At 40.6% G+C, this 71,548-nt stretch overlaps 6 protein-coding genes across 8 annotated transcripts in view; 3 read left to right on the forward strand and 3 right to left on the reverse strand.

Annotated features, from left to right (window-relative positions):
• Positions 1-2,110, reverse strand: part of trim59 (tripartite motif containing 59) — a 6,420-nt gene extending 4,310 nt beyond the window's left edge. The window contains exons 1-3 of one of the 2 annotated variants that reach the window (XM_079392218.1): positions 1,914-1,957; positions 1,762-1,825; positions 828-1,187 (exon numbers count right to left, since the gene is read on the reverse strand). In XM_079392218.1, coding sequence (XP_079248344.1) covers positions 828-1,160 — 333 coding nt within the window. In that variant the 5' untranslated portion in view covers positions 1,161-1,187; positions 1,762-1,825; positions 1,914-1,957. Of the gene's footprint in view, positions 1-827; positions 1,188-1,761; positions 1,826-1,913 lie in introns of both variants that reach the window. The other variant, XM_079392217.1, reaches the window with a different exon arrangement.
• Positions 2,111-2,894: 784 nt separating this feature from the next.
• On the forward strand, positions 2,895-21,264 carry mfrp (membrane frizzled-related protein; the record flags this gene model as incomplete). Its single annotated transcript, XM_079391974.1, has 13 exons — positions 2,895-2,939; positions 3,010-3,115; positions 3,289-3,420; positions 7,938-8,087; positions 11,060-11,279; positions 12,647-12,777; positions 14,265-14,390; positions 14,498-14,574; positions 14,786-14,934; positions 18,250-18,380; positions 18,478-18,612; positions 20,843-20,970; positions 21,040-21,264. 13 exons carry the CDS (start codon positions 2,895-2,897, stop codon positions 21,262-21,264), a joined length of 1,755 nt encoding a protein of 584 aa, XP_079248100.1.
• A 6,230-nt stretch (positions 21,265-27,494) lies between these two features.
• Positions 27,495-30,091, forward strand: LOC306854627 (transmembrane 4 L6 family member 1). Of its 2 annotated transcripts, none has more exons than XM_079392792.1 (6): positions 27,495-27,624; positions 28,215-28,413; positions 28,482-28,550; positions 28,946-29,091; positions 29,326-29,512; positions 29,621-30,091. In XM_079392792.1, exons 2-6 carry the CDS (start codon positions 28,243-28,245, stop codon positions 29,636-29,638), a joined length of 591 nt encoding a protein of 196 aa, XP_079248918.1. In that variant the 5' UTR covers positions 27,495-27,624; positions 28,215-28,242; the 3' UTR covers positions 29,639-30,091. The 2 variants fall into 2 exon arrangements, with proteins under 2 accessions (XP_079248918.1, XP_079248919.1); XM_079392793.1 differs by having other exon boundaries at positions 27,500-27,624; positions 29,624-29,774.
• A 7,797-nt stretch (positions 30,092-37,888) lies between these two features.
• Positions 37,889-42,730, forward strand: LOC306854169 (V-set and transmembrane domain-containing protein 5-like). The gene is made up of 4 exons (XM_079391985.1): positions 37,889-38,224; positions 40,618-40,944; positions 41,035-41,178; positions 41,811-42,730. The coding sequence occupies exons 1-4, from the start codon at positions 38,152-38,154 to the stop codon at positions 41,840-41,842; spliced, it is 576 nt and encodes a 191-aa protein (XP_079248111.1). The 5' UTR covers positions 37,889-38,151; the 3' UTR covers positions 41,843-42,730.
• Positions 42,731-43,152: 422 nt separating this feature from the next.
• Positions 43,153-59,197, reverse strand: LOC306854249 (mediator of RNA polymerase II transcription subunit 17-like). Its single transcript, XM_079392105.1, has 13 exons — positions 58,418-59,197; positions 53,828-54,082; positions 53,579-53,742; positions 50,516-50,735; positions 50,301-50,437; positions 50,127-50,208; positions 49,120-49,272; positions 48,447-48,577; positions 48,183-48,367; positions 47,325-47,462; positions 44,633-44,750; positions 43,723-43,882; positions 43,153-43,597 (listed from the first exon to the last, which is right to left on the reverse strand). Exons 1-13 carry the CDS (start codon positions 58,641-58,643, stop codon positions 43,389-43,391), a joined length of 2,178 nt encoding a protein of 725 aa, XP_079248231.1. The 5' UTR covers positions 58,644-59,197; the 3' UTR covers positions 43,153-43,388.
• Positions 59,198-67,157: 7,960 nt separating this feature from the next.
• Positions 67,158-71,548, reverse strand: part of LOC306854557 (protein NipSnap homolog 2) — a 13,338-nt gene continuing 8,947 nt past the window's right edge. The window contains exon 10 of the mRNA XM_079392684.1: positions 67,158-68,921. Coding sequence (XP_079248810.1) covers positions 68,857-68,921 — 65 coding nt within the window. The 3' untranslated portion in view covers positions 67,158-68,856. The remainder of the gene's footprint in view (positions 68,922-71,548) is intronic.

Consider the following 71,548-nt stretch of genomic DNA (forward strand, 5'->3'; position numbering starts at 1 on the left):
TGGGACAATTACTAAGTTTGTGTTGGACATGTTACCAACACTAATACATAACCTGAAGCTGTTATATGTGACCATGGACCACAAAACCAGTCATAAAGGTCAATTTTTTTTATTATTTAATTGATGTATGGTTTGTTATGATAGGACAATATTTGAAAATCTGGAATCTGAGGGTGCAGAAAAATCTAAATATTGAGAAAATCTCCTTTAAAGTTGTTCAATTGAAGTTCTTAGCAATGCATATTACTCATCAGAAATGAAGTTTTGATATATTTATGGTAGGAAATTTACTAAATATCTTCATGGAACATGATCTTAATATCCTAATGATTTTTGTCATAAAAGAGAAATGTATAATTTTGACCCATACAATGTATTGTTGTCTATTGCTACAGATATACCTGTGTTACTCATGACTGCTTTTGTGCTGCAGGGACACAAATATGAACAAATTGCTCTGTAAAAACCTTTAGGAACAGGAATAAAAATGTAAAGTGCTACTGAAGTGGAGATTTATGGCTCGATGTAGGAGACAAAACTCATTTTGAGAAAACGGTCTTTAAAAATATGAATTGTAATTGAAATCTATTGACACAAACAGATAAAGTGCTATAAAAGAAACACTTAATGTCTTTTGGATGTTTTTTTTTTTCCCACTAGTCTGGAAAAACACTTTTATGAAAAACCAAAATCTCAAACTTGACAGGTGCATGAAAAAACAGTGTGTTTGCCTGCAGTGTCTCCCCTTAATTTGACAATTAAAAGGAAATGATGAAACCGCGGGCCGTGTTCTCAGTGTGCGGCGAGCGTGCCGGTGGTCACTGCACCTGGACGCAGTAGACGTTGAGCGGCTGGCGCGGGTGCTCGGGGCAGGCCGGGGAGCGGGGATGGCCGTCGCTCTGGTACTTCTCCACGATGGCCCGCAGGCAGACGTTGACCGGCAGCGCATCCAGGCCGTTGGTGGGCAGCTCCGTCACGCTCCGGCAGCTGGGGCACTTGAGCGGGAGACGCAGCGGGCGCCAGATGGAGAAGCTGACGGAGGCCTGCAGCACGCTCTCCAGACAGCTCCTGCAGAAGGTGTGCGAGCAGGGCAGCACTCTGGGGTCCGAGAACAGCCCGAAGCACACCGAACACGTCAGATCCTCCTCCAGATCATCCATCACCGGACAAACAGCTGGAGGCCTGCCCTGCAAACAGATGTGCAGATGGCCATCCTTTATAAAGATGTGAGTGGTTTATATTCAGAAACAGCGGATGGGCTGCCCATCAATCATTCATAAAGGTTTACACATTAGTTTTTTTTCAAATGTATGTTTGGTTGTTGAACAGTTGGCTTGTTTGTTCCAGGCCTTGATTTGGGCTAGCTCACCCAAAATGGGTAGGATTGCTCTTGTTCGTCTTCAAAACAGTTATATGTAATGAAACCTAAGGCTTGCCTCCATTGAAGCAGATGTTTGACTGTGTTTCAGCTACATAGAGCACATCAGACACGCTCGGCCTGCTTCACAATCGCTCTCATTCAGAAATACTGTCATTAGTGTTTGAAGATGCAAGTCTTTTGGGTTTGGAACAACACAAGCATGAGTAAACCATGGCACACGTTTATTTCTGTTGTTGTATTAATATTGTAGACCTTAGTCGGAACATAAAGAAATTTAAAGGTGGGCTTAAATGGATGGTTCACCCAAAAATGAAAAAAGTTGTAAAAGTTGTGAGCTGTAAATATCAAAGTAAAACAAGGTGTGTGCGTAACATACTGACGTATAATAAAGTGACATCACAGAAACAGCCAAACTAAAGTTCTTCAAACACCATCGTATGCTCACTACCGAGACAACGAGGAAACATTAAACACAGATTAGGACTCGCAATATTCACAAATATATTAAAGTGCAGAAATAAGCGCTACTGACCGTCAGAAGAGTCCAGCTGCGCATGCGCCGACTCACTACTGTCCACCAATCACATCTCTGCATTCAACCCGTCTCCAGTGCTACACTTGTTGCGTCTTAAGACGAGGAATGTGATTGGTGGAAAGTTGTTGTTGAAACTCGCATGTCCGTTATAACTGTGTGTGTGTGTGTGTGTGTGTGTGTGTGTGTGTGTGTGTGTGTGTGTGTGTGTGCGCGCGCGCGCGTGCGTGTGTGCATGTGTATGTGGTTTATGAGGACACAAATTTGTATAATGACATGGGTATGACAGAGGTATTACAATATGAAGGTGGTTTATGAGGACACTGCCTATGTCCCCGTAATTCAAAAGGCTTAAAAAACATACTAAATGGTGTTTTTTTGAAAATCTAAAAATGCAAAGTCTCCTGTGAGGGCTAAGTTTAGGTGTAGGGTTGGTGTAGGGCAATAGCACACACAGTTTGTTCAGTATAAAAACCATTACACCTATGGAGAGTCCCCATAAACCACAAAAACCAACGTGTGTGTGTGTGTGTGTGTGTGTGTGTGAGAGAGAGAGAGAGATTGGGAATGTGTGTGTAAACCAGGATCATTACTGAGCTCAATCCTCTCAGCTGACTTGGCTTTGGGAACATTGGGAAGAAAGTTCTGTTCCATTCAGCAAATACCAGACTCTTTCTTTCTTTCTTTCAGCAGCACAAGATGCTGGACCATAATATTATAGCACTAATAAGAGACAACAATAAATAGATTTAATAAATAAATATTCTACTGAATCTATTCAATGCACACACTTTAATGGATTTTTTTTAACTTTTTATTTATTTATATTTTTATTTGTTTTGTTATTTACTATTATTATATCTAGGCATTTCCTTTTAAGAATAACAATAATTCATTATCACAACCAAAGGACTGAATCAACAGCCTAGCTCACAATTTCAGATAACTAAACATATGTAAATGGTTTCGCAAAACACAAAGATGATGGACTCTGACCTTTCAACTGAGAGCCCAGATGCATATGAGGTAAATTATTATTATTATTATTCAACATTCTATGCTGGCTCTAAACTAATCATCTGTCTAATATTCATAGAATGTTTTCTGCAACCCAGTTTTCCAGCTTGATGAAGAAAATGAAGAAACCAAAAGACATTTCAAAATTGACATCTACCTTGAACCAACTAAAACGCCAGCTGCAGGTAAGTGCGCGTAGCAATCATTTAGGGCTATTTAATATTGAATATTCCTAGCATAAATACAGCATTATGTAATGCATTTGTATTTTGTAGAAGAAATTGGTGACTCTGCAGTGAAACTGATTTCTATATTCCACATTCTGTATGTTTGGCTTAACGTCTGGTCCTTTGTAAAGGTCCCAGTGTGCTCAGTAACTGTCTGCTGACGGTAAGAGCTCATCTGGCTGGCCGTGGAGCAGTAATCGTGTCGGCCGGTGTGGTGTTGATTGCAGCTGTGCTTTGCCTCATTCTGCTCCTCGTTCTCAGACGTGAGTCAGCAAAACACTTTTACTTCATCCATGTGTTGCTGTTTTGTTTTGGTGTAATTGTTGAAATTCTGTAAAAGAATGCTAACTGTAAAATAAGAATGAGACAGTAGTTTCAAAGAGTCACTACTAGTGCTGCTACAGGTCTGTATATTTGACTTTTTATGGCTCTGACAAGTTCTGATATTTCTGTTTGCACACAAATCCTTTAGTAGCATATATCTTGCATTTTTAAATGTTATTCTCATTCTCTAATATGATGTTTTAATTTTCATTGCTTTTGAATTATGTTAAAATAACATTCAGCATACAATGCATCTTCATTGTTTACTGTGATCAATTATTAAAGGCTTACCTAATAGCTTTGGTAGTATAACAAAGCTTTTATAAGAACAATCTTCCTGAAAATTTTCAGGTAAGGCTTAAGAAGAAATCGTAGAGGGACATCTTGCCTCAACCTCTGAGAAAGAGAAGGTTTTATCAAAAGAAAATGCTCTTGACTCTTCAATTAGGGAACCTCAAAGAGAGGCTCAAACAATAGATACCATAAGATAACTGCCTACTTAAAAACCCCTAAAGACAGGGGGAGGCAGCCCAAGCCTTACTTTTATTTTCCTAAGGAGGGCGAGGAACCCTACTTTTCATATCCATCTTAGAAGAGGGACATCCCACTCAACCCAAAGGATAAAGTAAACTGCTAAAAGGGTTAGCAAAAAAAGGTGGAACACAGACTTGGGCTGCCTCTCCTGTATTTAAGGGCTTTTAAGTCAGATTCCTGTGGGTGAAGAGGCAACAAGGGGAGCAAGTAACCCTGCTTTAATCAAACTTTCTGGAGAAAGCCATCTCGCTCAAATCATAAATCCAAAAGATCCAATAAATTTTGATTTGCTTTTGATACAGTTGATCACTGTATATTAGTTGAGAGGCTTAGACAGGAGGTTGGTATCTCTGGAACAGCCTTAAGCTGGTTTTCATCAGACAGGTCTTTCTCAGTAAGAGTTCAAAATTATACTTCATCAACAGCACCTGTGTCCTGTGGTGTTCCCCAGGGTTCTGTTTTGGCCCCATTGCTTTTTGCTTTGTATTTGCTGCCTCTGGGGCAACTGGTAAGTAACTTTGAAGGCATTCGCTATCATTGTTGAGCAGATGATATTCAACTATATATTTATTTTAAGTTTCATGAAATTACAAAAGTGTCTACTCTTTAAATTGCATAAATAGTCTGGATGGCAAATTATTACTTACAGTTAAACCCTGAAAAAACAGAAGTACTTATCTCGGCTCCTGTTGGTATTCTCCCAAAAGTGATGGAAAGTCTTGGTGCTTTATCACATTCTGCCCTTCGTAATGTAGGTGTTCATATGGAACAAGCCTTCAGTCTTGATCAACATGTGAATTATTTGGTTCGTAACTGTTTTTATCAGTTGAGAAAAAATTCATCGCAAAATTGAGGCCAGCTGTGTCCACAGCGGAAATGGAAATTATTAAACATGCATTTATTTCCTCCCACCTTGATTACTGCAACTCTCTTTTTACCTGTCTTGGTCATTCATCCCTCAAACGTTTACAAGTGGTTCAAAATGCTTCTTCTAAATATTTAACCAAGTCATCAAATAGATCTCACGTAACCCCAAATTTAATTTCTTTACATGGGCTCCCTGTCAAATTTAGAATTTTAAAATTCTCATGATGGAGTTTAGAGCGTTGCATGGTCAAGCCCCTGTGTATATAAAAGAGATGTTGAAACCCTATAACTCATCAGAGATCCTCAAATCAGATCCTGCTAGTTGTTCCACGCTCTAGATTGAAGACAAAAGGAGACAGTGCCTTTGAAGTAGTTGCTCATAAGTTGTGTTCCTCCTCTGGAACTGAGATCTGTGGACTCGGTGGACATTTTTAAAAAGCAGATGAAAACTCACTTGTTCAAATTTGCTTTTGTCTAATTTGTTTTGTTTTATTAATTGTCATGTCTATTTTATTCTTCATTTTACATTTTTGTTGTAAAGCACTTTGTGACACTTGCTCTTGAAAGGTGCTATAGAAATAAATATTACTACTAACTAGCCTATCAAAAAAGGGAACTGTCCTCAGACAGCTACTTTCTCCCAGAAATGTTAGGCTCTGATAAAATTACCTCCTCAAAAGGAAACCCCAGAAAGGGGATCACCCTTAGAAGAGAAACCCTTGGGTACTCTAAAAGCCCTAAGTACAGGGGAGGCTGCTCAACTCTGCTTCCAACTAGAAAAAAGGGGAGCAAGGAACCCCACTTTCATACCCTATCCAAATGGGGAGGGATATCTCACTCAGCCTTACATTACATGATAACCACCAAAGAGAACTGCCTTCAAACAGCTACCAACTCTGATGAAGCGGGAGCACCAGAAAGAGCTCAACATCAGAGGAAGCCCCAGGGTGACCGCCTAACTTGAAATATCTTAAATACAGGGGAGACGGCCCTGCTTCCAACTAGAGAAACGGGAGGGACACCTCAGTCGACCCTAGAGCTAAGTGATAACTCACTAAAGGGAGCTGACCTTAAACAGCTACCAACTCTGATAAAGCTACAAAAATGCAGGGCTGAAGGACGGGTGGCAACATGGAGCTGAACTTCAATGCCATCCTGAAAAACCTGCCTTGACCCAGATTCAAACCGGGGTTGCTGCGGCCACAACGCAGAGTACTAGCCACTATACGATCACGGCACACTACCACTCTGCCACTGGAGGGGCTCTTTGAAGTGCTACTGAATACCAAGCAGCCTTGTCCTCTTTAGTTTGCAGACAACACTTTTCTTTTACCTACATGACTCTTTCCAAAGAGTGTACTGTAATAGTGCCTGTTTTCTAAAGTTGGCAGGGCCCCTAGAAGGTCTCATCCAAAGGCAGGCTCAAACTTAGAAATAGTATCGACTGCATGCTACCTCTAAAACACCAGAGGTACAGATTAAACACAAACAGGGTGTTTTGTTTTCTCTTTCTGTATCCCATTGAGGCAACTCTTGTGTGGCAAGATGTGTGGAAGGGAAATAACCTCTTGTACAAAGAGACAACCAAAGGCATGGGAAGGAACAGTTCACGTGTCTCAGTGATGCCCACCCTGAAAGACCTGCCATAACCCAGGTTTGAACAAAGGTTGCTGCTGCAGGCACAATGCAGAGTACTCACCACTTACAAGCCACAGTGAGCTCCGGCTCGTACTAACCACTAAGCCACTTTCTGGTTAAATTAAGCTAGTTTTGTGGAGTGGTGCCAGGTAGTGCTGTCACAAGTTTATTATGTGTTTTAGTAGTCTTGGCCAAGTGGTAAAGCAACGGACTAAGGCTGCGTTCCACTCCACTTTTAGACACGCACTCGCTAACTTCCCTAAGCACTTCCCCATTTTGAAGTGCGTTCCACTTTGGGAAGTGGATGAGGGGAGTTTATATGGACAGACCCTCGACCCCTCGATTTTGACAGAAGGAGCGAGTCTGCTTCATATGCACAATTCAGGCCGCTCCATAGACCACAATGCAACACGATTTTAACGTCCTCGCTGATCAAGTTTAATTTATCCCTACCCCAAACAACTTTATAATATATAAATTATTTAGTTTTACATTTATAACAGCCCAAGCATATCTATATACACACAGAATGCTGCACCAAACAAATTTGTAAGGGGGAAAATGTAAGCAATAAACTGACTCCACAGTGGATTCTAAGTGATCAAGGGCTTAGGACGTTCCTAACTCCAGCCCATTCCAAGGGTTCCACCATTAATACTGTAAAGCTGCTTGCTTTAAAGCAATTTATAGTATAAAGTGCTATACACACAAATGTGACATGATTTGATTTGAGTGCCAAATTGCAGAGCTTGTGCAAACATTCATGTTGCTGTGATCAGGCAAAAGACGATGAGGCTCGTTTGTGTTCAGGGAAATCTCGGGACTGCCTCCAGACTGCTAGTTTGTTGTAATTGTGTAGTGGTTAGTAGTCTGCTTTGTGGCTGCAGCAACCCTGGTACAAATCTGGTTTATTGGTTGTCTGGCAAAGGCCTTTCGATTCTCTTGGTTGTCTCTTTGCATGAGGTTTTTTCTCCTTCAAACCAACTTGCCACACAAGAGTTGTTAAGTGTGCCACAAGTCAGCACAATTAAAAGCATGTAAAGATGCTTTCCAGTTGCTGTACATTTATTTAATGCCACAAAGGCAACACAGGTGATTTTTCATACAGGTCATTCCTAAAATTCTGTTTTATTTAAATAGGTTGCTTTGGCCATTGACACTTCAGTGTATTTGTTCTCATGAGAATGAAAGTTTGAATCAGGCCCGTTGCCCATTTACCTCCTCTCACAAAAAAAAAAAAGAAACCTTTAAAACTTTGCAGCTATTAGCTTCATTGAGAAACTTGACAGGTATTATTATTATTTTAATTCATTTTTACACTTACCTCGTAGCTGTTATGTACCAAATTTGGAAATGATTTAGAAGTAGAGAAAAGAGAAAATTAGCTTTGTCACTGTTCTACTCTTTCTTTTCACAGATGGTAAGACGAATAAAGGAGAGATTTTCCCTTTAGACTCTCGGTTTGGTGACAGATCTTCACAGAATCTTTCTCTGAGTCCAACTGCCCCTCATCCCATGAACACTTCCACACTCCCACCGCCTGGAAAAAAGCCCACCTTCTTTACAAGTCAGTTCATGGTCTTCTAACGGCATGTACCATTTCATATAAAGTGACCCCAAACGACTTCGCCTTTGCATTTCATTACAAAATATCAACCCAAGTGGCATTTAAGGTTGAGTTTATTGGGACATTTTAAGTGTGACTCAAGTGTCCAAATATAGTCAAATCAAAAATTATTGACACCAGATATAATTTTTGATATTTTTTTTACTAGTGTACTAGTGGGTGCAGGACACTATAGTTCTAGGCGAGATTTTAGATTTCCACCCCCCACTAAAAATATTCTGAAAATGCAGATTTTTCTAAACTTTACTATAATATAATATAACATAAATACTGTTAAGTATTAGCATAAATTAGTAGTAAATAAATTGTGATAATAAATAAATGCGCCTTGTAGGTATTTTATGAGTGACTCTGTTAAAACATTTAAGAGACCAGACATGAGTTATAGCCTACTCCCAAACAGAGAAATGCAACCCACAACTATCCTACAGTGACAACAAAGAAACATATGAGCAATATGAAATGCCTAATATTTCCGACCAAAAAGCAGCGTCCCCCAGTCATGTTGCGCCACGGGCCGGCCTGCTAGAGTTCATTTATGTAAGTGAGGATAGCAAAATAAAGTAAACTGTGACATATTATACCCAACATTTCCTCATACAGACCTGACTATGTTTTGCTTAAGTGTTTTTTCTTTAAATGCTAATGTGACCTTTTTCCACCACAGAAATATCTAATTGTGTCTTAAATTTAACAGCGGACATATATTCAACCAAATTAGATTAGATTAGATTAGATTCAACTTTATTGTCATTTATGCAGAGTACAAGTACAGAGCTAATGAAATGCAGTTAGCATCTAACCAGAAGTGCAAGAATATAGTGTTTTATATACATATAAGTGCAGAGTAAATGAAGATATGATTTACAGAATATACAGTGGAATTGCTATATACAGTATTGAGCAGAGTATATACAGAATATAAATAGGAATGCAATGTAGGGACTGTATGTACATTATGAACAGAGCAATGTAGGATTATATACATTATGAACAGCAGAAACGTGAGAACAGTGGTAATAAATAAATACAGCTGGATGAGTGTGTGCAAGTATTGATAGAACAATGTATTCTATGCAAAATAGCAGTAGTGCAATATTATAGAAATAGTTTACTGTGCTTTGTATAGTAACAACTTTATACAGTTTATAGTGTAATAACTTTAACGATGTGCAGTCTGTGCAAAATATGAGTAGTGCAAATGCATGTGTGTAAAGTACTGTGACCAGTGCAGTAATAAGCAGGTGCAGGTTAGATTGGTGGTGTGGCGTTCAGAAGTGTCACAGCCTCGGGGAAGAAGCTCTTCCTGAGCCTACTAGTGCGAGAGCGTAGGCACCTGTAACGCCTGCCGGATGGAAGGAGGGTGAAGAGTCCATGGTTAGGGTGAGAGGCATCCTTGATGATGTTTCTTGCCCTGCCCAGACAGCGCTTATAATAAATGTTCTCAATGGAAGTTAACTGGGTGCCGGTAATCCGTTGAGCAGTTTTCACCACCCGCTGGAGTGCTTTGCGGTCAGATGCGGAGCAATTGCTGTACCATACTGAGATGCAGTTCGTGAGTATGCTCTCAATGGTACAGCGGTAGAATTCCACAAGGATCCTGGGATTCAGGTGAACTTTCTTAAGGCTCCTTAAGAAGTAAAGGCGCTGCTGTGCCTTTTTGACCAGAGTGGAGGTGTTATGGGACCAGGTGAGGTCATCAGAGATGTGGATGCCAAGGAACTTGAAACTCGACACACGCTCCACTTCAGCTCCGTTGATGTAGATGGGTGTGTGTACATGACTCCTAGTCCGCCTGAAGTCCACAATGATCTCCTTTGTCTTCTGGGTGTTTAGCTGTAGATTATTGGTGGCACACCATACAGCCAGGTGCTGCACCTCATCCCTGTAGGCTGATTCATCGTCATCCTTGATCAGACCTACCACAGTGGTGTCATCTGCTAATTTGATTATGGTGTTGGAGCTATAAACAGGAACACAGTCATGGGTGAAGAGGGAGTACAGGAGAGGGCTCAGTACGCAGCCCTGTGGCACGCCGGTGTTCAGGGTGATGATGGAGGAGGAGAGGTTATCTTACTTAACGGACTGAGGTCTGTTAGTCAGAAAATCTAGAATCCAATTGCAGATGGGTGTGCTGATTCCAAGCTGGCTGAGCTTGGAGATCAGCTTGGAGGGGACTACTGTATTAAATGCAGAACTGAAGTCTATGAACAGCATTCTCACATGTGTGTTTTGACTGTCCAGGTGGGTGAGGGCAGAGTGAAGCGCTGTTGAGATGGCGTCCTCTGTTGACCTATTGTGGCGATAGGCAAATTGGAATGGGTCTAGTGTAGCAGGGAGACAGGATTTTAGGTGGGATGCAACCAGTTTCTCAAAACACTTGGCAATGATGGGGGTGAGTGCAACAGGACGGAAGTCGTTAGGGACCGAGGCAGTGGAGTGTTTCGGTACTGGTACGATGGTGGAGGTTTTGAAGATAGTGGGGACAGTTGTTTGGGCCAGGGACAGATTGAAAATGTCCGTGAAGTCCCCAGCTAGCTGCTCCACACAGGCTTTAAGCACACGACCAGGTATTCCGTCAAATTCATTACATAGCCTACCTTTCTATCAAAGTTATCTGACATTATCAAGATTTGTTCTGACACAGTTTAACTCTGAGTTCTTGTCATATTTTATTACCATTTTCTAAACTATAGCGAATAAACTGTGATAATGTTAGAAATGTTGAAAGTGTCTGAATACATTTTGGTTTGACTGTATATTCCAGGGACTCTGCTTAATTGTACATCAGCAAACACAGCATCCACAATCAAATGCATGCTATTGTAAATCACAGTTGCACTAACTATTTTGTATGCATGTTTTTTTTCACCTGTCTGTTCGATATAAATGGCTTTCCATCTGTTTTCCAGCCTGTGGCGGTGTGCTGACAGACTCCTGGGGGACGCTCAGTTCTCCCAATCACCCCGGGCCGTATCCTCCAGACTCTCACTGTGTGTGGGTGATCAGGGTGTCTCCTCCGCTCCTCGTGCAGATCCACGTGTCTTCTCTGGCTGTCGAGGGACCCTCTCCTTGCTTGTTTGACTGGCTAGAAGTCAGAGAGGAGACAGAGAAGACATCTGCTGTCACAAGGTGTGCTCATTTAATCATAAACAACAATCAGAACTGACATGGGGCTGCATTTAAGTTTAAAAAGCCTTTGATTAAAGTGCAAAAACTAACATCTGCCAGTCTGGATTGACATTTTATTTAGTTTTTTATTCATTTAAACAACCTCTGTGTCACATGTTCCCTATTTGGTGTGTTGTTTTGCACTCTTATGTTGAAGTTTCGTTTGTTTGGTTTCCTGTTCTCATTTTGTAGTCCTTTTGTAGTTTTTTGGTTTCCCTCATTATTGTTCATGCCTATGTCCTATTTCATGTATTTCTGTTTTCGGCTTTCCTGGACTCTGTCTATGTTTTGTTTTCTATCATTAAAAAGCTGCTCTTAGATCTGTATTTGACCTGTAGTTTCTGCAAATGCCCTGGAGCTGTCAGAAATCTACCAGATGGTGCATTTTGCATCATATTTCAAATTTTTTGCTGAGAAATAAATGAAAATATATCTTGGTGCAGATAACATGAAAAAAGACTCCACATTGTTAAAAATACAAATCCTTTAACTAAAAACATCAAGACAATAACCAACAAAACCACAGGAGTAAACAAGAAACTAAACAAGACACAGGTGAAGATAATCAGAAACAAATATAAAACAAAATAAGTGTCCTTGGGCTGGAGTAGAGGAAAGGAGTGTGGAGCAAAACTTGTGCAAGTGAATAATGAATATTGATTATTCTGTCATAATTTACTTGTCCTTATGTCATACTTCGGTTAATCTTCGAAACACAAATGAAGATATTTTTAATGAAACCTGAGAGGTTTCTGTCCCTCCACTGAAAGTCCAGGTAACCGAAACTTAAAAGATCCAAAAAGATTATGAAGGCGCCATAAAGTGATCATATCTCTCACAATAAATACACTGCTCGTTTCATATTTATTCATTCATAACATGATAACAGACATTTCATTTTTGGGTGAACTATCCCTTTAAGTATATCGGCTTTAAAGATTTTTTGTTATGCTTTTGTGATCTTGAGAAAGTCTTGCATAACTTTTCTTTTTTTCAAGAAAATTAAACAGATAAAAATAACTATACTCCATACATATACTCCATATCAGTGGTTCTGAAGTATCAATACATATTGTTCCAAAACAATAATAATAGCTCCATGAGCAAAACATCAGTGGTTAACATCTTATGTTAACTTACTTCAGTGCAGAACATGTGTGCCTTGGCTTGTAAAAAGACACAACATAACCTCTTAAAAATGTACCTTATGGAGTTTTTGTGAAACTGCATATATAGAAACACCTGAGTTATTGAATAATTTAGCTGTACAGGGCTGTTCTTGGCAATCACACCCAAACTGTGAATAAATAAGATTGACTTGTTCCTAGATTCTGTGGCAGCGTCGCTCCACCTACACTGAACACAAACAGCAGCACCGTGCTGGTGTCCTTCCATTCTGACGGGAGCATTGGTGGCGATGGCTTCACTGCACAGTATCATACCATATTACCAGGACAGAGTAAGGAAAACTGAAACAAACAGAGCATCATGTTTCTTTTAATAGTTTAAAACACAGGCAATAATATTATGGAAGATACTTCGGTAACACTTTAGAATACCGTGCCATTAATGAATAACTACACAGGAACAAATGACTAATGCACTATTAACATTCTAGTAACTACTAATAACTAACAAGAGACTCTGATTAATGATTTAGCAAGTAATCGCGCTCAGTTGAAACTGGTAGTTCACTGTTAGCTAATCAGTAACTACTAATATTTTAATATATCCTGGAGAACTACTGTATACAGCTTCATAATTAATGTGAATTATGCATAATGTATAATTAATTCTAATGTGAAGATTAGGGTAACCCACTAGTAATGACTGAAGTATTACCAAATCCTTCTAAGGAACTACAACCCGAAATGATGGGACGTTTTTTTACATTTAAAAAAATGAAAGCAGCTGTACAAATTTAAAACCCACCCCAACCCATTCCACCCCTTGGTAGACTTAAAAAAACATTAATTAATATTACTAGATAAACAAATAACAATCAAATAATTTTTACAAAGATTTTAGAAAAGAAGACACAACATTAAAAGCTGAATGCCATGAATCTACAGTTTTCACGTTAGATCCATGTATACGAGAAGTAGAGAGGTCCATTGAGATAATGTCCAACAAATACACAGTCCAGGTTCATCTGTCCATTGTGTGAGGAGGATTCCAACCGTTGACAAGCTATTTTTTTTGCTGCTGTGAGAGCAGCTAACAGTAAAGATCTTTGTTGGACGGACAAGGTGAAGTCCCAAAAGTCATTCTCAAGAGTCAAACATATCTCAGTAGCCAACAAATATGATAGGTCCTGTGAGAGCTGAGTCCAAAAAGGTGAGAGAGAGGGGCACTCCCAAAAAAATGCAAAAACGTGCCTAAAACTCCTTGAGAACAGAGATTACACTTAGGAGAAAATGACAGATCCATATAAAAATGTTTCATTGGAGTCAAGTAAACCCTATGCAGCAATTTCCAATGAATCATTTGGTGATTAGGATTTTTAGAAGACAATTTAAACATACCCCATACCTGATCGGAAAATAAAACATGCACATCCTCATTAAGATCCTTAGCCCAAACAGTTGGGATAGATAAAGGTTTGTATGCATGCTCAAGATGAAAGAGATAGATGACTGAAGCAGAGGAGGGATGATGGAGTATTCTAAAGTGTTTATATTTGTGGATCTAGTAGTCTATATTGTAGGGTGACAATAATGAAATTTAAATGAGATTTAAAAACTTCATATGCAATAAAAATGTGGTTTAGCCAAATGAAAAAAAAAAATTCTTTAGAATTTATAAATGTGATGCAAATGCAAGTTAAAGAGCAGCAAGCAGTGAGTATAACTATGATATTCTGATCACAGATTATAATAATACGTCACATGGTGTGTTATTTTTCTGTTTGTATCTACAAAGTTTTTCTTTTATATCTGTGATCAGAGAGCTGTTCCAGAGAAGAGTTCATGTGTGACGGCGGTCGTTGTTTGCTACCCGTTTCCGTTTGTGACGGCCAGCCAAACTGTCAGGACAGGTCAGATGAAGCCAACTGCAGCCAGAAACACAAGGGTAATTACATCACTACACAAAGTGTGACACTTCAGTCATTTATCTCACTTGAAAGTAAAAACTATAATCCATATCATGATTCTGTCTTTCAATATTCTGATTCTTAGAGTGTGGAGGAAAAATAACAGGAGAGTATGGATCGTTGTCCAGTCCAAACCATCCAAAGCCTTACCCACATCAACAGGTGAATGATTTCATCAGCTGCTATTTCTGTCAATCACTTCCTGAATCTAAATGCTAAATCGCATACATTTCCATGCAGTTTTATATAAATTGGCTATGCGCTGATCAATTAATGTATTAGGCCAGCTGTTAAATAACTAGCATTTGTTTCAGCGTCATGACTGTTTCTATCACATCTGTATTAATTGTAGTTATCTCTACCGCTCTCATAGTTGTGTACGTGGCAAATCTCTGTGGAAGATGGACAAGTGATTAGACTGAGTTTTCAGAACTTGAGTCTGGAAACACAAACTGTGTGTGAGTTTGACTATGTGGAGGTTTATGACGGTGCAGACGCAGATGCAAACACTGTTTTGGGCAGGTGAGAATACTGCACCGCTGCCTCTACAACACTGATTGGATTTTAAAGAGTTCTACTGCTTTAAAATGTTTACCGTATTGACCCGAATATTAGACGACCCTGATTATAAGACAACCCCCCTTTTCAAGGTGTACCTTTTGGAAAAAGGCTTTTTGAAAACCAAATATTGCATATTTTTCCTTTTTAATTTTTGTTTTAAAAGTATTGTAAATATAAGTAAAATGTACCACCAATCACAGTTTAAAATATACACTTTTTGATAAACCATAAAAATAGCAGGTAGCCCATCTGAATTATATAACAATTAGGCTATCCATCTCTTAGTAGCCTAGCAAAATGTCATTAACAGTAGAAATGAAATCTTATTGTAGTCTCCAAATCTGCGTACTGTCTTACATTTTAAAATCACTTTCAGAGGAAGTTTGGTCCCATTAGGCTAACATGACAGTCACGACTCATGCCGCTGTAAGCTTTTCTTATTCTTTTGTTTTCACTCGCGAAGTTCTAACATACATAACAAACATCTCATCTAATCTACAACAACGACAAACCATGGTTCACTGCCAAACTCAGACAGCTCCGTCAGGCCAAAGAAGATGCTCACAGAAAGGGGGATACAGTCTTGTATAAACAGACCAAATACACACTGGAAAAGGTGATCAGAGGAGAAAACTGGAATTATTCAGATAAGCTCAGGAACATTCTCTTCCAGTGATTCTGCTTCAGTCTGGAAAGGTATGAAAGTTATCACCAGTTACAAGACACCATCCCCCAGCACTGTGGAGAATCAACAACTGGTAGACGATCTGAATGAGTTTATTTATTTTTATTTGATCAGGGACAATGCACAAAAAACATTAGTCTAAAAAAGAAGAGATGTCATGTGCCAGGTTATAGCAAAAAATGCTAATTTCCACCGGCAGTCCCTGGACAGGTTGATATTATACTTACACAAATTCATAAAATATATACAAAATAATACATGGAAGCATTACTTCACTCACATCATAAAAATACTCTCCACTTCAGGAATCTATCACTCACTTACTCACAATTTACACCATTCATATCACAGTCATTCAGTGTGTTCTACTGCAGGTTTGAAACAAACAACCCACACCCGCCCAGAACACCTCTCCACACAACCATTAACACCTCCAGCAACCCCTCTCTCCCCCACACCTACAATTCAAATCATTGAAGATGATGTGCGCCAGGTCTTCAGAAAGAACAAAAGAAGGAAGGCACCAGGCCCAGACGGTGTCACCAGCCTGCCTAAAAATCTGTGCTGATCAGCTGACCCCCATCTTCACACAGATCTTCAACAGATCACTGGAGCTGTGTGAAGTCCCCTCATGCCTCAAACGCTCCACCATCATCCCTGTCCCAAAGAAACACAAAATTACTGGACTTAATGGCTACAGGCCTGTGGCTCTAACATCTGTGGTCATGAAATCATTTGAAAAACTGGTTTTGGCTTATCTGAAGGACCTCACTGGACCCTTACTGGACCCCCTGCAGTTTGCCTACAGAGCAAACAGGTCTGTGGATGATGCAGTCAACATGGGACTGCACTTCATCCTGCAGCATCTGGACAGACCAGGGACTTATGTGAGGATCCTGTTTGTAGACTTCAGCTCCGCTTCATCATCCCGGACACCCTTCAGAATAAACTAACCCAGCTCTCCGTCCCCACCTCCGTCTGTCAGTGGATCAACAGCTTCCTGACAGACAGGCAGCAGCTAGTGAGGCTGGGAAAATACACATCCAGCTCCTGTACTATCAGAACTGGAGCTCCTCAGGGCTGCGTTCTCTCCCCACTGTTCTTCTCCCTCTACACCAACGACTGCACATCTAAAGACCCCTCTGTCAAGCTCCTGAAGTTTGCAGACGACACCACACTGATCGGCCTCATTCAGGACGGTGACGAGTCTGCTTACAGACAGGAGGTTAAGGAGCTGGCTGCTGGTGCAGTCTTAACAACCTGGAGCTTAACACGCTCAAAACTGTGGAGATGATTGTGGACTTCAGGAGAAACCCCCCTGCTCTCCCCCCACTCACCATCATGAACAGCACCGTGACTGCAGTGGAGTCATTCAGATTCCTGGGCACCACCATCTCTCAGGACCTGAAGTGGGACAATCACATTGACTCTATTGTCAGGAAGGCCCAGCAGAGGTTGTACTTTCTTCATCATTGAATCCATCCTCTGCACTTCAACAACTGTCTGGTTCAGCTCAGCTACCAAATCTGACCTCAGAAGACTACGGAGAGTAGTCTGGACTGCTGAGCGAATCATTGGTACAACCCTCCCCACTCTCCAAGAACTGTACTTATCCAGAGTGAGCAAAAGGGCTGGTAAAATCACTCTGGACCCCTCACATCCAGCACACTCCCTCTTTGAACTGTTACCATCTGGTCGACGCTACAGAGCTCTGAGCACCAGAACGACCAGACACAGGAACAGTTTCTTCCCTCAGTCAATACATCTCATGAACACTTGTCATTAAACGTGGAACACACAACTCTAATATACATTATTTATTCATCACACATACTTATTTTTTCATTTCAAATTTGCACATATCAGACCTGTACACACATAGTTGTCTATATTATATATTGTGTTTTTGCTATGTTGTACATTGCCTATTTGTATATTTGTATATTATTCTTTTATTATCTGTGTCCTGTCCTGTTGCTGTCTTTCTGTTGCACTGTGGAGCATCGTCGTATGTGTGTAAACATACCTGGCCAATAAAGCTCATTCTGATTCTGACGTACAGTGTATACGTATTTCATGGCACACTCGTTTTACGCGTATTTGGCGCCACCTATTGTTGTGGGTGTATTATTGACATGTCAAAGTCTAGACCCTTAAATGTAAGACGACCGCATTTATTCTGATGCATTTCCAAGAATAAAAACATTGTCTTGTGTTCGGGTAAATACGGTACTTTCAGCAACAGTTGCTGAGTTTTAATCCAAATTAAAATGCATAGAACGCAAACATTTCCCTCATGAGCATTATCTTGAGGAAGCAGATTTAATTGTGTGTCATATTTGTTGTACTGGAGCGATTGAGTCATCAGTTTCACAGAATGTGATGATGCATTTCTTTAACAGTGTCAGCTACGGTCTCCCATGTGCCTCTATAAACGTTTACCCTACTACCACACGTCAGACCCACAACTGTGAAAAGTGTTCTTAACTTAAATATTGAGGGTTGAAACGGTGTCCCACAATATCTGTTTACAGAAAGCTTTCTGCTGTTTTTATAGTGAGTGCTTGACGTCCCGCTGTCTCTCTGAGCAGGTTTTGTGGGCCGGCTCTGCCTCCTGATCTCACTTCCTCTGGTCCTGTGATGACCGTGCTGTTTGTGGCAGATGAAGGTGTTGCAGACAGTGGCTTTTATGCATCGTTTAGGGCCGTGTCTCTTTCAGAAAGTGAGTGCTGCACGATTTCACCACGATTCATGAAGTAGATTTTGTGAATCTCTGTGAGTTTGTGACTCTTCCCTGCATCTCTGCTTTCTGCTTTGAGGAACATGCGCTCCAGCAGAGTTTGCGTGCGGCTCCGGGGAGTGTCTGCACCAGGACTGGCTGTGTGACGGATGGAGCGACTGCACAGATGCTGCAGACGAGCACCACTGCATTAACTCCACCTACCCTCCTTTCAGTGAGAACACGCCTCAGTTTGGACAGGACTTTTCCTGCTGTTTTGACTCCTTTCAATCCCTTCCAGAATAAATTGCTCAGCCAGTTAAATCTATAAATCTATTGCCCTAATAATCTCTTGCATAATCATTTATCAAATTATATATTATAAAGTGGTCATGAACTGAGAAACCAAAATTCCCTTGATCTTTTGACATAAGATGTCACTGTACTATAAAAAAAGTTTCAGAACTCAAAACTTTCTCGTTAGACTAAAAACAGCTTATACTGTGTTTCAATCTGCCAAAACGACAGCTTGTGGAATGTTCTACTCTATGATGTAATTGTGTGGATAAGCACCGCCTCCTCAGAAGAAGATCAACACCTGCTTCTACATCACTGTTTAGCGCCGCCCACTGACTCTATCATTGCCTGTTTAGCCCCGCCCACCGATTCTACAGCACTGCCTGATTAGCCCCGAAGACTGATTCCACATCACTGTCTGTCAAGGCACAATTCGACATGGTGTTTGAAACTAAAAGACGATGCTGTGTGACTCTATTGGATCTGTTTTCATTAAGTGATCTTTTTATTTTTATTTATTTAGTCATTTAGCAGACGCTTTTGTCCAAAGCGACTTACAAATGAGGACATAAGAAGCAATCAAAACCAACAAAAGAGCAACAACGTGCAAGTGCTATTACAAGTCTTGGTTAGCCTAACGCAGTACAGATAATTATTATTATTATTAATTAATTTATTTTATTAAATTAATTTTATTTCCTTGAATAAAAAGACATATAGATAAAATAAAATTAGAATAGAGAGTGCTAGAGTTAGAGGGTCAAGTAAAGATAGAACAGATGAGTTTTTAGCCGTTTCTTGAAGATGGTAAGGATTCGGCTGCTGGGATTGAGTTGGGCAGGTCATTCCACCAGATGGGAACAGTTCATGAAAAAGTCTGTGAAAGTGTTTTTGTGTGTCTTTTGGATGGCACAATAATGCGTCGTTCACTTGAAGAACGCAAGCTTCTAGAGGCATATAAGTCTGAATTAATGAATTTAGGTAAAGGGGAGCAGAGCCAGTGGTGGTTCTGTAGGCAAACATTAATGCCTTGAATTTAATGCGAGCAGCTATTGGTAGCCAGTGCAAATTGATGAACAGAGGCGTGATGTGCGTTCTTTTCGGTTCATTAAAGATTAATCTTGCAGCGGCATTTTGGATTAATTGTAGAGGTTTAATAGAATTGGCTGGAAGACCTGCCAAGAGAGCATTGCAATAGTCAAGTCTGGACAGAACAAGAGCCTGAACAAGGATCTCTATTGCTTTGAAGTGAAGTGAAGTGACATTCAGCCAAGTATGGTGACCCATACTCGGAATTCGTGCTCTGCATTTAACCCATCCAACGTGCACACACACACACACAGCAGTGAACACACACACACACACACACACAGCAGTGAACACACACACACACACACACAGCAGTGAACACACACACACACACACACAGCAGTGAACACACACACACACACACACAGCAGTGAACACACACACACCGTGAACACACACCCGGAGCAGTGGGCATTTATGCTGCAGCGCCCGGGGAGCAGTTGGGGGTTCGGTGTCTTGCTCAAGGGCAGCTCAGTCGTGGTATTGAGGGTGGAGAGAGCGCTGGACATTCACTCCCCCCACCTACAATCCCTGCTGGCCCGAGACTCAAACCCACAACCTTTGGATTACGAGTCCAACTCTCTAACCACTAGGCCACGACTTCCCATTTGTCTCCTCTTACAGATTGTTTGATATGTATTGAGTTAATTATGCATTTTAAAGCTAAATCACAGCAGCGTCCATTTGTGAGGAATGTACTCTGTCAAACATGCACAACTGTTGGGTGTTTACTTCCGAGTCTACAATCCATCTATTCAGAGTGTTCTGATGAGGGGGGTCAAAAACAGGACAGAAAATAGCATTATAAGTGGACCTCGGAGAACAATACAAAATAAAAAAGTGAGGCAGTTCATGACCCTTTAAATGGCATCTTTGTTTTTTTTTTTGTTTTTTTACACATTTCATACAGTGAGGAACAATATAAAGCCCATATGGGTCAGCAGTATGTGCAGTATTTATTGGCTTTTGGTAAATCTAAAGTATATGCAAACTCAAAAGTAGCTTTTTAGTTGTTGTTTTGTTTTTTTTTGTAGTCACAAGTGCATCTCACATTATTATTTTTTGCCTTTTTTCCTCAGCTTCATCTTGTGAGCCCATCCAGGTTGAAATGTGCAGAGGTCTGAGCTACAATCTCACGTCCTTTCCAAACATCTGGCTGTCTATTTCTGACCAGAGAGAAGCTGCTTCTATTCTGCTCAAGTACAGGGTGAGAATGAAAAGCAGTGATTCTGAGCAACTCCTCCGAACCCTTTTGTCATGTGTGATGTGACTGCAGGTGCTGATGGAGTTTGGCTGTTTCGAGTCTTTCCGGCGGCTTGTGTGCGGTGTGTTTGTTCCTCACTGCAGCGCTCAGAGTGGAGTCCTGCAGCCGTGTCAGTCCGTCTGCTCCAGCGCTGAGCAGCAATGCAGTCAAACCCTGACCCTGCTCAGTCTGAGCTGGCCCTTCAGCTGCCACCTGCTGCCTGCTTCACACGACCCCACGGACTGCTCCCTGCCATAGGACACGGCACTGAACAAAACCACTGCAGCCTGACATACTCCCCCGAGAAAAACAGGTGCAATGACTGTACAATGTCAAAATTATTGTTCAAAGTTGGAAATAAAACAAAATTACTTGAATACATTTTAAACAAAATTTTAGTCTTCTGCTTAAAAATGTCATGTTCATTTCCATGTGTTTTCTGCTGTTTCTGGTTACACTTTATTTTGATAGTCCACTTTAGACATTCTACTAACTATAAGTAACTTTGCAACTACATGTCTAACTCTCAGTAGGGTAGGTTTAGGGTTAGTAGAATAAGTTGACGTACTTGCAAAGTTTCTTATACTAGTCAGTATGTTGTATGTTGTGGACCCATCAAAATAAAGTGTTAGAAGATATTAATCAGACGGTCTACTAGTACTCTAATGACTGCTAGTAGACATGTAGCTGCAGAGTTACTTACTGTTAGTAGAATATCTAAAGTGGACTATCGAAATTAAGTGATACCAAATATCTGAGTTACTTTTTCAAATAAGTAACTTTGTTCCTGTGTTTCTGATGTATTGAGTGACAGCTCTGCTGTTGAGAGAAATCAGGAGTAAGTGTGAAGTGACATTCAGCCAAGTTTGGTGACCCATACTCGGAATTCGTGCTCTGCATTTAACCCATCCAACGTGCACACACACAGCAGTGAACACACACACACACACAGCAGTGAACACACACACACACACAGCAGTGAACACACACACACAGCAGTGAACACACACACACCAAGAACACACACACACACACACACACACACACACACAGCAGTGAACACACACACAGCAGTGAACACACACACACACACACACAGCAGTGAACACACACACACACACAGCAGTGAACACACACACACACACACAGCAGTGAACACACACACACACACACACACACCGTGAACACACACCCGGAGCAGTGGGCAGCCATTTATGCTGCGGCGCCCGGGGAGCAGTTGGAGGTTCGGTGTCTTGCTCAAGGGCACCTCAGTCGTGGTATTGAGGGTGGAGAGAGCACTGGACATTCACTCCCCCACCTACAATCCCTGCCGGCCGGGGACTCGAACCTGCAACCTTTCGATCACGAGTCCAATTCTCAAACCATTAGGCCACGACTTAAAGTGCAGAGTGTTGTGTGTGAACATGATCTTACTGTAGTTCTAGACTAAATATCTACATGATCTTACTGTAGTTCTAGACTAAATATCAACATGATCTTACTGTAGTTCTAGACTAAATATCATCATGATCTTACTGTAGTTCTAGACTAAATATCAACATGATCTTACTGTAGTTCTAGACTAAATATCAACATGATCTTACTGTAGTTCTAGACTAAATATCATCATGATCTTACTGTAGTTCTAGACTAAATATCAACATGATCTTACTGTAGTTCTAGACTAAATATCATCATGATCTTACTGTAGTTCTAGACTAAATATCATCATGATCTTACTGTAGTTCTAGACTAAATATCAACATGATCTTACTGTAGTTCTAGACTAAATATCAACATGATCTTACTGTAGTTCTAGACTAAATATCTACATGATCTTACTGTAGTTCTAGACTAAATATCAACATGATCTTACTGTAGTTCTAGACTAAATATCATCATGATCTTACTGTAGTTCTAGACTAAATATCAACATGATCTTACTGTAGTTCTAGACTAAATATCATCATGATCTTACTGTAGTTCTAGACTAAATATCAGCATGATCTTACTGTAGTTCTAGACTAAATATCATCATGATCTTACTGTAGTTCTAGACTAAATATCATCATGATCTTACTGTAGTTCTAGACTAAATATCAACATGATCTTACTGTAGTTCTAGACTAAATATCAACATGATCTTACTGTAGTTCTAGACTAAATATCAACATGATCTTACTGTAGTTCTAGACTAAATATCAACATGATCTTACTGTAGTTCTAGACTAAATATCATCATGATCTTACTGTAGATCTAGACTAAATATCTACATGATCTTACTGTAGTTCTAGACTAAATATCTACATGATCTTACTGTAGTTCTAGACTAAATATCTACATGTATTTACTCCTCTCACCTGCACTAAAACACATTCAGTGTTCCTCAGAATCAATAAAAACAGTCAAATACAAACAGTGCAATAATTAGCCTTTTTCACAAAAATTGTAAATTAGGTCAGTGCAGGGTAAAGTTAGTTCCGTTACAGGTCTGCACCTATTATATCAGTACGCTTTTTTCTCAAATAGCCTAATGCTTCTTACCCTTTCTGTTTTGCCTGTTTTCTAAGTTGGTTGTTATATAATCTTCAAAGAAATAACACTTTGCTTGTTTGTAACTCACATGCCACTCAGACCGCTGACTCGTGAGATAATACGCTCAACATAGCGCCGCATGGTTTCTATTCTCCATCTCCGACATCCCTTTTTAAGTAGTCTTTAATCTCCGGTACATTTGAGCGTATTATCTCAGTTTACTCCCTCGAATCACCACATCATGATAAATTACTTAAAAATGACAACATTTATGTCTGTAACGGATCAGCCAGACTCCACCACCACCCAATCACAGAGATCCCTCTCACCTGAGTTCTGAACACCTGCACCTGTCACACATCCAATTACCCAATCACCAGCCAAGTATATAAGCACACACCTCAGTCACCATCATTGTCAGGTCTCGTACCATCGAAGAGGACTCTCTGACTTAGTTCAGCATTCTGTATGATTTACCTCCTTTGTGTTCTGTGTTTCTACGCTCTCTCCAGTGTCTGTGCTCCTGAGGTGTGTGCTCCGTCTCTGCGTCTCCTGTTCTCCAGGTCATCTGTAAGCAAAGGATTTCAAGTTACTCTCTACACCGATCTCCAAGGAAGAAGTCTAAAGACTGTGATACTCACCAGTGCATCACCCCACTATCCGTCACGACGACTCTGTGCTAAATAAAGATCATTGTGTTTATTTACCATCTGTGTCACGCCAGTTCTGTTACAATGTCCAGATGCACATTTATTCCAAGAATATATTAAACAACTTTAACTGAGTCCGGTTGAAGCATATTAAACTCAACACAACAACATAATCTGATACAATAGGAATAAAGTCATTAATAATGCAAATGAGAGCAAGTAGAAAATGCAATAATACTTTAATAATAATAATAACGAAAAAACTTCACATGGAGAGTCATAATGCACAGCCAGCACCAAACAGGCAGAACGACAAAACTAACTGAATTATAACTGCCACCATTTAGAATTGAACAAACTTGTATTTGATGACCCGAGCTGTCGCAAAAAGTTAATTATGAAATGTTTGCAGAGTAAAGTACCTGCAGTTCAAGCATTTTCATGATCTCTAATTTGTATCAAAAGACTTTGATTCTCAACCTCATTCTTAAGTACGGCCGCTGTTGTCACCAGAAAAACGTTTACCCTGCAAGCACCAATCCTGAAGCTAGAAACGGCTAATTAAATATGAAAATATGAAAAAGGCTAATTAAATATGCTAAAGAACACAAATGTCCTTTATGTATTTAATCCCATTTTATTAACCGATATCTTTGCTGCTGACCTTGAGTTCAGTTCAACCATATGAATAAGAAAAAACTAATTATTGCTGAAGAGTGTTGAACTCTCTTCTCCTGTGTCGTTTTCTTCATGTAATCCAGAACAGCAGCACAGCTGAATGGTTTGTTTGAGCTGCTCTACTGTACAGATGCTCATTTATATTTCCTGAGGCGTATTCATTTCACTTTTACATTTTCCAAAAAGATCACTTTTTTTATATGAAAAACAAACAAGCAAGCCCAGCCCAGATGAGAAAAAGTAATGCAAAAGTAACAATGCATTACTTTCCATAAAAAGTAACGCAATTAGTTATTTCTTAAGGGAGTAATCCAATATTATAATTACTGTCATTAAATATTATAATGCATTACTTTTTAAAGAAACGGTATATATATATATACAGAATAGCAATGCTCTCACTGTTTGTTTGCTGTATATATTCATTCATTTAATTATACCATTAACCCAATTTACAGTATTGTGGGATTTGGCCCCAGCGTAACTGCCAGGAGTTACTTCACCGATATGATGTATGTTAGTTGCTTTTATTACATCTGCACAGATATGCATTTTATGTGTCATTGTGATCATATAAATAAGCACTTTGTACCCATAATCTGAATCGTCTCTGTGGGATTCATATAGTATGACATATGGAGAATGTCCTAAACCCTGAAGTGTTGACAGATTATAGCTGCTTAAGATACTGTGTGATTTCATTCAAATAAACAATTAGCTAGTTTGTGTCTCTGCTCATCTCTTCTTAATTTTCTATCATCTTTCTATAATAGTACAAATTTTTGCATCATGGCAAATTGTTGGATTGTTATTGGGAAGTGTATGGCCCAAATCAGTCCTGTGATTGATTGATTTTATTTATTTATTGAAGGAAACCTATACATATACTTTCAATATCATATCCTTAGTTGAAAATATGACTACATTTAACTTCTGAAGTAAAACATGGACGTTCACTTAATTTTTCCACTGTGAATGATTACTCAGTCTTAAACAACAACAAAAAGGAAAATTACAGCTGTTTGTGAGTTGTTAATTCAATCAGTTTGTTTTTGTCAGTGACCTAGACCACATTTTATAGGAAATGAATGCAGAAATGCAGGAACAGTAAGTTCCCTGGTGTTAAATCAATACCGTACATACGAGAACCACCAGCTTTTGTTGCAGTTTGACTCTTGGCTCTTATGTTACGTTTGTGGTCTTTATAACAGTGTTTATGAAAACATAATTTGTTATAAAAGAAACCATAAACAAGAGTGATCAGGTGATATGGTTTACACCATTAAGAAGAAGTCTAGTCCCATCACCAACCGAAAGTGGTTGTTCGTTATGTTCACCAACAGAACCTTCATGCCACAGAAGGCTAGACTTCCTCTTAATGGTGTAAACCATATCACCTGATCACTCTTGTTTATTGTTTCTTTTATAACAAATTATGTTTTCATAAACGCTGTTATAAAGACCACAAACATAACATAAGATCCAAGAGTCAAACTGCCCGACTAAACACTAATCACTATAATAGTAACCAAACATTTTCAATAAAACATCTAAACCTGTTAATTCTCAGAATTGTAGACTAATGAGAGAAATAACGTCAGTCTGGTTTGTAATAAGAGAGATTTCAAGACTTTTGAGTTGACTTCATCTAAGGCTGGGGCTGGAAGTCAAGTAGTTCTTGTGTTTCTCTTTCTTCAGTGATTCTGCTTGTTATCATCAGGTGTCTTCAATAATCAAACAATCATCACTTAATTAACCACTTAAATACCTAATTAACTAACACTGTTTCGGTGTTACTTTTAAAACCCTGCTGGTGGTTCTCATATGTACACCGCGTGGTGTTGATTCAACACCGGGGAGTTTACTGTGGGTAATTCTGAAGGATTCACAAACTTCTTCTTGCTACGATATGGCACTGTTTGGATGGAGCTCGTGTTCTCAATGACATCTGTGTTGTATTTATGAATGCAGGACACTGGTCATTCCGTGTACTTTGATGTTTGAATTGGAAAACTGAATATACAACCACAGGAGGAAATAAACAAGTTATATGTTTAAATGGCATTTGATGATGTGGTTCTATCATATTAACATTTTTAGCTATCATTTGATTTAGTAATAATAAATTATAAGAATTTTGGGTCTCGTAGATTTAAGATTAGGAAAGTTTGTCAAAAATCACGTTACAATAAAGTTCCATTTGTTAACATTAGTTAACTACATTAAGAATAATAAATGTTTTAGAAGTATTTTTCATTATTAGTTTAATGTTGATTCCGACATTTACTAGTACATTATTAAATTCACAAGTTGTATTGATAAATGTAGTTAATAGACTAAAATGAACTAACAATAAACAGCTGTATTAACTAACGTTAACAAAGATTAATAAATATTGTAACAAATGCATTGCTCAATGTTAATGTTAGTTAATGCATTAAACTTAGTTAACTAAAGGAACCTTATTGTAAAGTGTTACCATCACTTTCAAAAACTACACATTAGATGTGTTCTCTTTCCGTGTGAGTCTCTCTGTGTCTCAAACACGTGGACAGAGGCCGTTACTGATAGTGAGTTTTGTGTGTTTGAAAGCGGGGTGATTGACCGCAGGGACAGATAGCTGTGTGTCAGATGTGCTCACGCTAACATTACCTCTCATGACTTCACAGCTCATCGCCAACCCTCGCTAACTACCAGCTTCGACAGAAACGATAAGAGCCTTTCTCTCATCCACACTGAAGCCAGCGAATAGAAGTAAGTGCAACAGCAGAACTCAGGTGAAAAGTTTGGACATTTATGGTAGGAGCAGTTTGTAGACTGAATATGATCCTGCTATAAAGACACTAGCAGTTAAGGGAATGTTACTCATCATTCATATGTGACCCTGGACCACAAAAACCGGTCAAAAGTGTCAATTTTTTTAAATAAATAATCTTTCCATTGATGTATGGTTTGTTATGATAGGACAATATTTGTCTGAGATACAACTATTAGAAAATCTGGAATCTGAGGGAGCAAAAAAATCTAAATATTGAGAAAATCTCCTTTAAGTTGTTCAAATGAAGTTGCAATGCATATTACTAATCAAAAATTAAATATTAATATATTTACGGTAGGAAATTTACAAAATATCTTCATGGAACATGATCTTAATATCCTAATGATTTTTGTCATAAAAGAGAAATGTATAATTTTGACCCATACAATGTATTGTTGGCTATTGCTACAGATATACCTGTGTTACTGATGACTGCTTTTGTGCTGCAGGGTCACATATATTATGTAACTGATTCATGATTCATGACTGGCTCATGATTTCAATGCAAGACACGTCTCTTTCACAGGTTAAGTGACAATCTATATCAGGTCATCATGTGTACGGGTAAATGTGCTACATGCACTGCAGACCTTCTCTTCCCGCTCGGTCTCTTAGCCGTGGTCGGAAACATCCTGCTGTTTTTTCCCAACGGTGAGGTGTGGAGGACCGAGGAGATCACTGAGAAGATCTGGTTCTTCCCCGGGGTGATCGGAGCAGGACTGCTGGTGAGTCTGAGAGTTTGTGAAGGACATATGAGCGAGCGAGTGACTGTGTGTTCGTGTTATTTCTCCAGGCGTTTCTGCCAGCGTCGATCATGAGGGCCGCGGGGCTGGAGGGCAGTTGCTGCGCAAACAGATGCGGGGTGAGCAACTGACTTCATCTCTCAACAGATAACACATGCACTTTATATTTGTGTCAGCAGAAATTTAGTCTGCATCATCTTTGTTAAAAAATGTGTGGCTTCTTCTATAGTGCTCTTTTCAAACTTCACTTGCAGTAAACGAGTAGCAGAATGTTATAGGACCAAACCTGTCACACTACATGCAAGCACACTTTGCAGTAATGATGGGCTGCACTACTGTTCTACTGCTGCATGTAAAAGATAACATACAGTCAGTCATATAACCTAATAACTAAAAGATATCATTAACACACACCCACTCGCATGCACACACTTATCAAGTAGGCTGCATTTGACCCTGGCAAAGAAGCAATCCAATTGACTGAAGTGTGTGTGTGTGTGTGTGTGTGCTGTAGATGATGCTGTCCATGCTGATGTCTGTGTTGGGTGTTGCCGGAGCTCTATACTGTATGATCATCTCCGCTGTCGGCCTGCAGGACGGCCCTCTGTGTGACATAGGAGACGGGATCTTCATCTACCCCTTCCTAAACAGCACTACAGAGTAACAGCACTCACATTTACCTGTTTGTTTGTACACTATACAGTGTGTATAATGTGCATCTGTGATGATGCAGGAGAAACAAAATCTCATTCTCAGAAATGCACAAAACTCTCTGGCAAAACTTGATTGTGAAAACCCCAAACTGCGCGATTTGCTCATAACATGTTAGAACATACTCTGTTTTCACTTCATTTTCACATTAACACTTTCACATATTTGCTCTCCTCCATTCAGAGAGAGTTACCTGTTCAACCAGACGTCATGGGCAGTGTGTGTGCGGCCGCAGCATGTGGTGATGTGGAACGTGGTCCTGTTTTCCATTCTCTTGTGCATCGGGACTCTGGAGGCTGTGCTTCTGCTGGCACAGGTAGTCAACGGACTGATCGGATGTCTCTGTGGGACCTGCATGAACAAGAACCATGTATGCTTGCTCTCCATGTTTATTTTAACTGCCAAAAACACCAAACTATTGCTTTCAAAAGTGTGTAATACCAGCCTCATAAAAGATGTGTTATTGCTTTCGCTTCAGCAGACACAGATGGAATGAAAACCCAAGAACACACTCCAGTATGTGGGACCTGTGCAGAAATATATACGAACACAACGACATCCACACAGATCTACAGAAACACACGTGTAAAATACACTGAGCTTTCATAACAGACATCTGATGAATATCATGTCTAGTTTTTGTGAATCATGCCCTTGTCTTCAATGAAACCTTTGACAGGTAATGAATCTATAGAAGGTCAAAGCATCTCATGGCAATTCGTAGGTAATTTTACATTTCGGTGAATTGGTTGCTAATTCGCATGAATTAATCCGATCCTATTGATGGATATGTTTGGGGGTGGATCTTCATATTTACCATTTTATAAAAAAAAATCATATATTGAATTCATGCAATATCAAGTTTTCTCATGAGATCAGGTTGGAATATTTCAGACACATGATGTTTCATATTCAACTATCAAATATAATAAACATATTTTCCAAGTTTTGTAAAGCTGCTTACATTTATCCATTTTGTTAAAGTATGTAAAGATAAGTTAAACATCCACTAGTGTAAAAACGAATAAATCTCCTTACTAACCCTTGTTAGTTGACTTAATGTGCAACAGTTTGTTGAACTTGCTTGTGTAAATCTAGTCATGTGCATTGTCTGTGTCCTTTTGCATTAGTTACACAGAAAGATGCATGTTAAGATATATTAATTAATCAGTTCTGATATCAGCCTGTGATACCAAATACCAATACCAAAAAGATTCCAAACTGTGACAATGCCTTGCAAATGGACCTTAATTATTCTTGTGTAGACACACATTACACGTCACAAACAGAAGAGGAGACAATAATATGCAGATACTGGAGTTTGAAATACAGGGAATGTGCAGGTAAGTAGAAGCAGTCAGTATAAATTTCAGTCACTATTTAGTTTGGTTGTAGAAATCTGTTTCAGGTGAACAGTGAGAGAAGTGCAAGGGATGATGAAGACTGAAGAAGGTAAGTATCCAAAATCCAGGTAAGCAGTCTGTACACTGAGCAGTAAAAGATGAGACCAGAAAATGAGGTGGTGAACTGGGTGAGTAAATGGGCTTTTTCACCGGAGGAACCTTTTCATAGTTCCTAGAATTATTGGTGGAAGTTCGCACTTTCTGGCGTGTTCGCACCGCAGGAACTAGGAACAGTTTTAGTCCTAGAAACTCTGTTTGGGGGAACTAAATTAGCTCCTGCTTCAGAGTAGTGTCTAAAACAGTTCTAAAGGAACTATCAGTGACGTAAGTGTACACTGATTGGTCAAATGCATATGAAACACCGGCTACCCAGCTGTGGCGAGGGGGGCGTGGTTCAGCCAGGTCTGCAGCGAGAGAGAGAGATAGGAGATGAGCGATGCGTAAGTGGGTCAAGTGCAAATGACAAACCCCTGTGTCTTGTTTCAGTAATTGGCATAGAGAGACCGAATAAAAGCCACTGGAAAAGGAGGCTGGCGAGAGAGAGACTGACTGGGAACTCGTACCAAGCTGGGAGACTGAAGCTGGAGCGGAAGTTTATATTTGGAGTTATATTCAGAGCGTATGCTGAATGTTCAAAGCGCTTTGAGCGCGAGTGTTTTGTGTTGTTTTGGAAAAGTCAAATAAAATATGAGTCCCAGTCACGCCGACCCTGTCTTATTCCTTCCACTCTCTGAACCTTGTTACACTGGTGCTGAAACCCGGGAAGGAAGAAGATCCTTCATGCAATCCGTCATGCAATCTCTGCCAAGTTTGCCGTTTGCGGAGGTCATACAATCACTTGCCGGTCTGCACCAGGAACACCATCAGGTACTGTTAGGCATGAAGGACGACCAGGAATGGCGTTTCCAAGCCCTCGTCCAAGCCCAACAGGAAGACCGCGAGCTGTTCCGGAGCTGGATCGACGGGATAGGTTTGGGCTAGGGGAACCACATCTGCTCCAACCCCACCCACTGATGTGCCTCTCAACAAGATTGGTCCTCAAGATGAACCGGAGGCCTTCATAGACCTGTTTGAGAGGTCCGCAGAGGCATGTGGGTGGCCCCAAGTGGACTGGCCGGTGCGGCTTATTCCTCTGCTGTCCGGAGAGGTGCAGGTGGGCGCCCAACAACTGCCAGTCCAGAACCTCCTGGTCTACCAGGACCTGAAACACGCCATCCTACAGCGCTTCAGGTCACTGGATCTTGGAGAAAGTGGCTGACCCTTTGTGATGGCGCAACAGCTCCGGGACACCTGCTGCAGATGGCTCATGGCCGGGGAAAGCGTCGTCGAGAGAATCTTCGACAAGGTGGTACTGGAACAGTTCGTGGCATGCCTGCCTAAGAGGACAGTGCAGTGGGTCCAGTGCCACCGTCCGTCATCGCTGAAACAGGCATCCAACTGGCGGAGGACTGGATGGTGGCATGCCTCGGGGTCAGCGATTCCCTGCCATCTGTCTCTCTCACTCCCCCTTCCTCTGTGCTTTCTCCTTCTCTGTCTCCCTCCAAACCTGTCACGTTTCCCAGGACCCGAAGGAATTTCCTTCCCTAAGCCCCACCCCGGTGGAGGGGTAGTTCCACGCCGACAGCTGGCTCGAGGGTCCCCTTCGAAAGAATTGGCATGGACCTCATCGGGCCATTAGAACGATCTGCACGGGGGCATTGCTTTGCATTAGTTCAAGTCAACAAGGAGATGTTATAAGCAATCTTTGCTCAGTCTGTTTGAAATTGCTGGGGCTACATCTCTAAAACAAGAGAACACTGAAACAGGAAAAAACTGCAATCTTCCACAGCACCTGTATATGTCGCTGTTTGGGCCATGGGGCTGATGTGAACATCAGGTGAAGAAGTGGTGACTGAGGATAGTAGTCACTGACAGAGGTTGCGTTCCAGTCCATTTTGTATGCCCTTCACTCGCTAACTTCCCTGCGTCTCATTTACTCGGATGTATGTCATTGATTACATTGCATGAGTGTCCACTACTGGTGGACCCTTGCAATGGGCTGAATTCTAAGCCCTTAGAATTCTCACTTAGAATCCGCTGTGGAGTTGGTTTATTGTTTACATTTTCCCCTTTACAAATTTGTTTAGTGCAGCATTCTATGTGTATATAGGTATGCTAGGGCTGTTATAAATGTAAAAAAAAAATGTAAAAATAATGTATTATAGAGGTGTTTGGGTGAGTATTTAACTGATTCCTTAATGAGTGTGAACGGGTGCAGCTGGTTAGAATATGAGTGGGCCAAGCTGTACGATCTGGCACTGATGTTGTGGCTGATTCTGGGAACAACACAACACTGCAACGTTAAAAATCTAATTATTTAAGATCATAAGCCTTTGAAAATGATAAAATAGATAGATATACTGACAACTGTCACACATATGGACTGTTTTGTTGTGTTTTCTCCCTCATGGGCCCGTGACCTAGTTTTCCTGATTCTGATTGTGTCATTCTGTTCACCTGGGGTGTATTCCAGAAGGGAGTTTCAACAAACTCTTAGTGAAAACTTGAACTCTGGGTTAACAAACCCCAAAATAGGAAACTCTGAGTTTACAGTTTCAGAACAGCTGAGTATACTCAGAACAGCTGAGTATCCACTCTGAGTATGTTGACTCTGAGTTTAGCACGTGCACAACAACTTTGAAAAGCCATGATCAATGGAGCTCCAAAATTCACCAAGGCAACAGCACCCGACAAAAAGACTTCCGCATACTACGCAATACATAACTTTAAGTCTTAATCACTGTTATGATATCAGAGGTGAAAACTGGAAGAACGGTAAGTTATTGAAGTAATCTTCATTTTGTATGGTACCCCACGGGCAAATAAAAACTAAACGTGGCAGCAGAAAAAAATTAAACATAAAACATAATTCAATCAGGTAAAGCTTCAAGTGTAAAAGGTTTGTGGGTGTAGGCTACATGACTTTACAAACATTTGACATATTCACTAAATATCAAGTGTCTATTTCAATGTGCAGCGGTCTTTTCCACATAGTCTAATGATCTTTTCACATAATTAAATGTTCTCTAATCCAATATACATTTCTTAATTAGGGTAATGAAATAAACATTTGGCTTCTATTCAGTCAACAGCAAGAAGGCAGAGACTCGTAAAACGGGGGGAGAACCTGTACCAGCACCACTGACAGAAGAGGAGATGGCCACAATACCAATATTAAAATCCAACAGGGAAAAGAATAAGTGTTACTTTTGTATTTGTAGGAAATAAAGATGACCAAATTAACTGTGAATAATTTGTGTTTATTTAACAGCTGTGGTGGTGGTTAAGGCATATATCTCGAATTGCCCTTTCATCTGGCATCCTTCCACTCCATCCAGTAATTCAGAAGGTGCGATGAAGAGAATAAGTGTAATCAATGCATCCAACCACACTGGAAATCCTGAAGGAAATTCTAATTATTAGGTTACTTCCAGAGGTCGCAGCAAGATGTTATCAAGTGAACTTCATTTAAAAGTGGTACCACTTAAATAAATATGCATGTGGATATGGCAAAATAAAATTAAATAGAATCCTCTCCTGATGTAAATATAACTCCCCACAAATTAATGCAGCCTCCTCATCTACAGGATCCTGTGTAAAAAAAAAGTTTGTCACATTTACAGTGTCTGCGTGATGAACATTAAAGTGGTGTGGTGAGAAAAATAATCTTGAGTATTTTTCTTACCCCACTGGCAGACAATTTTACTTGTTTCCCCAGGAAACAAGACTAAATATCGTATTTTATTTTATTTTACATAGAAACTGCATCTTGATTAAGAATTTTTCGCTCGGGGAGGAGAGCCAAAGAAATTCTGGTTTTACCGAAGAAAACCTACTCCCGACCACTACGGTAACTTACCGAAAGGTTTAGTTTTGTCTTTTATAGGAACTTTTATATAAAACCCTGAGTTTCCCTTTTCTGGGGTTAACAAACTTTTCAACAAAACCCGTTTTCTGGAATACACCACTGTGTTCTGTTAATGATCCTCATTTGCCTCCCTCTTTAAGTTCTAGTTTGTTCAGTCTGTCTTTGTTCCGCTATTGTAGATGTCATGTGTGAATGTTCCCGACGTGTGTCTCCTGCCTGCCTTCTGTGAATTATTTCACTGTGAATTAAAATTTACAGTGAAATAAAACCAAAACAGAAATCATAATTTTTATTATAAAACCTGCAATCCTGAAACAAATCATAATATTGTATACAGGGCTTCTTATCAAGTAAACTGATGTTTTAGCTGGAAATCAGACAGAGGCATGTCCCGCTGTGTACTTGAGTGTTTATTCAGGGAATAGGAATGTGATCCAAATAAGAATGAGTTTTGCATTTATTAAATATACACCTACTGTGTAGAAGTAATCAGACCATAAACCAATTCTATCATTATTAAAGATTCTTCATTAAGATATATTTGCTCCAGATTTTCCATACGTTTCCATACGGTTTTAGAGTACGGGGAAATCGCGCGTCGGCGGGACATGCTTCTACATCAATGAAAGGTGGTGTACAGATGTAACTGTGTTAAAGAAGATGTGCTGTTCAGATCTAGAAATGCTTTTCATTAACTGTAAACCTTTCTACTCGCAGCGGGAGTTCTGCTCGTTCATTCTCGTGAGTGTTTACATTCCACCGCAAGCGCACGTGAGCACAGCTTTACAGAAACTCACTGATCTGATCACAGACACAGAACAACAACATCCAGACTCTGTTTTAATCATTCTAGGGGACTTTAATAAAGCAAATCTCTCATGTGAACTGCCAAAATACAGACAGCATGTTACATGTCCCACAAGAGTAATATACTGGATCACTGTTACATAGCAATAAAGGATGCATATCACTCTGTTCCACGCGCAGCTTTACGACTCTCTGATCACTGTTTGGTTCATCTTATACTGACCTACAGGCAGAAACTGAAATCAGTTAAACCTGTATTAAGGACTGTAAAGAGATGGACTAATGAGACAGAGCGGTTTTTACAAGCCTGTTTCGACTGCACTGATTGGACTGTTTTTGAGGCTGCTGCAAATGATCTGGACGAGCTCACAGAGACTGTAACATCTTATATCAGTTTCTGTGAGGATATATGCATTCCTACCAGGACTCATCTAACTTATAACAATGAAAAACCATGGTTCACTGCAAAAGTCAGCCAGCTCCGTCAGGCCAAAGAAGATGCTCACAGAAAGGGGGATAAAGTCTTGTATAAACAGGCCAAATACACACTGGAAAAGAAGATCAGAGTTGCAAAGAGGAATTATTCCGATAAGCTAAGGATCCAATTCTCTTCCAGTGACACGGCTTCAGTGTGGAAAGATCTGAAAGACATCACCAATTACAAGACACCATCCCCCAGCACTGTGGAGAATCAACACCTGGCAGACGATCTGAATGAGCTCTACTGCAGGTTTGAAAAAACACCATTAACACCTCCTGCAACCTCCCTCTCCCCCACACCTGCATTGCAGATAAGAAAAAATGACATGCGCCAGGTCTTCAAAAAGAACAAGAGAAGTAAGGCACCAGGCCCAGATGGTGTGACACCAGCCTGTCTGACACTTCATCCTGCAACACCTGGACAGACCAGGGACTTGTGTGAGGATCCTGTTTGTGGACTTCAGATCGGCCTTTAACACTATCATTCCAGACCTCCTCCTGCCCAAATTAACTTAGCTCTCCGTCCCCACCTCCATCTGTCAGTGGATCAACAGCTTCCTGACAGACAGGCAGCAGCTAGTGAGGCTGTGAAAATACACATCCAGCACCTGCACCATCAGTTCCTCAGGGCTGAGTTCTCTACTCCCCTGCTCTTCTCCCTGTACACCAACGACTGCACATCTAAAGACCCCTCTGTCAAGCTCCTGAAGTTTGCAGACGACACCACACTGATCGGCCTCATTCAGGACGGTGACGAGTCTGCTTACAGACAGGAGGTTAAGGAGCTGGCTGTCTGGTGCAGTCTTAACAACCTTGAGCTCAACATGCTCAAAACTGTGGAGATGATTGTGGACTTCAGGAGAAACCCCCCCTGCTCTCCCCCCACTCACCATCATGAACAGCACTGTGACTGCAGTGGAGTCATTCAGATTCCTGGGCACCACCATCTCTCAGGACCTGAAGTGGGACATTCACACTGACTCTATTGTGAAAAAGGCCCAGCAGAGGTTGTACTTTCTTCGCCAGCTGAGGAAGTTCAACCTGCCACAGGAGCTGCTGAAACAGTTCTACTCCGCCATCATTGAATCCATCCTCTGCACCTCAATAACTGTCTGGTTCAGCTCAGCTACCAAATCTGACCTCAGAAGACTACGGAGGGTAGTCCGGACTGCTGAGCGAATCATTGGTACAACCCTCCTCACTCTCCAAGAACTGTACTTATCCAGAGTGAGCAAAAGGGCTGGTAAAATCACTCTGGACCCCTCACATCCAGCACACTCCCTCTTTGAACTGTTACCATCTGGTCGACGCTACAGAGCTCTGAGCACCAGAACGACCAGACACAGGAACAGTTTCTTCCCTCAGGCAATCCATCTCATGAACATTTGAACTCTGAACAATAAACATGAAACACTCAACACTAACATACTTTTTATTTTTATTTTACACACATACTTATTACAGTTCAAATTTGCACCTAACATACCTGTACATGCTGAATTGTCTATTTTGTATATCGTGTTTGTGCTATTTTGCATATTGTCCATTTTGTGCATTTGTACATTATAATTTTTTTGTCCTGTCCTGTCACTGTCATTTTGTTGCACTGTGGAGCTACTGTCACTAAAACAACTTCCTCGTATGTGCAAACATACCTGGCAATTCTACCAAGCTAATTCTGATTCTGAAACATGGAAACACAATGTGTGTGTGTGTGTGTGTGTGTGTGTGTGTGAGAGAGAGAGAGAGAGAGAGAGTGTGTGAGAGTGTGTGTGAGTGTGTTTTTGACAAATGAGGACACATTTGTATAATGACACAGGTATGACAGGTATTGCAAGGTGAAGGTGACTTATGAGGACATTGCCCCATGTCCCCACTTTTCAAAAAGCTTATAAATCATACAGAGTGAGTTTTTTTGAGAAAGCAGAAATGCACAAAGTCTCCTGTGAGGGCTAAGTTTAGGTGTAGGGCAATAGCACATACAGTTTGTACAGTATAAAAACCATTACACTTATGGGATGTCCCCACTTTTCACAAAAACAAACGTGTGTGTGTGCATGTGCGTGTGTGTATGCGTGTGTGTGTGCATGTGCGCGTGTGTGTGTGCGCATCACCAGCTGCTAAACCGGTCTGACCAGTATCATAGTTCAGTCCTGAAAGTGAATACATCTTGTTGAATGTTCAGATCGGACAGACAGGAAAAAGAGCAAAAGGGAGCAAATACTGAAAGGGAAAGGGAAAGAGAAAACAACAGCAGAAAAGATAAACAGGGGAGATTAAGATAAAGAGTGGCATCAGGAAGCATGCAGCGACAGAATGGATAGCAGAGAAGGACAGGGTGAAAGTCTAGAGTTATGACTGAGCTATAAATCACATGTTATTTGCAAATAGATATATGGAGGAATCAGTCTAATGAGGCCTGCATGGATTCGTTTGTCTCAGAACACACAGATACTCTTCCTTATCTTCTGTCTCTGCCATTACAGTAAGTGTGTGTGTGTTTGTGTGTGTGTGCTTTGATGTTTGTATAAGTTTACAAAGATATCCTTTGGGACAAGACAAAAGTATGTTTTAGGGGTTAGTCTGTAGCCATAATAAATCGCTTTATATAGAAAACAACAGACGTCAATGTTATGTCCTCATTTATACAGATAGATCTGCGCACAAGTGTTATGAATAAAGAAAAAGTAATCACATGAATGAATATTAACAACAATAATATTGTTATTATAATGCTTTTGTTTGAGCTGTTCAGGTGTTTGTTTATGCGTCCTTTCAAACTAAACTTTCTAACATTAAACACTATAATTACTATGATAAGGTTATAATCCTGTGTGAAATTGGTGCTGCAGTATTTGGCATTGAAATGTAATATCACTGTATAATGGTGGCATAATACTGTTCTTAATCCCTGAACATATCATCACTTCAACATGGTTACACTTATAAGACTGCCACGTATGTGACTTACAGTTGAAGTGAATTCTGAAGGATTCTGGTGTGGAGACTGAATGAGTCAGGCCAGCCAAACCTGTTTCTGCCTCACTTTTCACTTTCTTGTCACTTGGTATTCTTTGCTAAGTTATTTGTATTAAAAACACTGTTTCAGAGCCGGGCTATATTTGGAAAGGAGCAGGAACAGGAATGGGGAGGGTGTGTCAAAGCGATATTTGCTAAGCTGGGATTGGCCAGTGGTGTTTTAAGGCAGGGCTTAGCAAAGGATCATTTCACCAGTAAAAAGAAAAACATTCATGCAGTTTCCACTGAAATGCTTTTGTTTATTTGATCATTGGTATTTAACTCAACCAACTTGTTTCTGCATGGCTTAAAGAGGGGTAATCATTAACTTACTGAGAAAGGACAGACACATCTGCTGGATGTTTTCATTCTTTTATGTTCTTACCCTAAGGAATCTTATCGAGAGGTCACTCCATCTACATCCACAGTGTGAGGGACACATCTTCACACCTTGATTATGTGGGGGGAAATGATGCAGAAACATGTTTGATGGGAATTTGTTTTGTAACACATCAAAACGTGTGACATGGGTTCACTTTGGCTGATTAAAGACCAGATGCACTGCTGCATTCTGGATCATCTGCAGAGGTTTAGTTACATTGACTGGAAGGCCTGCTGTAGTGCATTACAGCAGTCCAATCTTGAGATAACAAGGGCTTGGACAAGGAGCTGTGACGTGTCTTCTGACAGAAAAGGTCTGATGCTGTAAAGCACAACCGGGCCGTTGTTGAAATGTGAGTGGAAAAGCTCAGCTAGTATCAAACAAAACCCCCACGTTCCTTGCTGTCCTGGTTGGTGTTAGACACTAGTTGAGTAGTGATGTAAGAGAAGCCATGTGCTTCTATGATCGTGTCAAGTGAGGTTGTGTAAATGGAGAAAAAAAGAGGAGCGAGAACTGAACCTTGAGGAACACAGGTGATTAGCTGTTGTTACTCAGACACCCCACCTCTCCATGACACCTTAAAAATCTGCTTGTGAGGCAGGACTGAAGCCACAAAAGTACTGTAACTGTGATGCCCAAGACAGAAAGTCAGCATCTCGACAGAAGATGTTGTGAACAGCGTCTGAATGCGCTCGCTTGCTTGACTGAGAATTTGTGATGACGAAATGTAGGAGGTTGTTGCTCTGTGTAGTGCAACTGAGAGATCAGTATTTGTCTGCCCTGATTCTTTCAGTCTCTAACTTAAATTGGAGGGGGCATTTGCGGGGTAATGGTTTGAGAGGGGGACTTGTAACCTGAAGGTTGTGGGTGTGATTCTCAGTACTGGCAGGAACTGTAGGTGGAGGGACTGAATGAACAGCGCTCTCTAACTTGGGTGGGATAAATTCAGAAGACAAATTCTAAGTATGTTACTTGGCCTACGTGTTTGCAACCTCAGAGCACTGCTCCTGGAGGGCACAGAGTTTAGTTTAGACTTAAACTCACCTAAACCAGCTAATCAGCAGGATCGGACACCCCGTCACAGCACTTAGCTCTTTTATTAAAATGCATGATTATAAAACGGTTGTTGGCCCTCCATACAACTGATGATTCTGTGAGCACATTATAGTAATATGCTGATGTTACTATTTCCAATTCCAAATATTAAAATATTTCCCAAAAACCTCTGTCTAGCATCAGTAAGACATCTTCTGTCCCAAAATTTACATAAGACTCATCATACAAACAGAGCAATGTTTTGAAAGCATTACAGAGTCACAGTGTTGATAGCTACTCTTTCTTATCGTGTTAGGGTTAGGTCGTTATTAGTTTGAGGTCAACCAGCAATGGTTAAGAATACTCCATAAATGCTGCTTTTGCATATAACCAGACAAAGTATTTTAACATCCACTAAATCTCTCTGTTTGCTCTCTCTGAAGCTCAGGCCATTACCATTCAGGTGCCGAGGAGCACTATCACGGCACCGGTTCAGGGAAGCACTCTTTTCTCTGTGGACATCACATGCACCGGGACTCCAGCAATCAGATGGATGTTCAGTTCTGTAAGCAGACAGCAAAGCATCGCAGCCTGGATGCTCGGTGGCTCTGCAAACGTCACGCAAATGTACGAAGGAAGAGTGCAAACTCATCCCAACGGCTCTCTAACCATAACCGACCTACGTCTACAAGACTCTGGCTATTACACCATCACTGTGACCGAACCATCTGGAAACAGCAAGGACATGTGCATGGTGTTGAGTGTAACTGGTGAGCATGTAGTTTTTGATACAGAGACACAAATACCCACTGACATAATGCTTTATTCAGTCTGTCCTGTGTTTGAACTGTATGTTTCAGAGGTGCTGTATGAGGACATTCAGTACTTTATCGTGTTCATCATTGTGTTGGGGACGCTGGCTGCATTTCTGATGCTGTGTATGTGGCTCTTGAATAAACTACACAACTTCATAAAGGCCTGGAGACAACGGAGATGCTTACCAGGTACCAAACTACACTGACTGTCATTTACATTTATTGCAATGCACAGATGTTGCCGCACAGCTGTGTACACTCTTAAAAATGAAGGTGCTTAAAAGGTTCTTCAAAGCGATGCCATAGAAGAACCATTTTTGGTTCCACAAAGAACCATTCAGTCTTAAGGTTTTTAAAAAAACATTCTCTTCCTTACCTTTTTATAATCTGAAGAACCTTATTTCGCCACAAAGAAACAGAAAGGTTCTACAGATATTAAAGGTTCTTCTATGGCATCCTGAAGCACCTTTATTTTTAAGAGTGTATGTTAGATGTCCTTAACTTGCATACTAAGTGTCTAAATGAGGTAAGAGCTTATAATTAATGCTCATTAATGCAGATCACACACTCACTGAGAAGAGGAAAGGCTCTGAGCTGTGTTTCCCAAAAGCATCGTTAGGCTAAGCTGAGCGTAGCTCCATTGGTGGCAATAGGTCTTCGATGTACTTAGGCTTATGATGCTTTTGGGAAATGCAGCCCCGGCCATTTGATCCATCAGAGAGTGTTTGGCAGAATATGAATGTTTAAAGGTGTATGAGATAAGATGTAATATTACTTTTCATTTGTAAATGAAACTGAACCTCTATTTGTATTCTGCACAGAGCACAATGAGACAGAACTGCAGCCTCTGTGACAGAAACAAACAGCTTATAGACCGCAAACGGCCTGTTTCTGATTACTGACTGACCAGATGAGTGATGATCTGCCACGAGCGCTTCCCTGTACATCCTCAGACGAGTGTAGATCCACATGTTCATCAGAGCATCAGACAGACATCAACAACCAACTCTCTGAACGCTGCTCCTCAATATACTGCTGTGAAGAACAGCGGACCGGCAACAGGACAATCACATACTTATACTTGTGTTATTATACATTTACATTTAGTTATTTAGCAGACGCTTTTATCCAAAGCGACTTTTACAAATGAGGACAATAGAAGCTATCAAAACAAAATGCAAGTGCTATAACAAGTGTCAGTTAGCCTAACGCAGTACACTTAGCAAGGTTTATATATATATATTAGTCAACATTTGAAGTGGATCAAAAAAGTTCATCAAAGTTGTCTTAAGACAAGAACGCATACTGGTTTTAGGACAACTATGATGAAAGGTTTTGATCCACTTCAAATGTTGACTACTGTAAAATACATATAAATGGTCAAAGGACGTCCTCTCGGGTACCAGATGGTGGAAAAGTTATGAATGTTATTTGTGTTATTTTTAATGAATGAATGTTTTTAAAAATCATTGGATAATGCAGGGGCAAATTTCCATTTGTGGTTCAGATACCAGTCCTAGCAAAATTCATTTTATGTTATTTAGTGTACAAATGTCTGTCTCTTATAAAACAAAACGATTTGAATGTGGCTCAGTGTCATAATTGCTAAATAGTAATGTCTAACAAATAGCATATTCTAGCAATTCATATTTAATATACAGTATGTATTTTTTTTGGATAAGACAGGTCTGACCTTTTTGATTGTAATGGTTCAAAATAAATATCTTTGGTTGTTCTCATTAAACGTAGTTTGTTTTTTGATTTTCCAGTGCAGGTAATCATCATCATGCAGTGTATAGAAGGATTGCTTTCTTCTGTTTCTATATATCTGACCCTGAAGCACAAAAGCAGTCTTAAGTCTCTGGGGTATATCTGTAGCAATAGTCAACAATACATTGTATGGATCAAAATTATACATTTCTCTTTTATGACAAAAATCATTAGGATATTAAGATCATGTTCCATGAAGATATTTTGTAAATGTCCTACCGTAAATATATCAAAACTTAATTTTTGATTAGTAATATGCATTGCTAAGAACTTCATTTGAACAACTTTAAAGGAGATTTTCTCAATATTTAGATTTTTTTGCTCCCTCAGATTCCAGATTTTCTAATAGTTGTATCTCAGACAAATATTGTCCTATCATAACAAACCATACATCAATGGAAAGATTATTTCATATGCTTCATAAATCTCAATTTCAAAAAATGTACCCTTATGACTGGTGCTCCAGGGTCACATATGTGCTTTCACAACAAAGGAAGAATGCATAGCTGGAAGTACAAATGTTTTATTTCTAACAAGTGTTTTGGTCATCGTTGGCCTTTTCTTAGAAAAATGACAGCATGAGCAAATGGTAAAGAGATGCATCAAATCAATGTGAGACCACGACGGCTCTAGGGACACGGGGTCAGGGCAGCCATCAGCAGCTCCATTTTGTAAACAAAGTTTCTTCCTTCCATTCGGCCCCAGTGCACCTCCTTGTAAGGACCTCTCAGGTGCGTCCATTTGCCGTCCTGCACCACATCGCTCTTGGGCAGCTCTTTGGCTTGAATGCGCGGGAACTGAACCAGCACCTTGCAGCCGCTCTCTGGACCGTTGCGCACTGCAGACAGACAGACACCAGCTCTATGTACTGTCCTTTAGGCTCATCATGCATTACTGTTTATGGATCTCCATGACCTGCCGTGAGGTCAGATCACCGCTGTAATAATGCGTGTTTAGACTCACCGGAGATTGCGTATTCTCCGTTAGAAGACGCGACCGTGATGGCGGAGGCGTTCCCGATGCTCTCGATGGGACCGTGGCCCACGTGATTACCGAAACTCAACACGTGCCAGCCCATGACTTTAGCCAGCTGCTGCACAGCGTGAACCTGATGCTGCGACATCTGCACACACACACACACACACACACACCATCATGACAGCCAGAGATCAGACAAAAATGAAGATTTGCTTGAAACATGCTCATCCTCAGGTCATCTGAGATCTGCTTTTTCATCAGGTTTGTATAAATGTGTCTCTGCATCAGTGTCTCAGCAATGGTGATAAAAACACCACAATAATCCACATCACTCCAGTCCATCAGTTAACATCTGGAGAAGACAAAAGCTGAAACAAATACATCAAGACATTTTTAACTAAAATCATAATCTATAATAATGCTTCCTCCAGTGAAAAAGTCCAACTTCTGTTGTCTCTCACATCAAAATCTAGCCACATATTAGTTTAGAGCTGTTTTGTCTTGTAAACGCTGCTTGATCTGCAGATTTCTCTCCTGATTCAGACCAGACCACGTTTTCACTGGAGGAAGAGTTATTATGGATTATGGACTCGTGTTTTAGTTAAAAACATCTTAATGCTGGATTAGTTTCATCTTTTGTCTTCTCCAGATGTTAACTGATGGACTGGAGTGGTGTGGATTATTGTGATGTTTTTATCAGCTGTTTGGACTCTCATTCTGACGGCACCCATTCACTGCAGAGCATCCATTGCTGAGACACTGATGCAGAGACACATTTCTACAATCCTGATGAAGAAACACACTCATCCTGATCTCAGATGACCTGAGGGTGAGCAGGTTTCCATCAGATTGACGTGTGTGTGTGAATATCTGGTGGAGTGATCTCTCTGTGCACCTGAGAGAGCAGGAAGTCCTGCAGCTCCTGCTCCTGGTGTGAGAGCGTGATGACGCGTCCGTCTCGATGCACAACCCTGATCTGCTCCACACTGATGTTCAGCTGCAGCTGGATCGACCTGAGCAGGACATTTGAGACAGAATCTGTGTTAACGGTGAGTTGGGTAATTAACCCTCAAGGCCTTTTCACACTGAACGTGAACATTCGGCGTGATGATACCTTTGGATCAAAACAGGGCCATTCACACCAGGCGCGATCATTCGCAGCATGAAAAAGTGAGGATTCTGTTTCATTTAGATTACATTTAGCAGACGCTTTTATCCAAAGCAACTTACAAATGAGGACAATAGAAGCAATCAAAATCAACAAAAGAGCAACAACATGCAAGTGCTATAACAAGTCTCAGTTAACCTATCAGTACACGTAGCAAGGATTTTTTATTTTATGAAAGAAAACAAGTAAAATTGAATAGAAGAAAAAAAAAGAAAGCTAGTGTAGGAGGGTCAGATAACAGACAGACTAGAATAGAGAGTGCTAGAATTAGAGGGTCAAATAAAGATGGAAGAGATGTGTTTTTAGCTGTTTTGGCTTTAGCTTGAAGATGGCTAAGGACTCAGCTGCTGGAATTGAGTTGGGCAGGAGGGAAGAGTTCATGTAAAAGTCCGTGAAAGTGATTTTGTGCCTCTTTGGGATGAACAATTATGCGTCGTTCACTTGCAGAACGCAAGCTTCTAGAGGCACATAAGTCTGAAGTAATGAATTTAGGTAAAGGGGTGCAGAGCCAGTGGTGGTTTTGTAGGCAAACATTAATGCCTTGAATTTAATGTGAGCAGCTATTGGTAGCCAGTGCAAATTGATGAACAGAGGCGTGACATGTATTCTTTTTGGCTCATTAAAAATTAATCTGCTGCCGCATTCTGGATTAATTGTAGAGGTTTAATAGAATTGGCTGGAAGACCTGCCAAGAGAGCATTGCAATAGTCCAGCCTCGACAGAACAAGAGCTTGAACAAGGAGTTGTGTTGCATGTTCCGAGAGAAACAGCCTGATCTTCTTGATGTTGAATAAAGCAAATCTGCAGGACCGGGCAGTTCTAGCAATGTGTTCTGAGAAAGTCAGCTTATCATCAATCACAACTCCAAGGTTTCTGGCTGTTTTTGAAGGAGTTATGGTAGATGAGCCTAACTGGAAGGTGAGATTGTGATGAAGCGATGGGTTAGCTGAAACTACAAGCAGTTCTGTCTTAGCTAGGTTGAGTTGAAGGTCATGGTCCATCATCCAGCAAGAAATGTCTGTTAGACACGCTGAGATGTGAGTAGCTATCGTCGGATCATCAGGATGGAGTGAGAGGTAGAGTTGAGTGTCATCAGCATAGCAGTGATATGAAAAGCCATGTTTCTGAATGACAGAACCTGATACCATGTAGACAGAGAAGAGAAGTGGTCCAAGAACTGAGCCCTGAGGCACCCCAGTAGCTAGATGTTGCGACTTGGATACCTCACCTCTGCAAGATACCTTGAGGCACCTATCAGAGAGGTAAGACTCAAACCACTGGAGTGCGGTTCCTGAGATGCCCTTTGCCAATAGGGTTGACAAGAGGATCTGATGGTTGACCGTATCAAAAGCAGTGGACAGATCCAGCAACATAAGTAATGAAGATTTGGAATCCGCTCTTGCAAATCTTAGGGCTTCAACAACTAAGAGGAAGGCAGTCTCGGTTGAATGTCCACTTCTGAGACCAGACTGGTTGCTGTCCAGGAGGTTGTTCTGTGTGAGAAAGGCAGAGACTTGGTTGAACACAACTCGTTCAAGTGTTTTTGTTTTTATCCTGTGTGTCGATTTTTTCCCAGTCGCTCCACGATGAAACGGGCCGTCCAATCAGATTTGAGCCAAGATCATGTGCCTGGAGCAGTTGCTGTTGCACAAAAGGGTGAGTGGTGGCGCTGTTTCCAAAACCAGTGTAAACAAACACAGAAGAAGAGTATTCTGAGAGAGAAGAGGATGCGTTCTTGTTATCATTGGTATCCGAGTACAGATTTATTCTCACTTGTTCTTTACACAATATAATTTCTATTAATTCTTCACTGGATTGATCTGAAGAGCACTGTCCGTTTTCTTCCACGAGCGTGAGTGTTTATGAGTCAGAGCGTGTTCACTCTAGATCTGTCAATCATGGGATCATATCTCCTGCCTTTACAAATTAAAAAATGAGAAACATTTTTCTTTACATGAAATATGAAAGCAAATAGACATGATTATGACGATATATTTTCTGTATGTGTATGCAGCTCATGATATTTTTATAACAATAAAGGATGTTTATGATAAATGATAAGCTGTGTCATGTTCAATCCATTATAAAACATAAAGAGTGCTTGTCTGCCTATTATAGAATCAAAATCCAATTTAGATCTCAATCGGAAGTTATTACAAGCACTGGAAGATGATTTAAAGTGGGTTTTAAGAAAAATACATTGCTTGTCGGCGCCAGCTAGCGTGCAGGTGTGAATTGGCAGAAGGTGATCAATGGGTTCGCACTCGATGTGAAAGCACTGTTCGTTGCGATTTGCCTCGCTTTCTAGCATCGCGCTCAGTGTGAAGCGGCCTTTATGCAGAACTGTGTGATGTTTCATGTGTGAGGCCTGTACACTCAGTAACTGCTGCTGGTGTGTGTTTCTGTTATTAGGTCATACTTGCAGATCTGCTCGTATCCCTGCGAGGTGATGAGCACTTTGACGCTGGACTCATACACATCGTTGATGTTGGACCAGTGAGCCTGGATCTGAGGGTCCTCGATACGACTGGCCAGACTGTCAATGGTTCGCGCCGTCCTGAAAGAAAGAGACTTTATTCACCTTTGGTCAATATACTGCAATCACTGATCAGTGAAAATGACTAAAAACACACACACACACACACACACACACGTATATGTGTGTGTCTGTATGTATGTATGTATATATATATATATATATACATATATAACTATATGTATATATAACTATACATTACTATTCTGTCAGCACTACATCTTTAAGTGTCACTTTTTTGTTTTTCAAACTGCAGTGCAAAGATGGATTGTGTCGACGCTGATTTCATCTGACTTTGTGTCTTATTATTCTAATTGAATTTACTGATTAAATGTAAGAATTTGAAATAAAAGATGATGCATACATCTAAGGTTGAAAAAAAAAACCACCTTTATAAAAGTTAAAAAGCCCCTGAAAATCATTTTAAGCTTTGTGAGTGTCAGTTAATTATGAGAAGTCTAAATCAACAAAAACACACACACAGCAAAATACTGTTCAATTATGGCTATTGACAAAAATCATAAAACACAAATATATCTGTTTTTCACACCCCTACTTTATTTGTACTTTGCTGAAACAAGCCTGTCTAACACTCATTTCTTTACTCAGTTTCCCAGTTCAGATGCAGCCTTCCATAACTACACTTATTACTAGATCATCTTTACTACTTTAAGTGGAGAGATCTCGAGCAGACAAACACAGAGATGTACAATGACTCTCTGAATTGTGTGAGATGCTCACCTGCTCCTCAGGAAGATGTGTTTGGCCTGTTTGATGATCTTCTCCAGGAGTCCCTCGCTCTGCTGCAGGGAGCTGATCTCTGCTTTGTCGTAGGCCATGGGTCCCGCCAGCCGCAAGCGCTTGTGTCCGAACGGAGCGCTGGCAGGATGGGGCATCACCACCGAGCTCAGCGTCTGTTTGTGGAACTACACACACACACACACACACACACAGATGAGGAGGAGGAGGAGCAGGAGGAAGAGCGCTCCGGGGACGGGCCTGTACCTCTCGTATCAGCTGGTGGAGGTTGTGCTCTAACACATACAGATGGTCGTCTGGCTTGCTCTTGTCTGGAGACGCTCTCTGGCTTTTCTTCTCTCCAGTGGAGTGACAGAGAGAGATGGACAGCTGCAGACCTGAACACACACACACACAGAGTTACACTAATAATAATAATAACAGATGATCTTTAAGAGTCACAAATCATGACTGAAGGTGATGAGAACATGTTAATATGACTATAGGTCTTAAAATATGTAATTATAATATAAATTTTGTCTTTATGGAGCGTTAATACTTTAACACTTTATAAGACAACTTAATTTCATAACATTAGTTCAACTAACAACGAAAAATATATTTAAGGCATTTATATAATCTTAGTTAATTTCAACATTTACTAATGCATTATTAAACTGAGCTAACATGAAGTCAAAATGAATATCAAAGATGAACAAATACAGATGTATTGCTGATTGTTAGTTAATGCATTAACCAGCTTTAACTAATGCAACCTTATTGCCAAGTGTTTCCGTTAATACTAATTACTCACACAATGCATTAATACTTGACTTTAATGAACAGAATTGCAGTGATCATATGACAAGTGTGTGCATTGCTAGTGGCTTTGTGTAAAAGCGTCTGCTGAATGAATGAATGAATGAATGAATGTAAATACCAGGAAAGGGCTGTGAGATGATCTGGTTCTTGACGACGATGTGAGGAATCTGTGATTTGATCTGAACAGCTTCACGTGAGAGCTGAGCAAAGATCTCCTTACACAGCAGCACATTCTGAGCCGCTTCCAGCTTTAAATGCCACATCTGAGAAGCTGAGAGAGGAACACAGACCATGAGACAGAAAACCATCCACATTCAAGAGGAATGGGGGTCTAATGCTCTTTCATGCATGCAGTTATTTACACCGTTAAAGAGTTGTATTCTCTTGCTAAACATGGCCAAACTTTCTAAAAACGATTTGGATGAGTATTTCTGTGTCAAATACACTCCTTCCGTTTTCGTACAAGTTTCGGAAAGTTTAAGACGGTAAGTGAAACGCATCAAATGTCTGTGTTTTGTTGGCGATCGGTGCTCAAGTGCTCATCACTCTTTAACTCCGCCCACGACACGCCTCCAGGAGCTCGGCTCGTAAATCAGAAAGCTTTCTTTCTTTTTCTCTTTGAAGATACGAAGGACGCAGTACTAACTCTATAGGTACTCAAGATTAACATGAGATTGGGTGAAACTGTGTGTGTTATGCCCCCTTTAATAATTATTTAAAAGGAGCATTAAAGTCCTTTTCATATTCATAGTCATCCATATTCTATATATGGGTCAAATCTACTCCAAAGCCTAATATTTGTAATATCTAACCCTGGAGGGTGATGAGTAGCACAGGTATATTTGTAGCATATACTTCTTCTTACTGATTCCTACCGTAAATATATCAAAACTTCATTTTTGATTAGTAATATGCATTGCTAAGAACTTAATTTGGACAACTTTAAAGGAGATTTTCTCAAAATTTGGATTTTTTTGCACCCTCAGATTCCAGATTTGACTCTTATGACTGGTTTTGTGGTCCAGGGTCACATATGCCTGTATTTTCTGCCATTAGTCTTATATCTACAAAGGTAAGTATTGTTTGAAAGCAGCATTTCTCATCAGTCCCTCTAGCTGGCTTTACCGGGTTTGGCTTTAGGCTGTCTTCTGAAGAGATTGACTGTGCCGAGGTCTCCGATATCAGCAGACTGCTTCTGAATGGACACCTGGAGAAACACACACATACACACGGTTCATCTGGTGAAAAACAGCACGTGATGCCTGTGCTGACAGGAGCTCAACTATAACCGAGTGCTACCTTAATATACGCCGATCCCTCCAGGTCGCTGGGGATCTGCACGCTGAGCGGACAGTAATCATCAGGGACTTTCTTATCCAGGTCGAGGTCTGTGTTCTTGATGACCTCAAACGTGCCGTGATGGGGGAACAGAGACCCTGCAGAGCACCAAACACACATGAACACTTGAGTACTGTAGCGTCAGACATCGGCGCGCGAGAGAGTCGCTGCATTACCGGCGCTGCGGTAGCTCAGATCCCCCAGGATCTTGTCCCCGAGCTTGCGCAGCTTCCACTGTGAGCGTAGACGCAGCAGCTCTGAGTTGAAGTCCCGCTGTCTGCGCTGCTCCTGGTTCTCAGCCAGAGACTTGTTGAGCTTCTCTGCTCCTTTCAGCAGCAGCTGGGCCGCCGTGGCCAGAGACTTCTTCTTACTGATCAGCTGGAACACCTGCGGGGTCTGAACACTAGCGCTGTCAAAACGGCTGGAAAACTACATTCAAATTTTGTACTTAAACATGATCAATATTCGAATTACATTCAAATTTGAAAGGCATAATTTCAGTTGGGGGGGCTTTTGTCTTCTCTCCTGAGGTCACAAGAGGCCGCATCGAGCAAAATATTACTAATGCACGTTTCTTCAAACAATAAAATAACACGACTATCTTTGAAAAAAGTGCATAATGTTTAAAATAATGTTTATAAACCATATATAATTAAGTTGCTTAAACATTAGAAACAAAACAGCATTATGCATGTATGTATAGTTTAATACAAATGCAACATTTTTGCATTCGAATGTGGATTTTTATTTTAAATTCGACGAATATTTTAAATTCTATTTTTTTTGACAGTCCTACTAAACACAGCAGACGTGTCACGAGTAGCGCTGAGCCATATACATCGTCTGCCATAACATCCTAATTGTTCTTTTAACAATGTGGCATTTTACGTTATTGAGTATATATAATATTTGAATTTTCATTTGAATACAAGAATTCATTTGATATGGGGGCAGAAAATGTATATGTTTATATCATTTCATATAGTTAATATCACATGAAGAGTGCCGTTTTTTCCTTCAAAAATAAGCATGATTACAAATGTCATATTTCACAATACACTACACACAGATTTACAGCAGTCTAGATATATTTAAGTATTCATGCAAACATAATCGGTGATATCTTAAGTGAACGTTTGAGGAACTGTTGGGGACAAACATCCGTGTCTTAATACACAGGCCGTCTGTCGCATTAATGTTAATCTAACAATAAAAGAAAAGAGCGAATCACTCGCTGCTTGATTGCACTGCTTTTGTAGCTTTAATAATCAACTTATTTTTAATAAACACACTGAAGTGAATTTTACATTTTACTATTTGTTTTTCTTACTTGAATGCTTACGTTTAGATGTAAAAGGGGAAAACAGTAGGTAATAGGCCTACACTTGTTTCTTTCTTATATTTGTTTATTTTTTCGTTTGTTTATCGGTTCTTATAACAACAAAGATAAAATAAAAAATATCTATATTGTGATTATTAATCTAGTAATGATTATTAAAAAAAGAAGTGGAAGAAAAGATGTAATGTTGCTGGTGATTTTGCTTCGGAACCTTCAGGAAACTTTAAATCAGTTTTTCTCTAAACTGACTGCTGAATCCATCGGCCTCTAACAGGTGGAGCTCAGACATTTTCATCCACAAATCAACAAATCTTTTTGAAGGTCTTTAAATAGAGAATGTAAAAATTGTGCTTTTTTTTTTTTATTTGGTCATTGTGAATTATTTTCATGGTACAGGTCACGTACTATACCCCCCCATCTGTTAAAACATAACTGTGGCTTATCACACCTGAGTTCAGTTTCTCTAGCCACACTCAGGCCTGATTACTGCCACACCTGTTCACAATCAAGAAATCACTTCAATAGGACCTGCCTGACAAAGTGAAGTAGACCAAAAGATCCTCAAAAGCTACACATCATGTTAAGATCCAAAGAAATTCAGGAACTAATGACAAAGTAATTGAGATCTATCGGTCTGGAAAAGGTTATAAAGCCATTTCTAAAGCTTTGGGACTCCAGCGAACCACAGTGAGAGCCATTATCCACAAATGGAGAAAACATGGAACAGTGGTGAACCTTCCCAGGAGTGGCCGGCCAACCAAAATTACCCCAAGAGCACAGCGACGACTCATCCAAGAGGTCACAAAAGACCCCACAACAACATCTAAAGAACTGCAGGCCTCACTTGCCTCAGTTAAGGTCAGTGTTCATGACTCCACCATAAGAAAGAGACTGGGCAAAAATGGCCTGCATGGCAGAGCTCCAAGACGAAAACCGCTGCTGAGAAAAAAGAACATAAAGGCTCGTCTCAGTTTTGCCAGAAAACATCTTGATTATCCCCAAGACTTTTGGGAAAATACTCTGTGGCCTGACGAGGCAAAAGTTGAACTTTTTGGAAGGTCTGTGTCCCATTACATCTGGCGTAAAAGTAACACAGCATTTCAGAAAAAGAACATTATACCAACAGTAAAATATGGTGGTGGTAGTGTGATGGTCTGGGGCTGTTTTGCTGCTTCAGGACCTGGAAGACTTGCTGTGATAAATGAACCATGAATTCAGCTGTCTACCAAAAAATCCTGAAGGACAATGTCCGGCCATCTGTTCGTGATCTCAAGCTGAAGCGAACTTGGGTTCTGCAGCAGGACAATGATCCAAAACACACCAACAAATCCACCTCTGAATGGCTGAAGAAAAACAAAATGAAGACTTTGGAGTGGCCTAGTCAAAGTCCTGACCTGAATCCTATTGAGATGCTGTGGCATGACCTTAAAAAGACGATTCATGCTCGAAAACCCTCCAATGTGGCTGAATTACAACAATTCTACCAAGATGAGTGGGCCAGAACTCCTCCACAGCGCTGTAACAGACTGATTGCAAGTTATCACAAACGCTTGATTGCAGTTGTTGCTGCTAAGGGTGGCCCAACCAGTTATTAGGTTTAGGGGGCAAGCACTTTTTCACACAGGGCCATGTGGGTTTGGATTTTGTTCCCTTCATAATAATAAACTTCATTTAAAAACTGCATGTTGTGTTTACTTGTGTTATCTTTGATTAATATTTAAATTTGTTTGATGATCTGAAGCATTAAAGTGTGACAAACATGCAAAAAAGGGGGCCAATACTTTTTCACACCACTGTAGTCTAATTATGGTTTCGAAAAATCCCAGAAAATATCAAGATATAATTTTTTGTCAATAAGCCACACCCTTAGTCACGAGGAGACGGAGCGCCTTTGCCGTACCTTGGTCAAGCTGGGGTCCTGGGACACGGGGTCGAGCGCCATGTACTTCTTCTCCTTGAGCACGCTGAGCACGTCGTGCAGCACACACATCTCCGTCAGAGAGCTGCGCAGGTTATTACGCACCGAGTCCCACGGCCACAGCGACGGCTGGAACTTCACCGCACCTGTCAGCAGAGAGCAGTGCTTGAGCCACGAGCAGAGCTGCAGCCACGCAGTAAAACACACACACACACACACACACACACACACCCTCGTCCTCCTCCGGCTCCGGCTTGCTCCATGGCTCCCGGCTCTCCCGCTCCGGCCCGTCCTGCTCCGAGTCCGAGCTCTGGTCGAAGTCGATCCGCTGCGCCAGCTTGGCCAGGTTCTGAGACATGGAGAGCGGAGGCACGTACGTCTCCAGACCGTCCAGAGACACCTCCTGCACCTGACGCTCACACTGAGACTCGATGCTGACGCGCACCGCCGGACCCCCGGACATCATGCTGACTGAGATATCACACACTGAGACACACACACACACAGAGAGAGAGAGAGAGAGAGAGAGAGAGAGAGAGAGAGAGAGAGAGAGAGAGAGAGAGCACACACACGCACACACACAGAGAGAGAGAGAGAGAGAGAGAGAGAGAGCACACACACACAGAGAGAGCACACACACGCCCCGAGATCCCACACACAGAGAGAGAGAGAGAGAGAGAGAGCACACACACGCCCCGAGATCCCACACACAGAGAGAGAGAGAGAGAGAGAGAGCACACACACGCCCCGAGATCCCACACACAGAGAGAGAGAGAGAGAGAGAGAGAGAGAGAGAGAGCACACACACGCACACACACACACACAGACAGAGAGAGAGCACACACACACGCACGCGCACACACACACACACAGAGAGAGAGCACACACGCACACACAGAGAGAGAGAGAGAGAGAGAGAGAGAGACAGAGAGAGAGCACACACACACGCACGCGCACACACACACACACACACAGAGAGAGAGAGAGAGAGAGCACACACACACACACACAGAGAGAGAGAGAAATCTATAATTGAACCAATTGTTTTATATGGCAGTGAAGTGTGGGGTCCTTCTATAAAATTTGACTTCTTAAATTGGGAAAAACACCCGATCGAAACTCTACATCTAGATTTCTGTAAAAGAATACTCAAAGTCCAAAGAAAAACTCCAAACAACGGATGCAGAGCAGAATTAGGCCAATACCCTCTGCTTCTAAACATCCAAAAAAGAGCCCTGAAATTCTGGAAACACCTAAAAACAAGCGACCCCAACACATACCATTACAAAGCCCTAAAACAGCAAGAGCTGAGCGTAAGTAAGAGTCCCCCATCATGTGCACCTTCTACAGAGGCACCATCGAGAGCATTCTTCAGTCTGCTGCCATCAGGGAGGAGACTGCGGAGTCTCCAGGCGAGGACCAGCAGACTGAAGGACAGCTTCATACATCAGGCTGTCAGGAAGCTGAACTCCCTCCCGTCCTTGCCCCCCCTCCCCTCTTTCACCCCCATTTAACACAGCAACACACTAGGAACTCTGACTCTGTGACACCCCCCCCCACCGACCAACAAACTGTGACCGGCACCTGTCACTTGTGCAGCATTGGCTGATCACTACCCATCCAACATTGACCGCAAATTACCTCTTCGGATAGTCTGACAAAAACTATCCGAACTTGTCACTTTAACAGACTGATAAGCTCTTCTTGCACTACACTCATAACAAAACAAAACAAATCTGCACAGTTTTGTTTTTGTACATTCAACTGGTTTGCACTCCATCTATTCTGCCATGTGCCTTATGCACTTTATCTATCTCTCTTGTTTTTATTTTCTACAATGTCCTCAGACTGATAAGCTCTTTTGCACTACAAATATATCTACACAGTGTTGTTTATTTAACTGGTTTTGCACTCTATCTGCCATGCGCCTTATGCCACTTTATCGATCTAATTCTTATTTTTTTCTACAATATCCTCATTTGTATAATTGTATAGTTGTATGTACATATGTTTAAACTGTATTTATCTGTATCTGAACGTGTTTGATGTTAACTGTATGCACCAAGGGTCTGAGAGTAATGCAATTTCAATTCTCTGTATGTATGTGCTGTACATGTGGAAGAAGTGACAATAAAGCTGACTTGACTTGACTTAACACACTATTAGCATTTTTTTTTTTTTTGCTATATCTTAGCCATGTGTTTATATAATAATGCCTTTATTTAGTTTCATTATTACTAAATGTTCAGAAATTCTAAATCATTTTTTATGTTGTTTTAATGCTTTGGCAATACAGAATGTATGTTTTTGTCATGCCAATAAAGCTTTCTGAATTGAATTGAACTGAGAGAGAGAGAGAAGTGAGTGTAGGTTACTTCCCTGACATCTGGAATCAAGGCTTGATTACACCGATCTTTAAAAACGGAGATCAATGTGATCCTAACAACTACAGAGACATCTATGTGAGCAGCAACCTGGGAAAGGTATTGTGTAGCATAATAAACGCTCGACTATTAGACTTCATCATCACACACAATGTACTGAGCAGAAGTCATCTGATCACATCTATACATTACATACTCTAACTGAAACACATGTTAACCAAGATAAAGGTCAAATATATGCATGCTTTATTGACTTCAAAAAAGCTTTTGACTCAATTTGGCACCAAGGACTATTTTACAAAATGATTGAAAGTGGCATAGGAGGTAAAACCCATGACCTTATCAATCAATGACCTGGCGCTCAGTCTGGAGCGATCTGCAGCCCTGGCCTCGCTCTACACAACTCACAGATCAGATGATCTGGTTCTGCGGTCTGCTGCTCAACATGGTTTACAGCAGAACCTGGACCTGCTAGAGCAATACTGCCACAGCTGGGCCCTGACAGTCAACCTGAAGAAACCAGAACTATTAGATTTCAGAAAAGATCCAGATCCCAGGGAACACAACACACATTTACATTAGGCACTAACCAGATAACACACACATCACACTACAACTACCTGGGTTTGACAATCACTTCCACAGGAGACTTTAACCATGCTGTGACAGAACTGAGAGATCAAGCATGCAGGGCCTTCTATGCCATACAACCACTATGTCCTATAGAAATCCCTATTAGAATCTGGCTGAAAATATTAGACTCAGTAATTGAGCCCATTGCCCTCTATGGCAGTGAGGTGTGGGGTCCACTGACAAATCAAGACCTCACCAAATGGGAAAAACATCCAATTGGCAGAATTAGGCAAATATCCTCTAATCATAAAGATACAAAACAGAGCAATTCAATTCTGTAAACATCCCAATCATATCATTATAAAGCCCTGCAATACCAAGAGATGAGCAAAGCAAGCATCCCCTTCCCTCAGCTGATCCAGAGCTTCAGTCCTGATGCTTCACTAACATCTACTGATGCTCTGAATCACAACATCAGAATCAATCAGATTACTGCACAAATCAAACAGAGTTACATCACTCACTGGAAAACCCAAACACAACAACGGAGTAGAATACAATGCTATTCGGCCCTAAAGAGAGAGTACAGTATGGCAGAGTATCCTAAAGAGAGAGTACAGTATGGCACAGTATCCTAAAGAGAGAGTACAGTATGGCACAGTATCCTAAAGAGAGAGTACAGTATGGCACAGTATCCTAAAGAGAGAGTACAGTATGGCAGAGTATCCTAAAGAGAGAGTACAGTATGGCACAGTATCCTAAAGAGAGAGTACAGTATGGCACAGTATCCTAAAGAGAGAGTACAGTATGGCAGAGTATCTGTACACAGTGTGAGAAGCACATTGAGCAGATACAGACTCAGCGGACACAAGCTGATGATAGAGACCCCGGAGCAGAGATTGTGTTCACACTGTGATCTGAATCAGACGGAAACAGAACTGCACTTCCTAACAGAATGCTCCTAATACACAGATATACGGACAGTGTTCTCTGATCAAATACAGCAGATCCATCCCACATTTAAACCTCTTTCAAACCAGGAGAAACTACCCTATCTGTTAGGAGAACACAAGAACTGCTGTGTGTTTGTCTGCCTGTCACCATAGAAGAGAAAACACTCCATCTGCCCTGATCTGATGTTTCCAGCACATCTACATTATATTCAACCATATTACTCTATTATATTACTCTATTATATTACTCTATTATATTAAACCATATTACTCTATTATATTACTCTATTATATTAAACCATATTACTGCACATTCTGTAAATCTGTCTAATCCCTCATCTTATTTTATCTTGTATTTCTAGTTTATATACTTACATTAGTAACTCATTTTGTACTACATGCTAAATACTTTTATACATTATTATTATTCTTTCTGTTAACACATATATGCACTATTTGTCAGCAGCCCAGCTGCAATTGCTTTGGCAAAACAAATGTATAGTTTGTCATGCCAATAAAACACACTTGAGTTGAGTTGAGTTGAGAGAGCTCCTGTTATTAAAGAAGGTCTTTATCATTTACAATAACTCTCTGTATTCTGTTCATCTGTTTTTATTAATTGTGGTAAGTTGGACATGTGTGTTTATTTTATTTTTATCGATCTGTTTGTATAATATACTTATTATTGCTTTGGCAACATTATTGTGTTGCTTTCCAGAAAACTAGAGTTCATATTTTAATTTCATGTTGATTTAAGGATGTTTCGATCTATTAATTCCTGCAGTGCATGCATCTAAGACCGGGACTTCAAGAGTTTGATTTAAGCATCAGTTTTAAGAGAGATTTAAGATGTTAAACCTGCTGTACAGACGAGGACATGCCACAGGATACATATGCTGACACATACTTACATCTACGAAGTGACTCGCTTTTCTTTCTTTGTTGTTGTTGTTCTGAAGCTACGTGATTCTTTGCCGTACTGCTGCGCGAACGAGAGCTGCGGCTCAAATCTCGCGAGGCTTGGCAGGGGTCAAAGTTGAAACGAGCTTTACGGGAAAAAAAACAATACAGCATTATACCGATTAATAAATAAAGTACTAATGCATTATTAAAATCACAAGTTGTGTTTGTTAACATTAGTTAATTCATTGTGAACTAACATGAACAAACAATGAACAACTGTATTTGAATTAATTAACATTACAAAGATGAATAAACAGTGTAATAAATGCATTATTCATGGTTCGTTCATGTTAATTAATACATTAACTAATGTTAACTAATCAACATTATTGTAAAGTGTTTCCGGATTGTTTTAATGTTTCTGAAAGAAGTCTCTGAAACCGTTCAAAATAAGAGTTTTCTGTTCTAATATATGATTTATTACTGTGCTGAAATTCTTTGTCACATTATAAATGTCTTTACTGTCACTGCTGATCAATTTAATGCATCATTGATCAATAAAATCATAATAAAATCTTAGTGACCCCAAACTTTATGTCACATTCAAGAGTTTCAAGAAATGAGTCTTTCTTCAATTACGTTCCTCTCTCAAAGCGTATGGCGTTCCTCGGTCTTCTCCCGTTTCCTCTCATCCTATGCGGGACTGGACCATCTGCTGGTCGGCCATCTGCTTCCTTAATATATAATAAGATTCTTATAAACCTCCTTCTATTAAAACTATTAGGAATAGGGAATGATCTGACCTTAATGTATCTGTTGACTGGGAGAGGGTGTGGTCTAATCTCAGTTTAACATCTAAAAATCTGGCGCATCGTCTTATTCACTTCAGTCATTCATAGAGCATACATAACTCTTAAAGATTCAAAATGAAACTACAATCAAATTTCAACTGCCATGCATATACTGTATGTAATACTACATCATCAGGTACTTTTCTGCATATGTTCTGGGAATGTCCTATCAGTATTAGTCTATGGACACATGTAAACCTGGTTTTATCATCCTTACTGCAAACTGATTGGTCAGTTAACCCAAGTTTGTGTCTTAATGATGATTCTGGTCTCTTCGATGCAAAAGAGAATGTTGTTTGCTGGTTGTACAGCTGCGAAGAAGACCATAATACAGAACTGGTTTACACCGCATATGTGTGGGAAACATATTGGATCCGTAGCCTCCTGCAAATAGTGTCTTGTGAATGTACAACAGCACGAATCAATGGAGCCAAGCCTTCTACCATTGTAAATGAGATTATCTCTCATCTCCCTTTAGCAGGAAAAATAATGCTTTCTCTTATTTTTATTTATATTTGTAAGAATAGTTACACTTTATCTCCCTCGTACGAGAGTATTTCTGCTATATGTTTTGTGAATAAATAAATAATTCAAGCCAACAGCGCGCGCCGTTCCACGGGAGGAGGAGGAGGAGAAAGAGGAGGAGGAGGAAGAAGAGGAGGAGGAGAGGGAGGAGGAGGAAGAGGAGGAGGAGAGGGAGGAAGACGAGGAGGAGGAGGAGGAAGAAGAGGAGGAGGAGAGGGAGGAGGAGGAAGAGGAGGAGGAGAGGGAGGAAGACGAGGAGGAGGAGGAGGAAGAAGAGGAGGAGGAGGAGGAGAGGGAGGAGGAGGAAGAGGAGGAGGAGGAAGAAGAGGAGGAGAGGGAGGAGGAGGAAGAGGAGGAGGAGGAGGAAGAGGAGGAAGAGGAAGAGGAGGAGAGGGAGGAGGAGGAGGAGGAAGAAGAGGAGGAGGAGAGGGAGGAGGAGGAAGAGGAGGAGGAAGAAGAGGAGGAGGAGGAGGAGGAGGAGGAGGAAGAGGAAGAGGAGGAGAGGGAGGAGGAGGAGGAGGAAGAGGAGGAGAAGGAGGAGGAAGAAGAGGAGGAGGAGAGGGAGGAGGAGGAAGAAGAGGAGGAGGAGAGGGAGGAGGAGGAAGAGGAGGAGGAGGAAGAGGAGGAGAGGGAGGAGGAGGAGGAGGAAGAGGAGGAGAAGGAGGAGGAAGAAGAGGAGGAGGAGAGGGAGGAGGAGGAAGAGGAGGAGGAGAGGGAGGAAGACGAGGAGGAGGAGGAAGAGGAGGAGGATGAGGAAAACGAGGAGGAGGAGGAGGAAGAGGAGGAGGAGGAGGTGCGTAGGCAGCAGGTAGAGATGAGGCCTAACACAGCAATACTTCAAGTAAACTCCTCATCTCTCTTGTTTTTGAACAGTAAGGTTTTTAATATAACGTTATGTTTATTAAAGAAGTCTGTTCTTCTCACCAAACCTGCATCCAAAGTAAAGCAATAAAACAGCTGTTCTGTATGTGAATATGTGTTAAACTGTAATGTATTTCTGTGATCTGCAGCTGTATTTTCAGCATCATTACTGCAGTCTTCAGTGTCACATGATCTTCAGAAATCATTCTAATATACTGATTTACTGAGGTCTGTGGGACATGAGTCGGCCAGTGAACACCAGACATGGCTTTGATTAGATGCACCTGAAGAGTGTCTGTTTTAGTTCCTTTACAGGAGCTCGAGATCGCCTTTCAGTTCATCTACATGGAGGAGCGCAGTATGTGCTTTCACTGCACCTCTCCAACACACCAATACACCTGTGCCCCAGAATGGACAGGGAACCGCAGCGCTGGCCAAAATGACATGACATGAAGAAACAGAACAAACTGAGACAGACTAAATCCAGAAGAACTGTGTCTCTGCTTCAAGAAAGCTCCTGAGAAACTCTGCTCAAGTGCACCGAGGACAAAAGCTGCTTTAAACACAACCGATGCTGTCAAAAATAGATTTTCTTGATCAATTAACTACTATGAACTAAATGAAATCAACATTTGTTGTGAGCATCCTTTGTTTTAACAGTTCGGTAGCTTTGCAGGAGGTTTCTTGAAGCGTCTTGCAGACACAGTTCTTCTGGATTTAGTCTCAGTTTGTTCTGTTTCTTCATGTCATTCCAGACAGACTGATGATGATCAGATCAGATCTCACTGGATTATTACAATTAATGGCTAAATGAATGTTTCCTACTGACACACTACAGCAAAAGATAGAAATAACTGACTTAAAACCATCTTTAGCTGCTGGAAATACTACTAAGTTTGGCCACCACTGTATAAGTGCCATCACTATTGCTATAGATCAATACTAATATGAATAGATCAATAACATATTAAATGTTAGAGTGAGTTGTCCTGCAGCTTTCGTGTTCAAGTCATTTGTTGGTTTTTTCGACTGTCTCGATCATGTGATCTTCTCCAGAGGTCAAAGGTGACTTGGTGCTGCAGCTGGTACCATGACGCAGACGCACAGGAGGAAGCTCTCAGTGTTGAGACGGGATCTCTAAGCAGCCAGGAAAAAGCATCAGGAGGCAGACGCCCAGCACAACACACACTGAGGATGGGAAACATTCAGCTTTACTCGCTTACACACACAATGCAACGCTTACCGGTTTAATGATAAATCATGATAAAATTCCCCACGGTTAGTATTACCGTTTCATATTTTAATTATAATTAAAACTGTGTTTGATTACCGTGATTTGAACAACTCAGGATAAATAAATGCTATCCAGCATAAAGCAGAGTTTTCAGTAAAGCAGAGCACACAGATTAGTGTAGTTTTGTGTGAAAACATGGCAGAAAGCTGCAAGGGTTTAAACGAGTGCTGAGGGAATTATACAAATGATTAAATTAATTAATTAATTATACCTCTGAAGGTTCTGACGTCTTCAGAAAAGATTCGAAGGCGTTTCGTTTTTATCTTCGCTCCATGTAATACCTAATAAAGTAGTGTTCTTTACGGGAAACAGCTGTAATTCTGCTGCTTCATCAGCGCCACCTGCTGTCAGAGAGTGGATCTTCAGAGACTCTGTTCACATTCAGTCTGTGTGCAGTTTCTGTCTGGACTAAACACAGACCGGATTTACATGCTCTGCTGTAATTTATGACCGGTTGATGAAAAACAAGCTTATGTGGATTCTACTCTAGGGATGTAACGATGAACCGCGAGCCGGCTGAAAATCGGTTCATATGTGAGGATTCAAATCGGTTGAGATGCTTATGTGAATGTATGTCTGAGGGGGAACTTACTGTCTTTTAGAAACGTTTAGATGGTATTTTCTCTTTTCATCTTGGCTCTGTATAATGCATATTAAAGTTCATAAGTGCAGCTGCTTTGTTTTCAATGAAAGCAAGGAAACGCTTAAAGCGCCACCTGCTGGCAGAGGGTGAATCTGCTCTCGTTCGCTGTTTCTTATGCAGATATTTTTTGTATACAGTAGTTTCATAAAACTGAAGTCAGACCATTCTGTTTGTGCTTCAAATTTCGAAATGATAGAGTCTAATTTAGATTATAATCTGCTCATGTTGCATGTGTGCAGCATTTTTTTGGGATCATGATTAAAATGCAGTGGTTTTAAATGGAAAGAACACAGCCAAAGCCTTACTTTTATATGAAGAGATTTGTTTTATTTGTGTTATTTATTTGATTTGGAGCTTGTTTTAAAATTTCAATTTAGTTTTGTTATTTACATTTACATTATATTTAATTTAGTTATTTAGCAGAGGCTTTTATCCAAAGCAACTTACAAATGAGGACAATAGAAGCAATCAAAACTAACAAAAGTGCTATATTAGTATATTATTATAGTGTTATATTTCAGTTTCACACAGAAACGTGCTGCATTTTGTCCAAGCAATAATAAGAGGACACATTTAATTTTATAATTTGTCTTAAATCTCATTTTGTAAAAAGAATAATTTAAATAATCGTGAATCGAATCGTGAGTTGAGTGAATCGTTACATCCCTATTCTACACATTTAAACCATTCAGATAAGCTATCCAGAATTATTTATGGAGCAGATAAAATACATATAATCATTTATAAATCAGTTATCATTTTGACTTAACCCTTTTCTTTATTTAAAGGTTGAAATGTGAGGTTTACCATTTTATGAAACTTTTTCAAAGCTTCATATATCATATTTCAAAGCTTTCATATTTATCTTCTTTAATGAAATTTTTATGTTATGAAGTAGATTTAAATATTCTTTAGTTAAAAGTTAAGAAAAAGAATTAGCCTGTAGTCTATACATAGGCTTGTTTTTTCTATTCGTTTATTAGAATTCATTTAGTGACCAAAAGTGACTTACATTTGAGGAATATAATAAGCAATTCATTATAAAGAGGCAAATAGGCACATGAAGTGCTTGTAATACAAACTTTCAGGCATTGCTCAGAGTAAATACTAGCTAGACAGGGAGAGGTTAAGTAAAGAAAGCAAAGGTTGTTTTTTTTAAGATGAAGTCAAGTGATGACGGAAGAGATGAGTTTTCAGCTGTCGCTTGAAAATTGTCAGGGATCCAGCATATCCAGCGGATAGGGGTGGGAAGATCATTCCACCAGCCAGGAACAGAGAATGAAAATGTTCTGGAGAGTGATTTTGAGCCTCTCTGTGATGGTACCACAAGGCGTCGCTCACTAGCAGATCTCAGACTTCTGGAGGGGATGTAGGTTCGTAATAGTGAGTGGAAGTAGGAGGGTGCTGAGCTTGATGCGAGCTGCAACCGGGAGCCAGTGCAGGGAGATGAAGAGAGGAGTGACTCATTGAAGACCGGTCGTGCCGCTGCATTCTGAATCATTTGTAGAGGTTTGATTGTGTTTGATGGAAGTCCAGCCAGAAGAGCATTGCAGTAGTCCAGTCTAGAAATGACAAGGGCCTGGACAAGAAGTTGTGCAGCATGCTCTGTCAGAAAGGGCCTGATCTTTCTGATGTTGTGTAGTGCAAACCTGCAGGATCGAGCAGTCTTTGCAATGTGCTCTTTGAAGGTCAGCTGGTCATCAAAGAGAACCTAACTGAATTGTGAAGTCATGCTGTAGAGTTGGAGTGGCAGGGAAGACAAGAAGCTCAGTCTTTGCCAGGTTGAGCTGTAGGTGATGTTCTTTCATCCATGCCGAGTTGTCTGCCAGGCAGTCTGAGATCCGTGCAGCTACCGTTGGGTCATCTGGTTGAAAAGAGAGATAGAGCTGTGTGTCATCGGCGTAGCAGTGATAGGAGAAGCCATGTGCATGATGGGACCCAGTGATGTAGTGTATATGGAGAAGAGGAGGGGTCCAAGAACTGATCCCTGAGGAACTCCAGTGACCAGTTGATGTGCTTTAGATACCTGAGTAGTACAATCTCAGTTGAATGGCCTCTCCTGAAACCTGACTGGTTAGCATCCAGTTTGTGAAACAAACAATGATACCTGGTTGAAAACAACTCGTTCAAATGTTTTTGCTATAAATGGAAGGAGAAAGACAGGTCTATAGCTATCTGTAAGTGAAGTGTTTAATGCAGGTTTTTTGAGCAGTGGGGTTACTCGAGCCTGATTGAATACAGTGGGGAAGGTGCCTGTGAGGAGAGATGTGTTGATGATGTGTGTGAGTGCTGGTAAAAGTGTGGGAGAGATAGCTTGGAGAAGCTGTGAGGGGATTGTGTTTAGAGGACATGTTGTAGGATGGCTGGAGAGGAGAAGTTTGGATACTTCTGCTTCAGTAAGGGGATAGAAGGAGAAGAGGGGAGTTTAGCAGTAGATGTGGTTGGTTTGAGGTTCTGTGTGTGTGGAGCTGAGAACTATTATACTGCAGATCAAAAAATATAATAATTAGATTAGATTAGATTCAACTTTATTGTCATTGCACATGTAAGGTACAGGGCAACTAAATGCAGTTAGCATCTAACCAGAAGTGCAATAAGCAGAGGTACAGGATATACAGTGCCTACAATATGTTACATATGTACAGAATATACAGATAAGGCAGTACTATGGACATAATTTACAAATATTTAAATACTATCAGTATGATATACAGATGGGTGATATGAACATACTATACAGATGGGTTGTGCAGTAAATGTATGTACACTATGAGCAAAAACTATGAAAATAATTACAATTGGATATGAATAAGCTATACATTAAGATATATAAACACTAGTGCAATGAACACTGAAAGTGCATAGAAAATAAAAATTTCAGTACATAGTACTCAGTGTGTAGATGGATTTTTATATATTTTTAAACCGATTTAGTGATGGGGAGGGGTGGAGAGTTTGTAGTGGTGTGTGAGGGGGGTATCATTGGGCAGAGTTCAGTAGGGAAACAGCTGTAGGGAAAAAGCTGTTCCTGAGTCTGCTTGTCCTTGTTCGGAGGCTCCTGAAGCGCCTCCCAGAGGGCAGTAAGTTAAACAGTCTATGGTCAGGGTGAGAGGAGTCCCTAAGAATGCCGCGAGCTCGACGTAAACAGCGTTTTCTCTGGACGTCCTCAATGGCAGGAAGTGGTGTCCCTGTGATGCGTTGGGCGGTTTTCACCACCCTCTGCAGTGCCTTGAGGTCAGCAACTGAGCAGTTCCCATACCAGACTGTGATGCAGTTGGTCAGGATGCTTTCAATTGCACACCGATAGAAGTTCACCAGGATGGTTGGAGACAGGTGGTTCTTCTTCAGTGTCCTAAGGAAGAAGAGGCGTTGGTGAGCCTTCTTGACTAGGCTGGATGTGTTGGTGGTCCAGGTCAGGTCCTCCGAGATGTGGGTTCCCAGGAATTTGAAGCTGGAGACACGTTCAACAACCATCCCGGTAATGTGAATGGGGCCAATCACTGTGGTGTCATCAGCAAACTTGATGATGGAGTTGGATCCATGCACAGGCCTGCAGTCATGGGTGTAGAGGGAGTAGAGAAATGGGCTCAGCACACAGCCCTGTGGTACGCCAGTGTTGAGTGTGATGGTGGTGGAGCAGGTGTGGCCTGACCTAACATGCTGAGGTCTGTTGGTCAGAAAGTCCATAATCCAGCTGCAGAGGGAGGTGTTAACACCCAAGTCTCCAAGTTTAGTGGTCAGCTTGGAGGGAATGACGGTGTTGAATGCTGAGCTGATATCAACAAACAACATCCGTACATATGTGTTGTTGTTATCCAAGTGTGTGAGTACCGAGTGCAGTACTGTGCATACTGCATCCCCAGTGCTCCTATTGCTTCGATAGGCAAATTGGTGTAGGTCCAGTGTGGGTGGGAGGCAGTTCTTGAGGTGTGCCAGGACCAGTCGCTCAAAGCACTTCATAACGGGTGTGAGACAGGTTGAAAATATCTGTGAAGACCCCTGCGAGCTGCTCTGCACATATCCTGAGCACATGTCCAGGAATGTCGTCGGGGCCAGCAGCCTTGCATGCATTGATCCAGCTCAATGCTGTGCAGACATCTGTGGAGGTGAGTTTGAGGGTCTGATGGTCTCCTGAGAGTGTGATTTTGGTGGCTGTCTCCTTGTTGTTATTGTCAAAGTGAACATAAAAGTAATTTAGCTCATTAAGGAAGGAGACGTCTGTGACTGTCGGAGTGGAGTTGCATGGCTTGTAGTCACTGATGACCTGGATGCTCTGCCACATGCGTCGGGGGTCAGAGTTGGAAAAATGTTCCTCTACCTTAAGCTTGTAGCAGTGCTTGGCCTTCTTGATGCCCCTCTTCAGGTTAGCCCTGTATATGCTGTAGGCCTGAGCGTCATCTGATCTGAAAGCAGTGTTGCGGGCTTTCAGCAGGAGCCGCACTTCCTTGTTCATCCATGGCTTCTGATTAGGGTACGTTGTGATCTGTTGATATCTTTTTTTTTTTAAATGAGAGAAATCACTCACATAAATTTTACTTTTCTCGACTGCAGAAAAAAACAGTCAAAAACCATTTAACTTGGAAAATTCATTTATTTAGTATAGATTGATTCTCACTCTCGAAAACAGTTTTCTTTTTACGTTTTATTTTACATTCATCGCTGATGGGAAAAGACTGTCTTTACATTCATAATTGGCCTGACAGTCATGTAGTGTGTTCTCAGCTGAAGAGATAAAGCACAGTACCAGGCTATAACTCCATTCAGTCTGTCACTAGTCTGACTTCTGCTACAGCACTTCACCTGCTAGAAGACCACTTTGAGTGGTGTTTAGTTTGACTGGCTATTAAAACTCTTTGAGAACTGCTGTCGTGTCCCTTTCAGAGCGCTTTCATCTGTTTCGGTGGGAACGTGGTGCGGCAGAAGGAGAAGGAGAAGTCCTTGTGGTACGTCACAAGCTTCGGGGAGCTGCTTAAGGAGCTGGAGAAGATCTAGTGATGACTGGAGCAATCCTGGAGTTCAGCATACTCTGTGGTCATGCACTAGCTTTGTGCCTTTCCTAGTTTCACCTAATGCAGTTTTTAACGTTTGTGTGTTTTTAGAGTTTATTATTGAAATGAAATTGTTTATATAGAAGATGGTGAAGACAGGATCTGTTTTCTGTACAGTTAGAGTTTTAACTGTAATGAATCTTGACTCATGTTTGGTGGTCAAACTTTAAGAGAACACCATATTACGCCTTGATAGTGATTATTTTTAAGCTAACAACTGTCCACTTCAGGATGCATATTTGAAAAAGAGCATTTTTGATATTAAGTAATAAAAAACTAACAGCTGATGTGTGTCTTTTATCTGTGTAAACATGACACAATGTTGTAGAATCATCATTTATGATTTATTACGGTATTGAATTGATTTGAAACATCTTGTGCTGTTAATTCCCCGTCCGATCAGTGTACAGTAGACTGAGCATGCTGCGATCACACACAAAACTAAATCAGTCTGTCAGTGAGCAGTGTCATCCAGAAACTGCAGGCATTTCACAACACAAAAAAAGGCATTTAAAAAGCATGTCTATGAAGAAATGGAATAAAAATACAGCAACTAAAAAACTATTTCTAAACAAAAAAATAACACAGTTTGCACACAACCTGTCCCCAGTGAGGCTCGTCCAGCTCCAGTTTCACAGATTTGATCTGAATATGTAGGATGGATTCTCCTGTTACAAAAACATGAATTCCTCACCATGTGGGGTCTATATTTACAGCTTATAAATATGCAATAAATACATGAATAGATTGCAGCACTTGAGCACATTTACAGTGCTTTCTCAGCAGGTAGAAGAGTAATGTTTTTTTTATACTTCTGCATTAACTAAGGCATTCATATATGCTGTTTGTTTTGAAACATGATGAATCAAATATGTATCACCCACCAAACTAATAAGGGTTCATAGTCTACACTTGTGGTAATTCAATGCACTTTCTTTTATATCCTTTACATATTCCGACAAAACTTTATTTAACAGATCCATGGTTTTTCCAAGCCTAGCAATATACAGATTCACATAACCAGCAGATTTCAGATGTCTCCTCGAAACTTAGTCACTGCCTTTATTCCTACAAGTTCAATTTGGTTTGCTGGTGCAACTTCTAGCCAATTTCTATGGTCAGAACGAGTGTGTTGTATCGAGTTAATCACGGCAGTGGAAGTGTCCGATGTCGTGGTCTGGTCTGGAGCTCAGGGGGACGAGACGTGATGATTGCGATGGATGCATTACTGGAGCGGAGACCCTTTGAGCGGGATCATTATCCTGGACTCCATGTGCTGGATGAGCGGCACTGAAAACAACAAATAACACCACGACCGGCGTGAACTAATAGAGTAACTGTGTCAAAATATAACAGTATCACTAGACATCAGCGATGATAAATAATAAAATGGAAATAATACTGACACTGAACCTGACTCTTCATGCTGTTCTAAATCACAAAAGTAATGTTAAACTGCTCTTGTCTGTACAGTCAGGCCCATATATATTTGGACACAGGCACAATTTTTATTATTTTAGCTGCTGACCAAATCATATTCAAGTTGCAGTTATATAATGAATATGGGCTTAAAGTGCAGACTGAGCTTTAATTTGAGGGTATTCTCATCACAATTGGAGGAAAGGTTACAGCTCTTTAATATGTACCTCCCTCCTTTTTCAAGGAAGCATAAGTAACTGGACAGTTGACTCAAAAGCTGTTTCATGGACAGATGTGGGCTACTCCTTTATTTCTTCATCAGTTAAGCAGGTAAAAGGTCTGGAGTTGATTCTAAGTGTGTCATTTGCATTTGGAAGCTGTTGCTGTGAATCACATCATGCGGCCAAAGGATCTCTCCAAACATGAGAAACAGATGATTGTTAGGCTTCAAAAACAAAACAGATCCATCAGAGATAGCATGATCATTAGGAGCGGCCAAATCAACAGTTTGGTACATTCTGAGAAAACAAGATCGCACTGATGAGATTAGAAACATAGAAAGACCTGGACGTCCACGGAGGACAACAGTGATGATGATCGGAGAATCCTCTCCATGATAAAGAAAAACCCTTTCACAACATCCAGCCAAGAGAAGAACACTCTCCAGGAGACAGATGTGTCTACAATCAAGAGAAGACTTCACCAGAGCAAATACAGAGGCTTCACCACAAGATAGATTAGACATCTAGAAAAGACAGAGCACTTCTGGAAGAGCATTCTTTGGACGCTGAAATTAAGATCAACCTGCACCAGAATGACGGGAAGAAAGAAGTGTGGAGAAGGCTTGGAGCAGCTCGTGATCAAAGCACACAGCATCATCTGAGAAACACGGAGCAGTGTGATCATGAGCTGCATGGCTTCAGTGGCTCTGGGTTACTGGGGTTTAGTGAAGATGAGACAGAAGACAGAAGCAGCCGGATCAATTCTGAAGTGTGTAGAGATATACTCTCTGCTCAGATTCAGTCAAAGTTGATTGGGCAGTGCTCCATACTACAAATGTAGTATTATTATTGTTAAGTCTTATTTAAATGTTTCTGTTCTCATGTCAGATATGTATTCATGTATGTACCAGAGCTTCTTAAAAACCACAACAAATTCCTTGTGTGTTTGCGCCAGTGTTGGGTGTAACGCGTTACTAAGTAATGCATTACTGTAATTAAATTACTTATCCACTGAAAAAGTAAAGTAAGGGATTACTGTCCATTTTTAGGTAATTTAATTACAGTTACTTATAAAGTACTTGCGTTACATACAGTAAATAATTTCAACAGTTCTAAAATCAATATTGAATTTGAACCCTCACTTCACTTTCAGGTTTTCCTGATTCACAGAGAAACCTTAAATACTCAGATAAATATAAGACTAAAATCAATAGAATCTAAAAAGCTTGAAATGTCTATCAAAATCAAAAACTAATATTTCTGATTATGTAATGTCCCTATGAAAGTAAAGCGAGGTACAGTCTTTCCCGTATCTGAAAGCTTGAAGTTTCTACTTTTAAATGAACGAATTCAAATCGAAAACGAATATTATGTGATTATGTAATGAACGTATGAAACTGAGTTACAGTCTTTCCCGTATCTGAGCTGATTATATGCAGTCACCTGTGCGCAAACGCCCTCACCTAGATACAAAAAAAAAAAAAAAAAAAAATATCAAGATTCATCATTTTTGAAAGAAGACCTACTATGAGGAATTTACCTCATACGAACAGCATGATCTGACATGGCTTTATTCAACAGACAAGATCATTTCTGTCATTTATTCTTACCCACATTAGTTAACGTGTTATTTTTACATAAACCTGTACGGATTTTACTAGTTGGGCTTTTCCTAAACATCTTGCCAAACTGAAATGTATTGTTTAACTTTTAAGCGTTTTTGTTATTCAGATATTTTGCAGAGTATTTCTATTTGTTAACCAAAGAGGTTAAATTTTTTTCATAAAAAAGTTTAAGTATTACAGTTGTTTTAAAGCTAAAAGGCTAAACTATTCTATGTTTGACTCAAATAGAAAGAACAGAGTTTAATTTCTATTAAGGTTTATAGGGATATTAAGATGTAGCCTAATTAGCGATTTGAATAATTAAGTTACTTGTTGAGTAACTAAGTTACTTTTCAGACAGAGTAATTAGTAATTTAAATACAATATTGATGAAGTAATTAGTAACTGTAATTAATTACTTTCTGAAAGTAACTTACCCAACACTGGTTTGCGCACACTTGGCGAATAAAACTGATTCTGAAATGGACGATGACCCAAAACATACAGCAAAAGCAACCCAGGAGTTTGTGAAGGTAAAACAGTGTAATATTCTGCAATGTCCGAGTCAATCTCCTGATCTCAACCCGATCGAGCAGCATTTCACTCGCTGAAGACAAAACTAAAGACAGAAAGAGCCACAGACAAACAACAGCTGAAGTCAGCTGCAGTAAAG

The sequence above is a fragment of the Barbus barbus genome (assembly GCF_936440315.1).
Source record: "Barbus barbus genome assembly, chromosome: 34".
Taxonomy (NCBI): Eukaryota; Metazoa; Chordata; class Actinopteri; order Cypriniformes; family Cyprinidae; genus Barbus; species Barbus barbus.

Excerpts from the sequence above, each read along its gene's own strand:
- LOC306854627 (XM_079392792.1), top strand. The coding sequence starts at position 28,243 with ATGTGTACGGGTAAATGTGCTACATGCACTGCAGACCTTCTCTTCCCG. Across the intron at positions 28,414-28,481 it reads TGATCGGAGCAGGACTGCTG|GCGTTTCTGCCAGCGTCGAT; the intron begins GTGAGTCTGAGA and ends TTATTTCTCCAG. Across the intron at positions 28,551-28,945 it reads GCTGCGCAAACAGATGCGGG|ATGATGCTGTCCATGCTGAT; the intron begins GTGAGCAACTGA and ends TGTGTGCTGTAG.
- LOC306854249 (XM_079392105.1), bottom strand. The coding sequence starts at position 58,643 with ATGTTAACAAACACAACTTGTGATTTTAATAATGCATTAGTACTTTAT. Across the intron at positions 49,273-50,126 it reads ACAGCCTAAAGCCAAACCCG|CTTCTCAGATGTGGCATTTA; the intron begins GTAAAGCCAGCT and ends TTCCTCTCTCAG. Across the intron at positions 44,751-47,324 it reads GGATACGAGCAGATCTGCAA|GTCGATCCAGCTGCAGCTGA; the intron begins GTATGACCTAAT and ends TGTCCTGCTCAG.
- LOC306854169 (XM_079391985.1), top strand. The coding sequence starts at position 38,152 with ATGAGGCCTGCATGGATTCGTTTGTCTCAGAACACACAGATACTCTTC. Across the intron at positions 38,225-40,617 it reads CTTCTGTCTCTGCCATTACA|CTCAGGCCATTACCATTCAG; the intron begins GTAAGTGTGTGT and ends CTCTCTCTGAAG. Across the intron at positions 40,945-41,034 it reads CATGGTGTTGAGTGTAACTG|AGGTGCTGTATGAGGACATT; the intron begins GTGAGCATGTAG and ends TGTATGTTTCAG.